Source organism: Taudactylus pleione, unplaced genomic scaffold (assembly GCF_031769625.1).
Source record: "Taudactylus pleione unplaced genomic scaffold, aTauple2 ptg001623l, whole genome shotgun sequence".
Taxonomy (NCBI): domain Eukaryota; kingdom Metazoa; phylum Chordata; class Amphibia; order Anura; family Myobatrachidae; genus Taudactylus; species Taudactylus pleione.
In genome coordinates, this window is record NW_028286020.1 from 54783 (window position 1) to 126871 (window position 72089).

The 72089-nt window shown below is 46.2% G+C and overlaps 1 protein-coding gene across 1 annotated transcript; it reads left to right on the forward strand.

Moving 5' to 3' along the window:
• The first annotated feature begins 8647 nt into the window (after nucleotides 1-8647).
• LOC148442089 (B2 bradykinin receptor-like) lies at nucleotides 8648-46737 on the forward strand. Its single transcript, XM_088464252.1, has 2 exons — nucleotides 8648-8771; nucleotides 45223-46737. The coding sequence occupies exon 2, from the start codon at nucleotides 45247-45249 to the stop codon at nucleotides 46315-46317; it is 1071 nt and encodes a 356-aa protein (XP_088320378.1). The 5' UTR covers nucleotides 8648-8771; nucleotides 45223-45246; the 3' UTR covers nucleotides 46318-46737.
• The last annotated feature ends 25352 nt before the right edge of the window (nucleotides 46738-72089 follow it).

Genomic DNA, 72089 nt, shown 5'->3' on the forward strand with positions numbered 1-72089 from the left:
GTATTTGTGTGTCTGTTATGTGGTCAGGGCATGATGTGAGTGAGGGGTATTTGTGTGTCTGTTATGTGGTCAGGGCATGATGTGAGTGAGGGGTATTTGTGTGTCTGTTATGTGGACAGGGCATGATGTGAGTGAGGGGTATTTGTGTGTCTGTTATGTGGTCAGGGCATGATGTGAGTGAGGGTATTTGTGTGTCTGTAATGTGGTCAGGGCATGATGTGAGTGAGAGGTATTTGTGTGTCTGTTATGTGGACAAGCATTATGTGAGTGAGGGGTATTTGTGTGTCTGTTATGTGGTCAGGGCATGATGTGAGTGAGGGGTATTTGTGTGTCTGTTATGTGGTCAGGGCATGATGTGAGTGAGGGTATTTGTGTGTCTGTAATGTGGTCAGGGCATGATGTGAGTGAGAGGTATTTGTGTGTCTGTTATGTGGACAGGGCATGATGTGAGTGAGGGGTATTTGTGTGTCTGTTATGTGGTCAGGGCATGATGTGAGTGAGGGTATTTGTGTGTCTGTAATGTGGTCAGGGCATGATGTGAGTGAGAGGTATTTGTGTGTCTGTTATGTGGACAAGCATTATGTGAGTGAGGGGTATTTGTGTGTATGTTATGTGGTCAGGGCATGATGTGAGTGAAGGGTATTTGTGTGTCTGTTATGTGGTCAGGGCATGATGTGAGTGAGGGGTATTTCTGTGTCTGTTATGTGGTCAGGGCATGATGTGAGTGAGGGGTATTTGTGTGTCTGTAATATGGTCAGGGCATGATGTGAGTGAGAGGTATTTGTGTGTCTGTTATGTGGACAGGGCATGATGTGAGTGAGAGGTATTTGTGTGTCTGTAATGTGGTCAGGGCTTGATGTGAATGAGGGGTTTTTGTGTGTCTTATGTGGTCAGGGCATGATGTGAGTGAGGGGTATTTGTGTGTCTGTTATGTGGTCAGGGCATGATGGGAGTGAGGGGTATTTGTGTGTCTGTAATGTGGTCAGGGCATGATGTGAGTGAGGGGTATTTGTGTGTCTGTAATGTGGTCAGGGCATGATGTGAGTTAGAGGTATTTGTGTGTCTGTTATGTGGTCAGGGCATGATGTGAATGAGGGGTATTTGTGTGTCTGTAATGTGGTCAGGGCATGATGTGAGTGAGGGGTATTTGTGTGTCTGTAATGTGGTCAGGGCATGATGTGAGTGAGGGGTATTTGTGTGTCTGTTATGTGGTCATGGCATGATGTGAGTGAGGGGTATTTGTGTGTCTGTTATGTGGTCAGGGCATGATGTGATTGAGAGGTATTTTTGTGTCTGTTATGTGGTCAGGGCATGATGTGAGTGAGGGGTATTTGTGTGTCTGTAATGTGGTCAGGGCATGATGTGAGTGAGGGGTATTTGTGTGTCTGTTATGTGGTCAGGGCATGATGTGAGTGAGGGGTATTTGTGTGTCTGTTATGTGGTCAGGGCATGATGTGAGTGAGGGGTATTTGTGTCTGTTATGTGGTCAGGCCAAGATGTGAGTGAGGGGTATTTGTGTGTCTGTAATGTGGTCAGGGCATGATGTGAGTGAGAGGTATTTGTGTGTCTGTTATGTGGACAAGCATTTTGTGAGTGAGGGGTATTTGTGTGTCTGTTATGTGGTCAGGGCATGATGTGAGTGAAGGGTATTTGTGTGTCTGTTATGTGGTCAGGGCATGATGTGAGTGAGGGGTATTTCTGTGTCTGTTATGTGGTCAGGGCATGATGTGAGTGAGGGGTATTTGTGTGTCTGTAATGTGGTCAGGGCATTATGTGAGTGAGAGGTATTTGTGTGTCTGTTATGTGGACAGGGCATGATGTGAGTGAGAGGTATTTGTGTGTCTGTAATGTGGTCAGGGCATGATGTGAATAAGGGGTTTTTGTGTGTCTGTTATGTGGTCAGGGCATGATGTGAGTGAGGGGTATTTGTGTGTCTGTTATGTGGTCAGGGCATGATGTGAGTGAGGGGTATTTGTGTGTCTGTAATGTGGTCAGGGCATGATGTGAGTGAGGGGTATTTGTGTGTCTGTAATGTGGACAGGGCATGATGTGAGTGAGAGGTATTTGTGTGTCTGTTATGTGGTCAGGGCATGATGTGAGTGAGAGGTATTTGTGTGTCTGTTATGTGGTCAGGGCATGATGTGAGTGAGAGGTATTTGTGTGTCTGTTATGTGGTCAGGGCATGATGTGAGTGAGAGGTATTTGTGTCTGTTATGTGGTCAGGGCATGATGTGAGTGAGTGGTATTTGTGTGTCTGTAATGTGGTCAGGGCATGATGTGAGTGAGGGGTATTTGTGTGTCTGTAATGTGGTCAGGGCATGATGTGAGTGAGGGGTATGTGTGTCTGTAATGTGGTCAGGGCATGATGTGAGTGAGGGGTATTTGTGTGTCTGTTATGTGGTCAGGGCATGATGTGAGTGAGGGGTATTTGTGTGTCTGTAATGTGGTCAGGGCATGATGTGAGTGAGGGGTGTTTGTGTGTCTGTAATGTGGTCAGGGCATGATGTGAGTGAGGGGTATTTGTGTGTCTGTAATGTGGTCAGGGTATGATGTGAATGAGGGGTATGTGTGTCTGTAATGTGGTCAGGGCATGATGTGAGTGAGGGGTATTTGTGTGTCTGTAATGTAGTCAGGGCATGATGTGAGTGAGGGGTATTTGTGTGTCTGTAATGTGGTCAGGGCATGATGTGAGTGAGGGGTATTTGTGTGTCTGTAATGTGGTCAGGGCATGATGTGAGTGAGGGGTATTTGTGTGTCTGTAATGTGGTCAGGGCATGATGTGAGTGAGGGGTATTTGTGTGTCTGTAATGTGGTCAGGGCATGATGTGAGTGAGGGGTATTTGTGTGTCTGTAATGTGGTCAGGGCATGATGTGAGTGAGGGGTATTTGTGTGTCTGTAATGTGGTCAGGGCATGATGTGAATGAGGGGTATTTGTGCATCTATTATGTGGTCAGGGCATGATTTGAATGAGGGGTATTTGTGCATCTATTATGTGGTCAGGGCATGATGGTGATTGAGGGGTATATCAGTGTTTCAGCATTAGGGTCAGGGAGTGGTGGCGAGAGGAATTAAAGTTGGTGAAATATGGGGTCAGTGAGTGATAGAGAATGACAGGTATTTCAGTGTTCGAGGGATGGTCTCTATGAGTGGTAGTGGGTAAAAGTTTCTGTATACAGCATTGATTGATGGGTAATAGGTATTTCAGTGGGTGGTGGGTAAGGTAGTGTAGTACAAGCAGCAATACTTACACCTGTGCCTTAAAGGAGGTTGTGCGATAGGTGACTACTATCAGCCTACCAAAATATATGTGTGTGTGTAGGGGGGTACACACTAATATATATGCGAAGAGGGGAGGGTCATTGGGGTGGTTGAAGGTAGGCGCTAGCTATGCCCAACATGGTGCTAGCCACATCCCCTGTACAGATCATCCCCAACACACTGGTCACACTCCCACATCATCAGTCACACCCCTGTGACATTGGTCACACCCCTGCGGCCACATACAATAGGCCCTTCATAAATTTCAGCTCCAGGCCCATTTGGGCCTTAATCTGGCACTGTATATAACTACATATACAGAGAGATATACAGACAGACAGAGAGCTAAACATAAATGGATTGGTGAGGGAGCTATATCTACATATACAGAGAGATATACATACAGACAGACAGCTATACATAAATGGATTGGTGAGGGAGCTATATAACTACATATACAGAGAGATATACATACAGACAGCTAAACATAAATGGATTGGTGAAGGAGCTATATAACTACATATACAGAGAGATATACATACAGACAGACAGAGCTAAACATAAATGGATTGGTGAAGGAGCTATATAACTACATATACAGAGAGATATACATACAGACAGCTAAACATAAATGGATTGGTGAAGGAGCTATATAACTACATATACAGAGAGATATACATACAGACAGCTAAACATAAATGGATTGGTGAAGGAGCTATATAACTACATATACAGAGAGATATACATACAGACAGAGAGCTAAACATAAATGGATTGGTGAAGGAGATATAATAACTACATATACAGAGAGATATACATACAGACAGCTACACATAAATGGATTGGTGAAGGAGCTATATAACTACATATACAGAGAGATATACATACAGACAGAAAGCTAAACATAAATGGATTGGTGAAGGAGCTATATAACTACATATACAGAGAGATATACATACAGACAGAAAGATAAACATAAATGGATTGGTGAAGGAGCTATATAACTACATATACAGAGAGATATACATACAGACAGCTACACATAAATGGATTGGTGAGGGAGCTATATAACTACATATACAGAGAGATATACTTACAGACAGACAGCTACACATAAATGGATTGGTGAAGGAGCTATATAACTACATATACAGAGATATACAGACAGACAGCAGCTAAACATAAATGGATTGGTGAGGGAGCTATATAACTACATATACAGAGAGATATACAGACAGACAGAGAGCTAAACATAAATGGATTGGTGAGGGAGCTATATAACTACATATACAGAGAGATATACATACAGACAGCTACAGATAAATGGATTGGTGAGGGAGCTATATAACTACATATACAGAGAGATATACATACAGACAGAGAGCTACACATAAATGGATTGGTGAAGAAGCTATATAACTACATATACAGAGAGATATACATACAGATAGAGAGCTAAACATAAATGGATTGGTGAAGGAGCTATATAACTACATATACAGAGAGATATACATACAGACAGAAAGCTAAACATAAATGGATTGGTGAGGGAGGTATATAACTACATATACAGAGAGATATACATACAGACAGCTAAACATAAATGGATTGGTGAGGGAGCTATATAACTACATATACAGAGAGATATACATACAGACAGAAAGCTAAACATAAATGGATTGGTGAGGGAGCTATATAACTACATATACAGAGAGATATACATACAGACAGACAGCTAAACATAAATGGATTGGTGAGGAAGTTATATAACTACATATACAGAGAGATATACATACAGACAGCTAAACATAAATGGATTGGTGAGGGAGCTATATAACTACATATACAGAGAGATATACTTACAGACAGCTACACATAAATGGATTGGTGAGGGAGCTATATAACTACATATACAGAGAGATATATACATACAGACAGAAAGCTAAACATAAATGGATTGGTGAAGGAGCTATATAACTACATATACAGAGAGATATACATACAGACAGACAGCTACACATAAATGGATTGGTGAGGGAGCTATATAACTACATATAAAGAGAGATATACATACAAACAGAGAGCTACACATAAATGGATTGGTGAGGGAGCTATATAACTACATATACAGAGAGAGATACATACAGACAGTGAGCTATACATAAATGGATTGGTGAAGGAGCTATATAACTACATATACAGAGAGATATACAGACAGACAGAGAGCTACACATAAATGGATTGGTGAGGGAGCTATATAACTACATATACAGAGAGATATACAGACAGACAGACAGCTAAACATAAATGGATTGGTGAGGGAGCTATATAACTACATATACAGAGAGATATACAGACAGACAGAGAGCTAAACATACATGGATTGGTGAAGGAGCTATATAACTACATATACAGAGAGATATACATACAGACAGACAGCTAAACATAAATGGATTGGTGAAGGAGCTATATAACTACATATACAGAGAGATATACATACAGACAGACAGCTAAACATAAATGGATTGGTGAAGGAGCTATATAACTACATATACAGAGAGATATACAGACAGACAGAGAGCTACACATAAATGGATTGGTGAGGGAGCTATATAACTACATATACAGAGAGATATACAGACAGACAGACAGCTACACATAAATGGATTGGTGAGGGAGCTATATAACTACATATACAGAGAGATATACAGACAGACAGAGAGCTAAACATACATGGATTGGTGAAGGAGCTATATAACTACATATACAGAGAGATATACATACAGACAGACAGCTAAACATACATGGATTGGTGAAGGAGCTATATAACTACATATACAGAGAGAGATACATACAGACAGAGAGCTAAACATAAATGGATTGGTGAAGGAGCTAGATAACATTTGCTCACCTTAGTAGTGGTACTTGGCTATCAAGCCCAAAAACAAGCTACCTAAAAAAAAAATAAGCCCCAAAACAAGCAACAAGCAACCATAAAAAAAACAAGCAACTGGGATAATAAACAAGCCCAATTCCGCTTGTTATAAGCGAACTTGGCAACTATGCCTGAGTCCTGTGTGTTTATGTGACTGCACCTCCCGCATCAGGAAGTCGCCAAGTAAGCCCCACCCCTCCATCTCCGTCTGAGCTTCCATGCCATTGCAATTTACCTTACTTTACATAAATGATGGTACTGTTACACAGTGGGTGGGTTGAGCTCTGTAAAGTGCTAAGGCATTTGTATGTGCCATCTAAATAACTGGTAAATAAATAATACATTAAAATAATAATGGTAATAATAAAATTTTTACATATTATTATTGGGGTTCTCCTGTACAAGGAGGAACTGTGAAATACACCTTATTCTAACTGCTGCAGCACCTCTTTGGATGTGACTAATAGAAAATACAGTTTCTCAATTACTTCAACATGTTATATATTCTAAATACACTCAACAACTTTCTCAATAGCGCATAGAATGGAATCTCAGCATGAATTATCACTGAGGACTGGCGTAACCCCAGACTGATCAGTCATTTACTTTAAGGTGAACACAAAGGGCGCGATTCCGCGTCGAACACTTACTGCATGGAATGCCAATATGTATGCGTCCGAGTCGCTCTGCGCAATGGTCCCGATGGTTACTGCACAGAGCGGCAGGACGGTTGGACGCAGAGAGTGTGGATTTTAGCGGGCGTTAGGGGGAGGTGACAGGGGCGTGGCTAGTCAGGCATGGGCGTGTATTTGACAGCGATTGTTCTAAAGGCTCAGAATTGCTCTCGCAAGACGCCTTGTTCAGATGGAGAAACTGCGCCTGCGGGCTAGTGCAAGTTTCGAGGGTGTGCCCGATGAAGCACAGGGAGCGATTTGCACCGCTGCAAGTGGGCATCTCACATTGAACAAACTCAGGCACAGCATGGTATGCAGTTGTGATGCCGACAGTCTGAATACCAACCGTCGGCATCCCGACTGTCTAATCCCGGCAAGGGTCTAATGACAGGCGTCAAAATCCCGACGCCTGTCATTTTACCTATGCTGGGAGCCCGATGCCCGGAATCCCGATCGAAGGTAAGCCGAGCGCTTCCTGGGGACAGCTGCCGGGGGGGGGGGAGGGGAGGGTTAGGTTAGGGGCTCCCGGGGGGACAGCGTTAGGCAGCCCCCCCGGGAGGGTTAGGTTTAGGCTAGGGGAAGGTGGGGTTAGGTTTGGGCACTTAGAGGGGGGTTAGGGTTAAGCACGTGGGGGGGAGGTTAGGGTTAGGCAGCCCCCCGGGAGGGCTAGGCTAGGGGAAGGCGGGGTTAGGTTTAGGCACTTAGAGGGGGTTAGGGTTAAGCACGTGGGGGGGAGGTTACAGTTAGGCACCCCTAAGGGAGGGTTAGGGGGGGAGAAAGGTTAATCAGTACTTACCTTAATTAACAATCTGGATTTTCACCCTTGCCAGGCTGCCGCTGTCGGGATTTGAACTGATTCCCACAGCATTATGATAAACACACAGACATGGTTGCGGCAAAAGATTCAGCCATGGCCGAGTCTGCGTCTGAGTTGTTTCATTGCAGTACTCTCTTGCTAGGCAGAGATATAGCAACCAATCAGCTTCTAACTGTCATTTCATAGACTGCGCTAGACACATGACAGAAGCTGATTGGTTGCTGTGGGAAACTTCTCCACTCTATCTCTCTCCATCACCCCCAGTCTCTTCACGCTCGGAGCAGCCGATGTTTAAAGCCCAGGGATATAATGGGCATTTGGAATCGGTGCTCTGTTATATACATTTATATTGGAGGTATCAGATTAGGGTAAGGCGGTGTTACCCAAACTTTCTTGAATCACGGTGCCCTAAAGCATCAGCATTTATTCATGTCACCCCTAGGCCAAGGGTTTCTTATTGAGACATTCAGCAAAAATAATTCAATTTAAGTAAATTGTGTTTATCCGTCATCCTCAGGGTCAGTGATATGGCGGTGGTCAGCTCCGCGCGTCTGTTTGCCCACGTACTGTATAAATGCCAGCCACCAGCACTGGATGTACCGCTCACATTGAACATAAATTTTTTTACGTGGTTCTGGACCACCAACCCATAGCACCCTTGCAAGTGATCCGCAGCACCCTAGGGTGCGACGGCACCCAGTTTGGGAACCATTAGGGTAAGAGTTATAAAGAAAGATTTGGTGTTTTTGTGATCCAGTCAGTGTTACATTATAGATTCTGCAAGAAATCCCAGCTTCATTCTATAGATCCACATCACAGCCAGCAGGAAGCCTGCACAAGACAATGCAATAGGACCCTTCCAGCCCAGCAGCTGATCTGTTAACTTCCCTCTCTGTGAGTTCAGAGATCCCATGTTACAGGCATCTGTATGTTCCCTCCTCTCCGCCTGTGCAGCCCGGGGTGTGAGATGATATAATCACTCATACACAGTATACAGCCCAGATCGCCACAAACACTCAAAACACACAGAGGAGTTTGACAGATTCATTGCAGCATCCACTTTGCGGGATCCCATTGTTTTTCCAGGTAATGTATCAATACTTTTCTACAAATAAATACTTATAATTATCTGTTGTATGTATTTGGGGATTTTTCCCATTCCCAGCATTGTGTTTATGATTATCTGCTGAGTCTTTAAACAGGGGGAATATTGTTTTTTCCTGGACACCTATTCCCCTCCTTAGCTATCTATTTATGGTGAATGACAGACAGATGTAATCTAAGTCTCACTTTCAGCGTCAGTAAACAGTCTCTATCCTCTGCTGTGGCCAGCATGGCATGGGAACAGCTCTACACAATTCCCCGGGCAGACTAGTGACACAGCCAATGGGCAAAATTTACTAAGCAGCGGGGTCTAAAACGCAGGGGTTTGGTGGCGGTTTCTAAATGACAGCCCTGTTCTATTCTATTCTAAAATTTGTTTTGACAGCGTTTTTGCAGTGGTTGTGGCTTTAGTAAATCTGCTGATAGCAAAACCGCCAACAAACCTCCGGGGTTTAGAACCTGTCGATTAGTAAATATTGCACAAATATATCTTTACTAGATAAACTGATAAACCAAGTTGTGAGTACTATATATATATATATATATATATATATATATATATACATACATATATATGTATGTTATATATATATGCCGCTTTTCAGCATTAAATTGGCGCAAGTTAACCCAATTCATCAATATATTTAGGACTTTCCAAACAGTCCTGCTGTATACATAATAGTACCTGTATGCAGAACAATGATGACTTGGATTAATTATAAAGGAAAACTTTGCTGATCTAATAAAAAATATAATCATCATTTTGAAAGATTACAGTTTTCAATAGAAGCCTAATAGTTTCCCCATCGGGTGTTCCACCGCTACAACAAACAACATTAGAAATACGATGCTGGTAAATTCTGTTACTACTCGCGAGTCGCTACACGTGGTTCCTTTTCCCCAAGATATTTTAACAAAGCCTTGTAGGGAAAAGGATCAATGTAATAATTCACAACAGGTTCAAGGGCATTTCCACCAGCAGATGACTTCAATTTAAAGATCTGTGCTTCTCTGGCTTTCCGGCTCCTCACTGTGCTTTTCACTCATGTATTTGTTAGAGATGTGTGGTCCGGTTCTCCAGAAATCCTAATCCACCCAAATTTCCTGCACCCGGACAGATCAGAGTCACGGTTCTGATCCTACCTCGGTTCGGAATTCAGGTTTTGGATTACAAAAATTACGTGATTTAAGCTGCTTTTAAAAAATTTTTTATCATTTAAAAAAAAAAAAAAAAAACAGATTAAAAACCAAAACGCTCGAGGGTGGTTTTGCAAAACCAAAACCCGAACATGAATCCAGATCCAAAACCAAAACCAAGCTGTTTGGCACCAGAGCTATAACTTATCATGAGTCACATTAATCAACTCTGTAACAATTCAGGATCTAGGGCCTGATTCAGAGCCGTTCGCTATTTGCGGTCGTTCGTTCAAAAACAAGGGGTGGCTATTCAAATGATCCGTTCGCAAATTGCAGTCTGTTCACACCTCTAAGTCTGAACGAGCGAGCAAAACATACGCTCGTTTATTTGATAAAAATGCCCCCTGGCCGCACGCACCATACGTCATGTCCGCTATTTATTAGATTAATCGAGTACATCGTACAGCGTATGAACTGCTCGCTATTCTTGTGGTTGGTGTTTTCAACCGCTATTTTGCGAGCAGTTCTGAGTTAAAAAAAACCAAGTGACGTGGTCAATGACGCTGCTGTATTAATTATGCACTCCCTTAAAACGCCCATTTTGACCTTTAAGCACGCCTGCGTTCGGATCTCCACTCCCCGTTTTCAAGCACCTTCCCCTGTTACCACCCACATACGCCTCATTCTGTCACTCAAAATAGCAGGCCCTCGCTATATTGCGTACCAACGATTTTCAGCCGCACTGACTGGTTCGCGCATGCGTACTAAAAACCGTACGCATGCGCAGATGTGCTAACATCGCTCGGAACGAGCGTACTGCCGCTAGCGAGTGGCTCTGAATGAGGGCCCTAATTCCTGAATATAATCATAAGAGTATTTTTTTTAGAATTTTAAATACCCCTTAGTCTGGGTACACACGTAAAGATTTTCTTATGCCAGAAAACAGATGAAAATGGTCGTCAGACAAGTTTGTTAAATGTTTGATCTAAACAATTTGTTCACACAACAGTTTTTGTCCATTATCTGGAGTTTGGGAGAAAATTGCTGATTGTCATTTGTTTTCATACCTTACCAGATTTTCATTCCAACCAATAAACTAGTTGGATGGTTGGACAGAAAATCTTTATGTGTGTACCCAGCCTTAGATAGGCTTGCCATGATATCCCTTTAATCCCAGACACATACTGTATGAATTACACAGGTTCTGTGCCTGATTAAAACCAGGTGAAATCCAGGCTTGAATTTAGCCAGCCACAGAACCTGTGTAAGTCATAGGTGTCCCGGATTAAAGGGATATTCTGGCGCGACTACCATTAGGGCCATATTCAAACAGGTGCAAAAGTCGAACGGAATGGGTCCCCCCGACACATTCTGCTTGCGACCTATGGATCTGCCTACCGTAATGCGTGGAAATATGCACAACGCAAGATGCTGTTGGCAGCTTGCAGCTAACGGAATCTACCCCTTTGGGCCGTATTCAGTTAGAAGCAAAAAGCTGTTTTCCGCTAAAAAGTATTGCCGATCTCGGCTTTTCACGCGGTCGGAACTTATCTCCAAATTCAATTCCAGCCGGTTTTCGCCTATGTGGAAAGTCAATATGAAATAGGCGAAAAAGATTTGCTTAAGAATAGCAGGAGAAAAGAAGGGCACATTTTTATTTTTGGGTGCAAACGTGGGGAAACCACTCAGAACCCTTGGGACAGCCCCCCAAAGGACAACTGTGTCCAAAAATCCAGAAAAAAACCCACCCCAATAAAGTACTTTCATTTTGCTGGCAAAAAAGTACAAAGTGGGGGGGACAAACATAAAAACTAGCGAAATACACTTCTTGGGGTGCTGTAAGGAGGGGCCAAGTGTTTTTGGGATTGCAGGTGCATGTATGAGGGTGGTTTTTCACGTTCTTTAAAAGTTCACTTTAGAGACATAAAAAAGATGCTAGCACCCATTTTCAAGTACCCCAAATTTGACAGGACTCCTTATTTTCACCAAATAATACTGCTTAATGCCATTCTTCACCACTTTTACAAGGATTTTAAACAACTTCAGTACCTCAAATAGTTTTATTAGGGCTATTGGAACACTCCTAACTTTAGTGCATCTTTTTGGGGAGTACACACTGAGGGCCTGATTCAGACCCACTCGTGAGCGCTACGCGCTTGCAAGCAGGTCGATGGTGGCCCAGTGCGCATGCGCACGACGGAGCCGGCTCCGTCGTGCGCATGCGCTAGACCAGGATAGCGACGGGCAAACCGTCACTCCGGGTATCGTACCAAAGGGGGCGTGCTGTCGATGTTGAGTGACAGCACGCCCCCTTTGGTGGGCGGGCCGGGGGAGTGGCTGCCCAAATGGAGGCATTCCCATGTGAACGCCTCCGTTTGGGGGTGGCCCCACTGACATAACGAGTGATGTCAGTGGGAGAGATTTCGGCTCTGTTAGAGCCGAAATCTCTCTGGGGCTTGCGGCAACGAGACCCTACCACAAGGGTCTCGTCGCAAGCCCGATGGTCACGATGGTCTTGGCCATCGTGACCATCTTCCTGGCCGCTCGCTATAGCTGTGGGTGGTCACCCACAGCTATGCTCTAAAAAACAAGAAGGCCGGCCCTGATTCAGAGCGAGCGTTCTGTCAGAGTGTCCGGTTCTGAATCAGGGCCTGATTTCCCCTATTCTGACAGTACTCTCCGCCTGTTCTGCATTCCGCTGCTTGCCGTTTTCACCTGGTTAGTAATTGAATAGGGCGAAAAGCAGGGACGCGCACGTTAAGTTTTTGTGTCCAAAACACACGATGTAGGCGAAAGGTCGGGCAGGACTTTTCTCGCTGATGCAAAATTAATTGAATACAGCCCTTAGTATAGTATGAATAACTAACCGAAATGAGAAGATTTACTGTGCATATGGTCAATACTGAACAATAGGGACATTTATGGGGACAATTTAAAACCTGGGACTGTCCATGGAAATTAAGGGCAGCTGGCAACTATGTATGAGAATTGCTGAGAACACATCTGCAGCATGTGAATTAGATCATTGTCAGCCTATAATTGAGTACTGTTTATCTGAGCCTGAGATCTTGTCTAGGTGCAGACCATTAGCTGTGATTTACAGTCTGGTTAAAGTACTGGCTGTTCATTGACTGAATATAAAATATAACTTTATACGTACGCTGGATACGGTGATTGTCAGATCTCCGTCAGTCCTCGGTTGGGCGCTCTACACCCCTCTCTGTGCTCAGCCCTCATCCTGTATAAGACAGGTCTCAGCAGGTGTTGATATCTCATTTGTGAATTTCACAATTAGGAGAGAAAATGCGTGTGGGACATTTATGGCTATCTGGGACCTTAGTGGAACTGAACTTTAGCTAAAAACTCTGGCCCTCATTCAGAGCCGTACGCTCTGAGCAGAGCGCACGCTCTGAATGAGGGCCGTCCTCCATAATTATGGAGCGTCCTCCTGGACGCTCGTATAGCTGTGGGTCACCACCCACAGCCGGTACGAGCGTGCAGGTTGATGGCCGCGATGGTCTTGACCATCGCGACCATCGCCACTGCGAGCCGGAGCCTGCGGTTGAGTTTTTCAACCGCAAGGCCCGGAGTGATTTTGGCTCTATCAGAGCCAAAATCACTCCCACTGACATCACTAGTGATGTCAGTGGGCCGACTTCTGATGGTAGGCGTTCCCTTGGGAACGCCCCCGTCAGGGAGGCACGCCCCCGGGACGCCCACCAAAGGGGGCGTGCTGTCAATCAACATCGACAGCACGCCCCCTTTGATCAGACACAACGAGCGAAGGAAAGTATTTCGCTCGTCGCGTCTGGCGCATGCGCACGGCGGAGCTCCCGCCGTCGTACGCATGCGCAGTGCACAACATCGACCCACTTGCGAGCGGACAGCCGCTTGCGAGTGGGTCTGAATCAGGCCCTCTATTTTTAGTTCAATAAGTGATAATTTTCCTGTAACTTATTTCCCTTTAGTGTTTTTATAGGGACACATCTCATAGTGGTTCCTACTTTATTTGTGTTGTGTTGTGAAAAGTGAATTGTATGGCTTCGGGGTTGTTTACACACAGCAGACAGCCATAAGGGACTTGAAGGTCCCTTTGACTCTCACCCTTCCTCCTGCACCTCTCCCCTTTATAGAGATGTCTGTAAGAAAGTAGTCCGTCTGCGGTGGGGACGAGGGGTGGTGCAGAGTGAATTCTTATGCTGGGCATGCACCTGATAGATTTGCCAAACAACGCCGGGGACTAGACAATATTTGGAGCTAAAAATCTATCCCAGGAACATCCGATTTCGAGCGTACACGCTACGCAATTATTGAGCCGAGAAGAGGCACTTCATTGCTGAGCTACAAACGCTGGCAAAGGTGACGGCTTAGCATGAACTATCGGCAAGAATCGGAGCCTGATGGCCTGATTCAGTAGCGGACACTAATTCGATCGCTTTCGCATGAAAAGCAGCTGTGAAAATATGCTAATGCCTGGCAATGCTTAGCCGGCATACAGAGGCCAACTGCTGTCTTCTCATATCCGTCCAATATCGCGTAAACATCGGTATCATCGACGCACATCGAGCAGTCACCCAGCACTTACAACAGCTCTGACCAGCCGCAGACACGGCCAGGCCCGCTGAGAGCTGCGGCGGGCCCGGGTAATAGGGGGTGTGGCCTCATCGCAGGAGGCGTGGCCACGCCCCCTACCCGAAAAAAAAAGATATGCAGCGCCACTTCGCAGCGCTGCACGCTGGGGAGAGGGGGCGCTCTGAGCCCCCTCAGCCCGGCACGAAGCCAGGGGGGGCGCAATCAGTGTGATCGCTCCCCCCACAGGCTTAGGAGACTGCTCAGCAGCCACGAGCAGTCTCCACTGCAGCTCAGCACACGCTGTGTGCTGGGCTGCTGTGAGGGAGGGGGAGCGGCGCCGGACCCGGGCCCCCGCCGGGCCCCTCAGGAAGCCCGGGCCCGGGTAATCTGTACCCGCTCCCCCCCCCTCTCGGCGCCCCTGGACACGGCAAGACTCCTTGCATGCAGAGGGCTGTCATGCTGCGAATGCAATTGTAGTGGCTAATATATGCATGCCCATGAAATGGCGTTAAACGGTCAGACACGCCTGCATTTATCTAACCCCCTATTACCTCCCCCAAGCGTTGACCAAATGACACTCACTTTGCAAATGGATCCTGTGTGTACGTAAGCGCAATGCAAATGTGAAGCGTGCGCAGTGCGACTTACATGCATGCATACGACAAATAATTGCTCAATCTGTGAAAATATCGCCATTGCATCCGCTACTGAATCAGGCGCGCACTACAGGGCTGTATTAACCCATGGCCAGGTCCCTAGGCTTGCAGGTATTTCGGGTCCCCTCTGGCATTTCAATCCTTCACCCCACTACAGCTGGCAGCCTAACCCTGGTACGGTAGGTAATAGACAACAGTACATAGCCCGATATCCATTTTCAGGGTCTCCTGAAGAAGTCTTTTCACAATTTTTTGTTTATTTTTTTTGTGCGAGTAGCACATTTTAGGGGTATAATTTTTCCCTACTGTAATATTTTGAAGTGAATAATATTTTTATTATTTACTGAAAAATATATAATTTATGGATAATTGTTTTAATTCAATCAATTTGTTTCACTGCGATAAGGAAGCAGGTAATTATCTTAATAACAGAAGTTATATAAGAGAATCAGTGCATTGTAATTTATGCGGGGGTGTTAATACGAAAAAAGTAAAGAAAATAGGAGGGGAAACAAAATTGTTATATATTTGTTCTATTACAACATGTAGAAGTTCTACACCAGTTATACCATACCTCTCTCTCACCCTGAAGGTGGTCATCAGGGTTTGGATGTCCTTGTGTGTGTGTGTGTGTGTCGTGGTGGCGTCATTCACTATACACTTACCAGTAGGCTGCAGCGTCCATCCTGGTTTGTGCACTCTGGATTTTCGATCCGTTGGCTCCACCTCTATGCTGGGGTATCCTCGCTCTGCACTCAGTGGTGGTTCTTTAGTGGGGACGGCTGCAGGGCCAGCGCTTCCACTATGCAAGCTTAGGCAGCTTCCTAGGGGCCCCGGCCACTGTAAGGCGCCCGGCCCTCCGATCGCACCCCCCAATTGCCGGGTGCCCGCTGAGATTGTGTTACCCCTCCACACCGCCCCCCGGCGCCAGAGGCATCCGGAGGAGCTCCGTCTTCCGGGTCCCGCAGTGCACTATGGGAGTGAAGTCATGACGTCACTCCCATAGTTCCGAGGAGCAGGCGCCGGGGACGGACGGAGTAGGCACTGGAGCGTGGTTTAAGATACCTGACCTGGCTAGGTACAGCCACTTGAGATAAGCTCTAAATAACTTTTAAATTGTAATTGTGTTTTCTATAGATTTACTGTGTGTGGTGAGTGGAATAAATTTTCAATAGTACTACACCATGAAAATTTCTTTTCTCCCCATTATACTGATCTGATATAATCAAACTAATACGAGAGAGCAAATAAGAGGGACTCTGTCGAGATAGAAAAACTGAGGAGGAGATCCAAGAACCCTTCTATATGCCTGCACATGTAATCCTAAGGGTACGCATATATATTTAGGTTTTTGAAAAAATCCTGTAGTTCGATACTACTATACTATAAGGCGCTTTTGTTCTCATTCTTGTTTTTCATAAAATCGTTTGGACACCACAACAACGGTCCGTTTTGGGGAACATCCAGCTGCCACCTTTATGTGTGTACTTGAAGAGGAACAAGATTCTATATAAATTTGTGGACATTCAGAACACTTTGGGTGTAGCGCTGTGTATAGTACTTGGTTATATATATATATATATATATATATTATATATATATATAGCTGTTTCTGGACGGGGAGAGGACAGCAATCGATTCAAAACTAACCATGTTAACAGCTGCGATAACAAATGCGTCCCCAGCTGAATCACCCCCTTGGTCCGTTTTCTCCCCGCCCCCATTGTCTCAAAACAAACCGAAGCTGACTATAATTGTGTCTCTTGCAACTTCTCCCTGTGAGGCCCCTAGTCCTGTAGGGCCCCTAGGCTTCAGCCTAGTCAGCCTTATGAATAGCCTGGCGCTACAGAGCAGAATCAAGAAAAGAGAGGAAAAGAAAACTCTTTTGGCTGGGGGCACAAACTTAATGTAATCTATTAAAACAAAGTTTATTACATAATCTTCAACTTACGTACATAAAAAACATAGCACCATATATAGACAGACAAATTACACAATGGTTGTATATTTAAGTATCACATTGTAAATTAAACTATTGTTGGACAAATGCAGGGGCGTATCTACCCATTGGCCAGGATGGCACATGCAAGGGGCACCGACCAAAGGGTGGGCGCCGTCCGGCAGTGCCACCAGTAGCCAAGGGGTGGACAAGTCCCCCGGCCCCACAAGTGTAGGGCAGACCGCAGTGATAGCGGTCTGCCCTACACAGTTTACAAACACACAGCCGCCAGCGGCGGCTTTAGGTTTCTATTAGCAGCCAGCTAATGAGAGTCAGACAGACTCTCATTTGCTGCTGCGTCATCCGCGGAGGGAGCCAGCTGGAGCTCACTAATGAGCCCCATGTGCCGGCTCCCCCCGCAGCATGCGATGGGAGAGATGTCATACGTCATGACGTCTCTCCCATGCAGGAGAAGAGCAGCCGGGAGTCAGAGTGGACAGCGGCAGTCGCGTCAGGAGCGGGGATCAGGTAAGTTGAATTTTTTTTTTGTTCTTTGTGTGTGTGTTTGTGTGTGTAAGCCTGTCACTACAGGGGGGGGCACTGAAATAGGGGGTGGCAGCTACTGGGGGCACTTTATGGGGGGGTGCCCGTTACTGGGGGGCGCTGTATAGGAGTGACCACTACTGGAGGCAATTTATGGGGGTGGCCACTACTGGGAGCACTGTATAGGGGTGGCCACTACTGGGGGCAATTTAGGGGGTGGGTGGCCACTACCGGGGGCACTGTATAGGGGTGGCCACTACTGGGGGCAATTTAGGGGGTGGGTGGCCACTACTGGGAGCACTGTATAGGGGTGGCCACTCCTGGGGCAATTTAGGGGGTGGGTGGCCACTACTGGGGGCACTGTATAGGGGTGGCCAATACTGGGGGCAATTTAGGGGGGTGGCCACTACTGGGAGCACTGTATAGGGGTGGCCACTACTGGGGGCAATTTAGGGGGGTGGCCACTACTGGGAGCACTGTATAGGGGTGGCCACTACTGGGGGCAATTTATGGGGTGGGTGGCCACTACTGGGAGCACTGTATAGGGGTGGCCACTACTGGCGGCAATTTAGGAGGTGGGTGGCCACTACTGGGGGCACTATATAGGGGGGACTACTACTGGGGGCACTGTATAGGGGGGGACTACTCCTGGGGTCTACTACTGGGGGGCACTGTATGGGGGGGCTACTACTGGGGGCACTGTATAGGGGGCTACTACTGGGGGCAATGCAGCATAGGGGGGATTACTACTGGGGGATTACTATTGGGGGCACTGCATGGGGGGGCCCCAGTCCATTACATTGCCAGGGGCGCTTGGATCACTAGATACACCCCTGGACAAATGTATCGTGTTCTGGTCACTTAGTAGTCATCTAAAATGCTTATTGTGATCCAGAATATGTCCTCCAAGTATGAACTGCCGTGTTCATATGTCAAGGCAAAAAATATTTCTAAAAAACATATAGGATGAAGTATCTGTTGGGAATATCACCAGACTGCCCCCTTATAGTATGGGGTAATATCTGTCAATGATTTGGCGTCTAAATCTAGACCTGTCATTTTACCGACGCCAGGACACCGGCGCCCGGCATCCTGATCAAAGGGACGCCGGGCCCCTAGTGCGGACAGCTGCGCCTTTAGGGTTTAGGGTTCCCGGGGGGGGACTTAGGGTTAGGCACCCTCACGGGTCGTTAGGGTTAGGCTAGGGGGAGGGAGGGTTAGGGTTGGGCACCCGCGGGGGGGACTTAGGGTTAGGCACCCCCCGGGGGACTTAGGTGTAGGCGGCGGGGAAGGGGGGGTTAGGTTTAGGCACTTAGAGGGGAGAATACGGTTAGGCACTGGGGGGAAGGTTAGGGTTAGGCACCCCTAAGGGAGGGTTAGGGTTAGGGGAGGGAATTAGGTTAGTCAATACTTACCTTAGGAATCATCGGGATTTTCACCCATGTCGGGCAGCCGCTGTTTAGATCCAACCACTGGACAGGCTTCCGGCGGTAAATCATACCAATTCCAGTATCACAGATATCTCCTGCTTACCTTCCTCTCCCGGAATGACCCGCTGTCCTCATACACTAGTATCACAGATATCTCCTACTTACCTTCCTCTCCCGGAATGGCCCGCTGTCCTCATACACTAGTATCACAGATATCTCCTGCTTACCTTCCTTTGCGGAATGGCCCGCATCAGCTGTCACCGCACTGGAGCAATGATGAATTGCTCCGGCAGCCGCAGCGAGTTAGAATGTTAATTATCGGGAACCATTCAGACCCCAATAATTAACATCATGAATAGGCCCCTAAAGATCTTAAAAAAGGTTGATCTGACTAGAGACTTTTCACTTTGATCATAATGTTGGACAGCTTTGTCTGGCTGGCCTTTTGGGTAGACTCTGAATAAACAGATTTTGGAGCAATATTTGCTTCTCTGTAGACTTTGGTACATTGTGAAGTGATCTCTGGTGTGACCGCAGTAGTGTTCCTTTCCTCTACACTGTGCTCCCCACCATGCTCGGTGACACCATGACTGTGTAGTAAAGTCCATGGGGGAGGCCCAGGGTCTAGAGCTGTGTTGTGATCTGTGATGTCACACTCTGTGCACTGGGCATGATACAGAGATGGACATTAATGCGACTGCAGCTATAATTTTGCACGGAAAACAGTAGCGAAAATATGCTAATAGTTCCAAAGCTTACCCAAGCCTAGGACGCCCACTGCTGCCTTCCCATCTGCGCCCTACATCGTGTACCAGCGTAAAAATCGGTAACATCGATGTACATTGCCCAGCCCCTGCGGCAGGTGTGATCTGTCTCAAAAACACCGGCTCTCCTGACACGCAGAGAGCTCTCATGCTGCGTAGGAGATCACAGTGGCTAATTTATGCACACCCATGTAACCGTGTTTCAATGGTAAGACACCCAAACAGTGACTTCCTGTCACTCACTTTGCAAATGGATTCTCTCTGCAGGCGTAATTGCAAAACAATTGCTGCATGTGCGTAGTTTGGCTGACACGCATGTGCAATGGCAAACAATCGCTCGATCTGCGTAAAAAATTGCCATTGCGTCTATCACACCCAATCAGTCCAGAGCAGCACCTGTAGCAGATGCCATTTTCTCTTAGGAAGGCTTTGCGGTTCTCCAGGGACTTCTCTCTACATTTCAGGAGAGGATGTGGTTTCCCATGCAGAGGACACCGCTAGCTAGGAGCTTTGTCTCGGGTCTCTTCCGGATATCTCTGGCAGATCTGTGGGGGGAGTCTGGAGGATACAAATTCTGCGTGGGTCAGGTAGCATGGGAGTAGTACCTGACAGGGTAAAGGCAAAACTTGGATCGTCCGTGGTCTTGCTGGTGTACGATGTCCACGAAACAGAAAATGGGGGGAAATGGCACCTCGTTCCGCTGGCTGTATATGGAGCTATGGGTGACCCACTGTACCTGCAAATTAATTAGGCAGTTTTTGCGCCATAGGGTTAATGTCTTTGGGCATGTCAAGGAAAGCAAGTTCTGGTATATCTCCTTCAGACTTGCCTACTTGAAGTTCCATTAATAAGTCACTTAGCGCCTGATCCAGAGACGGACGGCAATTGAAACACAACTGTGGGCCTGATTCAGAGCCACTCATAAGCGGCTGCTCGTTCGCTCCAAGCGATGTTCGCACATCTGCACATGCGTATGGGTTGTAATGCGCATGCGCCAACCAGTCAGTGCGGTCGGAAATCGTGTGCTCGCAAAATAGCGAGTGCCTGCTAACTTGAGTGAAAGAATGAGGCGTTTGTGGGTGGTAACAGGGGAAGGTGCTTGAAAACGGGGAGTGGAGATCCGAACGCAGGCATGCCAAACGGTCAAAACGGGCGTTTCAAGGGTGTGCATAATTAACAAAGCAGCGTCATCGACCACGTCACTTGGTTGTCTTTTAGTCTGAACTGCTTGCATGATTGCGGTAGGAAAATGCTACCACAAGAATAGCGTGCAGTTCATACGCCTTTCGATGTACTCGATTAATCAAATAAATAGCGGAGATGACGTATGATGCGAGCGGCCAAGGGGCGTCTTTACAAAATAGCGAGCGCATGTTTCGTTCGCTCGCTCAGACATAGAGGCATCAACAGACCGCAAAGAGTGAGCGCTCAATTTAAATAGCCGGTCCCTTTTTCTGAACAAGTGTCCGTAAATAGCGTCCGGCTCTGAATCAGGCCCAGTGTTCTCTCACGGATTGCCGTTGCTAAAATATGCTAATGCCTTCCAAAGCACAGCCCAGAATAGGGACGCCCACTGCTGGCATCTCATATCCGTATGACGACGTGCAGCAGAATAAACATCGGTACCACCAACGTATATAGGACAGTCAGACAACCAGAAAGTCAAGCCTGAGCAGCTCCAAACACTGCAGCTCTTCTTACACGTAGAGAGGTCTCATACTGATTCTTCCGTGATCAAACCACGCAGGCGAAACGGCGCAGGGTGGGACACCCCTACACCCAGGTTACATTGTCATTTTTATCATATGTCTTGTTAAGTGATTAGCCCCTTAATGCTGAATAGGCACCGTTATTAGGACATCTTTATATGTGCGTTTGAATTGTTGTCTTCATTTAAATATTGACTAGCCATTTACTCAAAGGCTAATCTACATACTGTCAGCACCACACAGTCCATAGCCCTAGATTTGAACTATATATCTGGACTTTAATGTCAAATCCACCTTATATGTGATTATCTATAAATAGCCGGTTGACCATAGGCAGATCTGCATAAGACATTTGCTGTTAGTACATGCACACAGATCAGCCATCTGACTTACAGTAGGGCTGACCCGTACAAGGTATTTACTAGAAGTACTATACATCTTCTATACATAGACCCAAATCACTAAATAAGAGTGTATATAATTCCACCTTGTTAATGGTCTTACATAATATAATCTGCATAAAACAATTGCTGTTAGTACTTGCACACAGATCTGACTAAGGGCTGACCTGCACGAGGTATTTACTATAAATACTATACATCTTTTATGCATAGATCCAAAATCACATAATAAGAATGTATATAATTCTACCTTGTTGATGGTTTTTACATAATAAAACATGGCTGCACTTTATGAATTATTACTGCTATTATAACCGAATACTGCTTATATTCTGACTGGGAATGTAGTCGAAATGCTGATGGTCTGAATGCCGACCTTCGGCATCTCGACTGTCTAATCCTGACAAGGGTCTAATGACAGGCATCTAAATCCCGACGCCTGTCATTTTACCTATGCTGGGAGCCCGGCACCCGGCATCCTGATCAACGGTAAGCCGGGCGCAGATAGCCACGGGTGGGGGGGAGGGTTAGGGGCTCCCGGGGGGGACTTAGGGTTAGGCACCACCCCGTGAGGGATAGGGTTAGGCTAGGGGAATGGGGGGGAGGGTTAGGGTTAGGCACCCCCCCGGGAGACTTAGGGTTAGGCTGTGGGGAAGGGGGGGTTAGGTTTAGGCACTTAGAGGGGGGTTCGGGTTAGGCACTTGGGGGCAGGTTAGGGTTAGGCACCCCTATGGGTGGGTTAGGGTTAGTGGGGTTAGAAAGGTTAGCGATAGTTACCTTAATTTACGGTCGGGATTTTCACCCTTACCAGGCTGCCGCTGTCGGGATTTGAACCACCGACCATACTGATTCCTTTGACTGATGTCTGCTGTTATAATTATTTACACTCCTTGCACGTTACTGAATGTCAATGGTTACCTTGGTATTAATTTACTCTGGATGGCATATAAACATCGTTAATGAGATCCTTTAAACTTTGGAACAGTACAATACCAATGAAACAATGCTATTCGATATTTTGAATCAATATCATTATATGCCTTATGCTTATCTTTATCTTCCCACTCCTATCGTCTTCCGCCTGCAGCCCAGTAGTCCTCTCATTAATAGCTCTTTCCCGCCAAATACCCTGGTCCGATCTGGGTTTTCAGACATGGTTCCAACCCAGGTCAGACACCGTTTACACAGCACCATCGATCTGGGTTATTCTCAGATTAGCCCCGTTCACAATGAACCTGGGTCTGCCCTGCTAAACTTGTGAGGTCATGAAAAGTGGGAGGTGACTGCTCCACAGCCACCAATCAGCTCATTTTAGGCATGACCCAGGTCGGATAACCCGGGTTGCGCCGTTTACACTGCACCATTACCCGGGTCCATCCTGGGTCTGACCCTGGTAGCTACCTGGGTTGGATTGCAGGGTCACTTGACCCGGGATATTTTTCAGGGACCCTTTTACACTGAGCTGTGACCTGGGTAGACCCAGCAATAACCCAGGTGTTTGCTCTGGTGTAAAAGGGGTATTACTGTCCTATGCTTTTTGAAGCAAGACAGTGGACAGTAGAAACGGACAGCTGCTACAGGGGGACAATATTGACTGTTGATTCCAAGGGTCACTGTTGGACACTGATCTCTCACTCCCCACCCTATGCCCTTGGTAAGATGGGAAGCTGCAGAACCTAGTGATGTACAGGTTTTCTATACCCTGGCTTTCATCCTTTTGTACTATATGGTAACATTTGGTGCAATCAGTTATTTTTGAAGCAAAAGGAGTAACAGCAACACAGAGCTACAGTCACGCCTGATATGATACACAAATCTTTTGTGATATTTTGTGATTAACCCAGGGTGTATTTTAAGTAATTGTTTCTTTGTTATATGTATTTTTGTCCGTAATTGTATATATGTCTTACTTTGTAATTGCCTGTCATATTTCGCCGTTCCACGAGGAATGATTCCTCGTACTCCTCTTACAATTCGTTCACACCCTATACCTTCTGTTTCAGGTGTCTGTTCTGTAAGTCATTAATTTATATATCCCTTGATAATTAATAAGGGTTATGTTTTATAAAATTTAGCTATAAGAGTGCTCCATAATAGCCCATGGAGGTGGGTGGTGGTGGGGAATCTAGCATCAGTTTGGGTGGGGGAGTTGTAATATAAAGAAATATGCATTGTTCACAGGGTAGGAAGAGGGGGCATTGCGAAAAACAGGGGCTTTTTACAGGGGGAGGAGTTGGTTTATAAAACAGATTTGTGTGTGGGGGGGTTCTAATATTAGGATTTAAGACCACTGGGGGGTGTATTGACAATGGGGGGTGAGGGGTGGGAAGTTATTTTATATTGGGGGCCTATTGACATGGGGGGGATGGGACAGTGCAAAACACTCCCTAGATATATATATATATTTTTAAAAATAAAATATTTAAATATATTAAAAATACTTTTTAAACTCTATTAAATATAAAAAAAAAATCTGAGCGGTTTTGTGAGGTTAAAAAAATAAATCATCAGTTAAGTGGTTAAATGTGCTTTAAAAATAATTAGGGAGCTAACTGATTTTGCTGAGTATTTGTGGGATCTGCGGAAACAAGACACAAAAAAAACAAAACTTCCTATGTATTTCTGTAGAAGAGTTAAGAGGAAATTGAAAAACACTGACCCCGATGGGACGCGTCTCACACTCACAATTAATAATCAGTTTATAGGATATAAAAATTTCAACCAAAATGAGAAGCTACTGCCAGTCACAGTGTAGCCAGCGGAGTCACTCACTGAGGTGGTGGATTTTACTGAAGAGGGGGGCGGGAGGGGTGCTCAACAGCCCCTAGGTAAAATTTGCCACTGGTCATTACATTTGCAGAATAAGATAAAAAAAAATTGCTGAGCTTGATTCTTCCATAGTATTGTTTTGTAATGTACCCTTAACATCAGCTTCTAACCACAGACTGTACCACAGTAATGCCTAATCTGCTATTTTGTTGTTACTTAGAAAATAAATGTAAAACTGTCAAGTAAGCACCTGGCATACAGCCACGAAGATCCTCATAATAATGATGTACTAACATGATTTGTATCGAAATGACAAAAGTATAATCATGTGATTAGCCTACATAAGTTGGACTATATAATGTACTAGCTGATGTACCCAGTTTCATCCAGGTACACCTTAAATATTTACTGTTTCCATTTCCATCTCACCACTCCAATAACATTAATCCTTCATCTCTATAGTAATGCATCACTGTTATAGTAAGACATTAGCCTCCCTTACCTGTGTACTAACACATTACAGTCCCTCACCTCTGTAGTAACACATTTCCCTCCCTCGCCCATGTTGTAACACATTCAACTTTCCCCTCCTTCAACTGTGTAGAAATACAATCCCTTCTACACATCTGTAGTAACACATTCCCCTCCCTTGCCTCTGTAGTAACACATTACCTCCACTCACCCCAGAAGTAACACATTCCCCTAGCTCACCCATGTTGTAACACATTTCTTTTACTCACCCCATAGTAAAACATTTGACATTCCCCTCCCTCACCTATGTAGTTACACATTCCCCTCCATCACCTCTATAGTAACACATTCCCCACCCTCACAGGTGTAGTAACACATTCCCCTCCCTCACCTCTATAGTAACACATTCCCCTCCCTCATCTATGTAGTAAAACATTCCCTTCCAACTCCCTTCCCTCACTATTCAAATAGGGGAGCCACAACAAACTGTCAGTGTTGATTCTCAGCACTTTGGGTGACAGTTGTTGTTTGAATATGATCTGTGCTGCAGCCACGATGAGTCAGTCAGTCAGGACATTGCACAGGGGGGAGGGAGAAACATTTTAGCCCTTTTCACACACTTAGGAAAAATCATAATCATAAAATCAAACCATAGAAACATTTTCCTTTTGTTAAGACTCGTTGTAAGTCTGCTTATATTCCCAAATATTTGATATCTGATATATACAGGATAAATACAGGACATATACAGGATAAAACGTGTCAGGAAAAGGGGCTATCAACACTAAGTGAAACCACTGTCACAAGCTCACACCCTCTCGCGGGGTGAGGCAGGCAGCGGTGTAACTAGGGTATTTGGAGCCCAGGACAGGATAAAAATTGCGCACCCCCCCTATGTGCACACATGTGCCCAAAAGTGGGTGTGGTCACATGCCACACAGGGCGTGGCCAATGACAAATGGAGTGTATCAACATGACACACACCCCTTTCTCATCACTCTGGGAACATTCCTTTCCATTTCATATGCACCTTAATGCCCCCAGTAGTACTGCCCATCTTGCAATGCCCACTGTAGTAGTGCCCCTTATGCAATGTCCCCAGTAGCAGTGCCCCATGTAGTAGTGCCTCAGTAGTGCACCCTTATGCAGTGACCCCAGTAGTGCACCCTTATACTGTGCCCCTCTATGCAGTGCCCCCAGTAGTGGTCCCCCTTATGCCGGCCCCCAGTAGTGCCCCTTATACAGAGCCCCCAGTAGTGTCCCTTATACAGTGCCCCCAGTAGTGGCCCCCTTATGCAGTGCCCCCAGTAGTGGCCCCCTTATGCAGTGCCCCCAGTAGTGATTCCCCCTATGCAGTGGCCCTTATACAGTGCCCCCAGTAGTGGTCCTCTCTATTCAGTGCCCCTTGTAGTGGTCCTCCCTCATTCAGTGCCCCCATCCAGTAGTGCCTCTTACATAACACAGACATGCACACATACATACACAAATAACACTTACCTGAATCCCCACTCCTTCTGTGCCCGCCGCTGTCCGCTCTTCCGTCCTCTCGCTCAGTCCTGCTTGGTACTATGGGAGAGACGTCATGACCTCTCTCCCATTACCCACTGCGGGAGCCGGAAGATGGAGCTCATGAGTGAGCTACAGCCCGGCTCCGGCAGTTGGCACAGCAGCCAATGAAAGTCTGTCTGACTCTCATTGACTGCTGAAACACACACACACCGCCACCTGGAAGTACACGGAGATGTGCGTATTATTGTGCAGTGCGGACTGCACTCACTGCGGTCTGCACTACATTGACTTTACCGGCGGACCTGGACCGTGGCCGGCGGCGGCGTTCTTCCCGCGCCGCTGCTCTTTTATTTCAAAGCTGTATGTGGTCATTCGGATCCTGTTCTAATAGGGATCTTCTAAGGGGAGCTGCCAGATATATTTTAAGATTTTTTAATTAGAAAAATGTTATAAATTAGTAGCACAGGATAAAGGCTCCACTCCTCCCTGCTGGTTCCGCCCTCCTCTTCTTCCGTGGTTCCGCCCTCCTCTTCTTCCGTGGTGCCGGTCTCCTCCTCACCGGTGCTACTAGCCCACTTCCACCCAGCAACAGGTAAGTTATGGGAAGGGGGGGGGCACCAAAATTAAATTATATCTTGCCCCCCTCCCAATATAAAATCGTTCTGACACCCTGGCTCAAATCTAAACAGTATTTCGCAATCTTAAAGAAATCTGACTATAAAGGGAAAAATTACTGCTGAAAGACCTAAATTGCCAACATGTCATATACCCTACGCAGATAATATCCCTGCCACCCAGTGGTCAACAATTTAGATTATCACTGTACAACAAATTAATACTTTTAATTTGTTTCCTTTCTAAAAATAGTCATACATTACTAATTTGAGGTCAAGAAAAACTACAATGTTTTTACTAGCTCTATTTTTTGAGCTACACTACTTGCACTATACTGTATGTACATTAGTAATATAGTCATAGTGAAAAGCTATTTTAAAATAATCTGATATTTTCTTGACAGAAAATAAATAACAGTTGTTTTAATTCAATCATTCACAAATAAGAACACAAAACAAAACAAACATACAGCATACGAAAAAAACATACAGCATACGAAACAAACATACAGCATACAAAAAACAAACATACAGCATACGAAACAAACATACAGCATACAAAACAAACATACAGCATAGGAAACAAATATACAGCATAGGAAACAAACATACAGCATAGGAAACAAACATACAGCATACGAAAAAAACATACAGCATACGAAACAAACATACAGCATACAAAAAACAAACATACAGCATACGAAACACTTATACAGCATACAAAACAAACATACAGCATAGGAAACAAACATACAGCATAGGAAACAAATATACAGCATACGAAACAAACATACAGCATACAAAACAAACATACAGCATACGAAACAAATATACAGCATAGGAAACAAACATACAGCATAGGAAACAAACATACAGCATAGGAAACAAGCATACAGCATAGGAAACAAACATACAGCATAGGAAACAAACATACAGCATACGAAACAAACATACAGCATAGGAAACAAACATACAGCATAGGAAACAAACATACAGCATACAAAATACAAACATACAGCATACGTAACAAACATACAGCATACGTAACAAACATACAGCATAGGAAACAAACATACAGCATATGAAACAAACATACAGCATAGGAAAGTACTATCTAATATAGTGGCCTATTCATGGGGGTGCTTTCTCTTTGCTTGTAGCTTGTACTCCTCTTCTCTGGCATCTCTTGTCACTGTAGAACAGTAGTGATCACCTACCCTGATATCTTTGTCCCATTGCTGAAATGTCTTGGTGGAATCGCTCCCTATGCTGTCACTCAGTGCACCACAGTTATCTTGTGTGGGTAATCCCGTGAATTGCATATATTTGAATAGGGGAGGGGACAAATAACTGATTCATTTAATTGGGTCAGTAGGCCCCGCCCCCTCTGCGCAGAACGCAGATTGCTGGTACGATTCTCTCCATTCTGCCCACTTCACTAGGAATACCCCTACATCGTCACAAATGGGCTATATCTCGGAACTCAGAGCTAACTGAGAGTTTTAAATGTCATATTCATTCTTTGCATGCTGAAATCAATTAGAAGTAACTATTTTCACATCGGAAACATTTTCATTGTTGCGCAGTGTTATCAGACAGCATGATGGTGAAAAAAATAAATAAATACAGATGCAGCTTTAAATGTGAGAGATTCTTCCCTGAGCTCATATATTAGTCTAACAATACGACAGCAGGACCTTACGCACTCCGTGACGGGTGTGGTTATGTTTGTCTCTCCTGGCTGTAGTAGAAGCTGCCAGCTCCATCTCCTGGGAAAACAGTTGGTTTTTCAATTTGTATAAATGGGAAATGCATCTGTATCATTACAGGAGTGTTTACAAAACATCGCAGCATCACAACCGTAAATATTTTCTCTGGCACTGAGCGAAGGATAAAGTTGGGCATGCGTTCGTCCTCAGCGGGGGTCTTCCTACAACTGACATTCACTGGTTACTGCTCTTTATTGTCCTCAAGGTTTTCTTGTATTAAATATATCCGAGATACTTGGAGCATCTGAATCACCTTGTGATGATAAGTAATAAACTGGATACATGTGTTCAGTAAAGAGGAAATGGCTTTCCGTGTGTTTACAGGTCAGCTAAGATCCACAACAGACATTTTCATCAACGCAATATGGAGTTTTTATTATGGCTTTTGACTGACGCTCTGTTTAAAAGTGTGATCGAGTATATACTCCTTATGGCAACATCTAGAACTTAACTAGACACATTTCAAGAACGAGATGCTTTTGGGAAGCCTATATGAATAAATATTAGTATGTTGAATATCAGCACAAAGAGGGCCTGATTCAGAGCCGGACGCTCTTTCAGAGCGCTCGCTCTGAATCAGTGCCCTCCCTCTCTTTTTTTAGAGCGGCCTCCTGGCCGCTTGTATAGCTATGGGTGACCACCCACAGCTATAGCGAGCGGCCAAAAAGATGGTCGCAATGGTCAAGACCATCGGGCTTGCGACGAGACCCTTCTGTTAGGGTCTCGTCTGCCGCAAGCCCTGGAGTGCTTTTGGCTCTATCAGAGCCAAAAGCACTCCCACTGACATCATTTGTGATGTCATTTGTGATGTCAGTGGGGCCTGCCCCAGACGGTAGGCGTTCCCATGGCAACGCCCCCGGCACGCCCACCAAAGGGGGCATGCTGTCACTCAACATTGACAGCACGCCCCCTTTGTAGCGAGACCCATAGCAATGGCTTGCCCGTCGCTATGCGGGTCTCGCGCATGCGCACGACGGAGCCGGCTCCCTCATGCGCATGCGCACTTGGCCAACATTGACCCACTTGCGAGCGCTCGCGAGCGGGTCTGAATCAGGCCCAGAGTTGCCTGGGGAACGTATTACTAGCAGCAGCGTGCAGATAACAATAAGCTGTGCACGGTCACTGGAGAAAAGGAGGATCTATCAGCAAAACAGGGTATATTGTACTATAGGACCATAATGATTTGGTATTCACAACCTAGGTGGTAATGGACAATTTATTAGTAGCATTTACATGGATTAGGTCAGTGGTGTATCTATGGGATCGGTATTAAATACCGCCGGACCTATGTCCAAAAGACCGGCAGCAGTGAAGATCTCGACAGCTCCAAAGGTAAGTATTTACTAACCCTACTCCACACCCTAACCCTAACCCTCTCTTAGGGGAGCCTAAACCTAACCTCCCTCCCTGGTGCCTAACCCTAACCTCCCTCTAAGTGCCTAAACCTAACCACCCTCCCTGGTGCCTAACCTTAACCTCCCTCCCTGGTGCCTAACCCTAACCTCCCTCCCTGGTGCCTAACCCTAACTTCCCACCGGGGGTGAATAACCCTAAACCCCCATTTCCCCTAGCCTAAACCTAACACTCCAGTGGGGGTGCCTAACCCTAAGTTCCCCCGGGAGCCCTAAAGCTAAACCCGCCCCCCACAGCTGTCCACGCCCGGTGCCCAGCTTACCTTCGTTCAGTATGCCGGGCGTCGGGCTCCCGCCGTAGGTCTAATGGCAGGCGTTGGGATTTCAACTCCTGTCATTAGTACCTTGCCGGGATTTGACAGTCGGGAAGCCGGCGGACGGCATTTCGACCATCGGCTTCCTGACTGCATCCCTTATCTATAATGGGTGCAGGGTGTGCGGGGTACACGGGCCCCTGGGTCCAGGGAAGCCCACACCGCACAACCTGCACCCATATATTTAATACTTACCTCTCTGGAGTCCCACGTTGGCAGTATCAGCGCTGCACAAATCGCCTGGAAAATGGCCACCGCAGCCATTTTCCCGTTGTCTTGTGTATGCGCAGTAGGGAAATCGCCGGGGAAATGGCACTGCAAAGGCGCAGTAGACTGTGGGCACAGTGTATACTTCTGCGGCGCTGCCGGTCACCAGAGAGAGAGCGTAGGGGGCCCTGGACGGAGACTGCACATGGATCCCCTCCTCTCTGGTGGCCGGCAGGTGGCCCTGGGTTTGGTATCCTTCTTATAAGGGGCCTATTTATCAAAAAATATTTGTGAGATATCCTCTGAAAACACCCTTTTTTGGGGTGCACTCACAAGAATTAAGTATCACCCCAAAGTACCCCGGAGAGGTCCCAGCAGATATCTCCATCTGCCCCACCTGCAGTGCAGCATGGCTTTACCAAGGTGCAAAGTTACCTGCTCTTTTTTGCTTTGCTCCCAACTGAGAATCAGCCCCTGAGAGTACCAGCACGTTTTATTGCGTCACCTTAGACTGCTGCACCCACAGCCGGTATATGGGCCTGATTCAGAGCTGAACCCGATGGTTTGCGTACAACTCCGATGGTGGCAGATTGTGCGCATACGCAGGATCTGTACTGCACATGTGCCGATCAGTGTGTGCGGCGATGGTTGCGGTGCCCCTGAAGGGTCGGCGGCGGCCAGCGCCCCAGAAAATGAGTGAGCACGCACTTGCTGATAATCGCACGTCTGCGCATGCATATGGTTCACAACGCGCGTGCGCAAGTCAGTCACTCCGATCTAGAATCGAGCGCTTGTAGTACACAGATTGGACGCTACCTGAGTGACAGATAGCGCCGTTTGTGGGTGGTAACAGGGGAAGGTGCTTACGAACGGGGGAGTGATGCTGCAAACGCAGGCGTGTCTGGCCGTCAAAATGGCATTTAACGGGCGTCCATAATTAGCAAAGTTGCATCATGGGTGCGTCATTTGACGAGGCAGCGTCTGCACTATAGGGTACTGCACTGAATGAGGCCCTGTGTACGTTACAATCAACTAAAGAATACTGCAATTTAGATGACAATATAACAGGTAAAATGACTAATATAAAGCTTGTTACCATGTAACACAAACTGTGACAAATATCAGAAAAATTATGTTTGCAGATTGATTTAAAAGCAGCTTAACAGGGCAATATACTTGTACATCCTGTAGCTGACATTTCACTGTCCGTGGTGTTGCGTAGCTAATGGGGTGATATACTACGAACCTTTTAATTAAATGAAAACCTTAATACTGCCGGCAGCCAAACTATAGCCGACACGTCATATCATTTTGAAACAATGGGCCGTATTCATTTATAAGCGAAAAGTTCGTTTCCGCATTACTTTTTTGCCGATGACATCATTTTCACCGGTTTCAACTTATCCCCGTATTCAGTTTGTCCGAATGCCGGTGTGAAAGGTTTGCGCCTTGTAACCAGTGGAAAAGATTCGCCAATGGATACCTGGCGGAAAAAGTGCAGAATTGAGATTTTGGGGTACAAATTTGTGGCAACCACCCTAAACCCTTTTTACACCCCCTTGATGCTAACTGCGTCAAAAAAATGCCAAAAACCCCACAAAGGACAACCCAAAAAAGCACTTTGAAAAAGTAGGCAAAAAAAGTTCAAAGTGGGGGTACAAATTCAAAAACTAGCAAAATAGCCTTTGGGGGGGTCTGCAAGTATGGGGGAGGTGTTTTTTCGATTGCAGGTGATTGCTGAAGGTGCGTTTTAATGCTTGATTTTAGCAACTTTAAAATATGGTGGTACCCATTTTCATGTACCGCAAATTTGATGGGACAACTTATTTTACAAAATTTTTTTTTGCTGAATGCTATTCTTCACCACTGTCCCAAAGACGCTAAATAGCGCCTATTGAGACCATTCAACGACCCCAAATAGCTTTAGCAGAGCTAATCAGGGGTACCCATAGTGGACCCCCCATGTCAGAACATCTTTTGGGGGGTGTCGGGCTGATTTACCCATTTTTGATAGGACTTTCCACCTGTTCAAGTTTCACCGGGTGCCATTTTTGCATCCTTTGGAATTATATAGTGTGAAAAGCGGCCGCGCACACAGAAAGTGTTTACGCCAAAATTCCGGGACTTTTCGCCTGCAATTGAATATGGGCCCTTGTGTCTATTACAGCAATACAATTGGAACTACAGTAAATAAATAGTCACATATTATTTACTATCTGAGATACTGCAGCCAATATTATTTCCTCTTTTTGCTTAATATACTACTGTAACAATATAATTCTAGCACTGTTCTTCTCAATGATACTATGTGCTGAGTCCTCGAAAAGCCACAATAATGCTGTAAAATGTTTTCCTGATTCCTAAAGTGGTAATACCAATGGCCTGATTCAGCAGTCAATGCAAGTTCACTGCTGATCACAGATTCCCGATAAACGAGAATCTGTGCGTGACCAGGACCCATTCTGCGAGAGTGCAGAATGGGTACTGCGTAATCGCACGCAAGCCCTTGAATGCCTCTGCCTAATTGATACAGCTGCAGGACAATATATTGCACAGTATTTTCAAACCTTTTCCATAAACAAGGTTCTCCACATTCAGAAAGGGGGTTACTGCAACTGCTGAAACATGACAATATCCCAATATTTCATTCCTCCCATATACATAGCAATTGACTACATGACACGGAGGTATAAATATAACAAGGGTATAATACTGACATTGTGTGGGTGCCTTGTTCTTAAACACTGTATTTCATACCTCTTTTGCACATTCTGTACTTAAAATATCAATATTTCACTGGTTAAGTTCTGTTGGAGACTAAAAGTTATGTTTTTAACTCAATCAAACACATCCCAGTGCACCATTACTTTCAGTCTCCTTTAAATCCTTTTTGGATGGGAGGCTGGCTGAAGAAGGTGATGGGGGGGCTGGCTGGGGAAGGTGATGGGGGGCTGACTGCGGAAGGTGATGGGGAGATGGCTGAGAAAGGTGATTGGGGGGCTGGCTGAGGAAGGCGATGGGGGTTGGCTGAGAAAAGGTGATGGGGCTGGCTGAGGAAGGTGATGGAGGCTGGGGGCTGGCTGAGGAAGGTGATGTGGACTGGCTGAGGAAGGTGAAGGAGGCTGGGGGCTGGCTAAGGAAGGTGATGGGTCTGGTGGCTGGATGAGGAAGGTGATGCGGGGCTGGCTGAGGAAGGTGATGTGGGCTGGCTGAGGAAGATGATGGAGGCTGGGGGTTGGCTGAAGAAGGTGATGGATCTGGTGGCTGGCTGAGGAAGGTGATGTGGGCTGGCTGAGGAAGGTGATGGGGGGCTGGCTGAGGATGGTGATGGGGGGCTGGCTGAGGAAGGTGATGTGGGATGGCTGAGGAAGGTAATGCGGGCTGGCTGAGGAAGGTTATGGGGGGCTGGCTGCAGAAGGTGATGGGGAGCTGGCTGAGGAAGGTGATGGGGGGCTGGCTGAGGAAGGTGATGGAGGCTGGGGGCTGGCTGAGGAAGGTGATGGGTCTGGTGGTTGGCTGAGGAAGGTGATGTGGGCTGGCTGAGGAAGGTGATGCGGGCTGGCTGAGGATGGGGAGCTAGCTGAGGAAGGTCATGGGGGATGGCTGCAGAATGTGATGGGGAGCTGGCTGAGGAAGGTCATGGGGGGACGGCTGCGGAAGGTCATGGGGAGCTGGCTGAGGATGGTGATGGGGGGCTGGCTGCAGAAGATGATGGGGAGCTGGCTGAGGAAGGTGATTGGGGGGCTGGCTGCGGAAGACAATGGGGTTTGGCTGAGGAAAGGTGATGGGGGCTGGCTGAGGAAGGTGATGGGGCTGGGGGCTGGCTGCAGAAGGTGATGTGAGCTGACTGAAGAAGGTGATTGGGGGGCTGGCTGTGGAAGGCAATGGGGATTGGCTGAGGAAAGGTGATGGGGGCTGGCTGAGGAAGGTGATGGGGCTGGCTGAGGAAGGTGATGGAGGCTGGGGGCTGGCTGAGGAAGATGATGGGTCTGGTGGCTGGCTGAGGAAGGTGATGCGTGCTGGCTTAGGAAGGTGATGGGGGGCTGGCTGCAGAAGGTGATGGGGTGCTGGCTGAGGAAGGTGATGGGGGCTGGCTGCAGAAGGTGATGGGGGTTGGCTGAGGAAAGTGATGGGTTGGCTGAGAAAACGTGATGGGGCTGGCTGAGGAAGGTGATGGGGCTGGCTGAGGAAGGTGATGGGGCTGGGGACTGGCTGAGGAAGATGATGGAGGCTGGGGGCTGGCTGAGGAAGGTGATGGTCTAGTGGCTGGCTGAGGAAGGTGATGTAGGCTGGGAGCAGGCTGAGGAAGGTGATGGAGGCTGGGGGCTGCCTGAGGAAGGTGATGGGTCTGGTGGCTGGCTGAGGAAGGTGATGTGGGCTGGCTGGGGAAGGTGAAGTCACACGCACTGAAGAACAGTATGTGAGGAGCCTGCCTCTGCTTTAAGGAGGAGCAAGGAGAAGAACCAGGTATGGAAAGGGGGAGGGGGGGCTGTAGAGACACCGGGTCAGCCTCTGAGCCCAGGCCAGAATGAATTACATTGCAGTAAGTTGCGTAAAACCGCCATCGTTCATATTGTTTGATGTGTGGTTTGCGCAGTGCCCCACCATCGACCCACTTGCGAGCGCTTAGTGCTCGCGAGCGGGTCTGAATCAGGCCTCAAGTGCGGCCGATGCTACTGCTCTGCCAACAAAGTGATAAATTTATGGCGTCTCCACTGCACCCCATTTTTGCCAATTTGAAAACCGCATGATCACCCAAAGTATATATACATTTTATTCCTATTGCACTTTCATTATTAAACCTGATGATACTGGCAGGACCTATCTAATACCATATATGTATAATGCTTTACAGTTTACTTTTAGGACAGACAGGGTTGGATTTAGAGACCAGACTTCTCTAAGGCACAACATTAATGGTCAGTCCCCCATCCACCAAGTTTATTAAATTCATTATTAGGTTATACTGCAAGCCCTAAATTGGCTATTGCCATTATAATATAATGTAATATAATACAATAAGCCATGTCCTTCTTCATGTGCCCAGACGTCAACCTCTCTAGGCCGAGCGTAGACTATTTCCTACTTATATAACGTACAGATGATGCACCCTCTAATGAGAGTCTTCAGTTGCTATCTTTCCCGAACAATGAGATCAAATCATCTACATGTGACCCCCCAAATATTTATATATGATTGTTAATCAAGTAAATCTATCTATAATCTATCTATAATCTATCTCAGTGGTCTCCAACCTTAATTGGGGTGGGAGCTACTTCAGAAATATGAAACGATTTGAAGTGCCACATTTTATTTTTGAAAACTAAAATCTGACTAATAATTAATACAGTGATAAATATCACTGTATTAAAAAATGCATTGTTGTTTTTCTAGGAAACATTTTGGTTATAAGCCAGATTTTAGATTTCAAAAATAAAATGTGGAGAGCTGTCAGCGGGGAGCAGGGGGCTGCGGGTTGTAGGGGAAGGGGGGGATTGTGGCGGGGGTTTGTGCAGGTGGGACAGTGGATGAATAGGCCCCACACCCCCGTTCAAAGTCCCCTCCCACCCCTCCGCCCGCCACAATCACCCCCTTCCCCCACAACCCCACGAAGCAGGGACAGCAATAATGCTGTTTTTGCTGCTGCTCCGTCCAGGGTTGTTACTAGCCTCAGTCCAGTCCTCACATGTAGCGGCGTGGCATGACTTCATGATGTCACGTGCGCTGGCTCACAACAAATAAAAACCTTACTGCATGAGCCGGCTGCGGCAGTCTAGGTAGGAGGCGGAGCAGGAGGGCGAGCCCTTGCCTGTCACTTCTATTGTGCAGCCGCGGGGGGTAGGAGTGGGCCCTCGGGTCACAACAAGGGTATAGTAATAGCGGGACTCAAGTCACCGTCCTTACGGCCGCAAGCTACCGGTGGCTCGCAAATGACGGGTTGGCGACCGCTGATCTAACTCATATCTATCTCATATTTATGTATCTCACATCTATCTATCTCTCTATATATCTATCTATCTATCTACCTCATATCTATCTATCTATCTATCTATCTATCTACCTCATATCTATCTATCTATCTATCTATCTATCTCATATCTATCTATCTATCTATCTATCTATCTATCTATCTATCTATCTATCTCACATCTATCTATCTATCTCATATCTATCTATCTATCTATCTATCTATCTCATATCTATCTATCTATCTATCTCATATCTATCTATCTCACATCTATCTATCTATCTATCTATCTAATGGAATTATTGCTTTAAACTAGGGGTGAGCGGGTTCGGATTTCTGAAATCCGAACCCCCCCGAGCCCCCCCGATCCGAGTCCGATCCGAGTCAGGCTCGACTTTTCCCGCCTGACTCGGATCTGACATCGAGGCAAAACGTCATCATCCCGCCTTCCGAGTCTCGCGGGTTTTGGATCCTATATAAGGTACCCGCGTCGGCGCCATTTTCTCACTCGGCTGTGGACAGTGAAGAGGGAGGGTGGGAGTTAGTGCTGTGTAGTGTAGTGTAGTGTAGTGCTGCTGTTGTCCACTACTTCAAAGTCCATAGGGGCTGGCTGTGTTGTGCTGTGCTGCTGTTGTTAATAGGGGCTGTGTCCACTACTTCAAAGTCCATAGGGGCTGGCTGGACTGTGTTGTGCAGTCAGTTCTCCATAGGGGCTGTGTCCACTCCAAAGTCCTGTGCAGTGTCCCAGTCCTAAAGGGGTGCTGTAGTGTTGTCCAGGGGGTGCTCTGTCCATCAGGGGTGCTCCCCCCAAGTGCTAAAAAAATAATATATTTTCTGTGTTTGTGAATTGTGTGCGCAGTAGCCGCACGTGCATCAACAAAGTAGTGCCAAGCGTGCGCCTGTGTCATAAGTAAAGGGCCGGCTGGCTTGACCGTTAAAGGGTGCTGTAACCCCCGAAAGTACACTCCAGTCCAAACCAAAAAAAAATTATTTTCTGTGTTTGTGAATTGTGTGCGCAGTAGCCGCACGTGCATCAACAAAGTAGTGCCAAGCGTGCGCCTGTGTCATAAGTAAAGGGCCGGCTGGCTTGACCGTTAAAGGGTGCTGTAACCCCCGAAAGTACACTCCAGTCCAAACCAAAAAAAAATTATTTTCTGTGTTTGTGAATTGTGTGCGCAGTAGCCGCACGTGCATCAACAAAGTAGTGCCAAGAGTGCGCCTGTGTCATAAGTAAAGGGCCGGCTGGCTTGACCGTTAAAGGGTGCTGTAACCCCCGAAAGTACACTCCAGTCCAAACCAAAAAAAAATTATTTTCTGTGTTTGTGAATTGTGTGCGCAGTAGCCGCACGTGCATCAACAAAGTAGTGCCAAGCGTGCGCCTGTGTCATAAGTAAAGGGCCGGCTGGCTTGACCGTTAAAGGGTGCTGTAACCCCCGAAAGTACACTCCAGTCCAAACCAAAAAAAAATTATTTTCTGTGTTTGTGAATTGTGTGCGCAGTAGCCGCACGTGCATCAACAAAGTAGTGCCAAGAGTGCGCCTGTGTCATAAGTAAAGGGCCGGCTGGCTTGACCGTTAAAGGGTGCTGTAACCCCCGAAAGTACACTCCAGTCCAAACCAAAAAAAAATTATTTTCTGTGTTTGTGAATTGTGTGCGCAGTAGCCGCACGTGCATCAACAAAGTAGTGCCAAGCGTGCGCCTGTGTCATAAGTAAAGGGCCGGCTGGCTTGACCGTTAAAGGGTGCTGTAACCCCCAAAGTACACTCCAGTCCAAACCAAAAAAAAATTATTTTCTGTGTTTGTGAATTGTGTGCGCAGTAGCCGCACGTGCATCAACAAAGTAGTGCCAAGAGTGCGCCTGTGTCATAAGTAAAGGGCCGGCTGGCTTGACCGTTAAAGGGTGCTGTAACCCACAAAGTACACTCCAGTCCAAACCAAAAAAAAAATTATTTTCTGTGTTTAGCCGCACGTATATATCAAATCGATATAACATAAATGGAGGACCAAACTTTCTCCGATAAAAATAAAATAGAGAAAGATCAAGAACCACTTCCTCCTAGTGCTGAAGCTGCTGCCACTAGTCATGACATAGACGATAACATGCCATCAACGTCGTCTGCCAAGGCCGATGCCCAATGTCATAGTAGAGGGCACATACAATCCCAAATGGCAAAGTTCAGGAAAATGACCTTGAAAAAGACATTTAAATCAGCTGAAGAGAAACGTAAACTTGCCAATATGCCATTTACGACACGGAGTGGCAAGGAACGGCTAAGGTCGATCCCTAGTATGTTCATGACTAGTGGTTCAGCTTCACATGACGATGGAAGCACTCCTCCCACTAAAAAAATCAAAAGAGTTAAGCTGGCAAAAGCACAGCGAAGAACTGTGCTTTCTAAGAAGATATCACAAATCCCCAAGGAGAGTCCAAGTGTGGTGGTGGTTGCGATGCCTGACCTTCCCAGCACTGGACGGGAAGAGGTGGCTCTTTCCACCATTTGCACGCCCCCTGCAAGTGCTGAAAGGAGCACCCACAGTCCACTTGCTGATATGCAAATTGAAGATGTCACTGTTGAAGTACAACAGGATGAGGATACTGGTGTAGCTGGCGCTGAGGAGGAAGTTGGCGAGGAGGATTCTGATGGTGATGTGGTTTGTTTAAATCAGGCTCCGGGGGAGACAGTTGTTGTCCGTGGGATGAAAAAGCCCATCACGGTCATGCCTGGGCAGAAGACCAAACATTCCACCTCTTTGGTCTGGCAATATTTCTATCCAAATCCGGACAACAACTGTCTTGCCATATGTACCATATGTAAAGGTGAAATAAGTAGGGGTAGGGACGTCAACCACCTAGGAACATCCTCCCTTATACGGCACCTGCAGCGCGTTCATAAAAAGTTACTGTCAAGTTCAGAAACTTTGGCTCAGACCGTAAGCAGTCCAGGGACACCTAAATCCCGTTGTCCTGTTGTATCCAAGCGCCTGCAAACCACACCGTCAACTCCCTCCTCGTCAATTTCCTCCTTAGTCAGGATCGGAAGTAGTCCTGCAGGCCATATCACTGGCATGACTGACTCTCCTATCCGGGATTCCTCCGGAGGATCCTGCATTGCTACGCCTACTGCTGCCGCTGCTGCTGTTGCTGCTGCTGCTGGGAGTCGTTCATCATCCCAGAGAGGAAGTAGGAACACCACTACTTTTACTAAACAATTGACCCTCCAACAGTCCTTAGCGAGGAGGATGAAGTACGACAGCAGTCATCCTGAAGCAAAACGTATAACTGAGGCCTTGACTGCTATGTTGGTGTTAGACGTGCGTCCGGTATCCGCCATTAGTGCAGTGGGATTTAGACAATTGATGGAGGTAGTGTGTCCCCGGTTCCAAATCCCGTCTAGATTCCACTTCACTAGGCAGGCGATACCGAGACTGTACAGAAACGTCAGAAAAAGTGTCCTCAGTGTCCTGAAAAATGCCGTTGTACACAATGTCCACTTAACCACGGACATGTGGACAAGTGGAACAGGGCAGACTAAGGACTATATGACTGTGACAGCCCACTGGGTAGATGTATCACCTTACGCAGCAACAGCAGCAGCGTCACCAGTAGCAGCATCTCAGAAACGCCAGCTCGTTACAAGGCAGGCTACGCTGTGTATCACCGGTTTCAGTAAGAGGCACACCGCCGACAACCTCTTAGAGAAACTGAGGGAAATCATCGCCCAGTGGCTTACCCCACTTAGACTCTCCTGGGGATTTGTGATATCTGACAACGCCACCAATATTGTGCGGGCATTACATCTGGGCAAATTCCAGCACGTCCCATGTTTTGCTCACACAATAAACTTGGTGGTGCAGAATTTTCTGAAAAGCGACAGGGGCGTGCAGGAGACGCTTTGGGTGGCCCGAAAAATTTCTGGCCACTTTCGCCATTCAGCGACTGCGTGCCGAAGACTGGAGCGCCAGCAAACACTCTTGAACCTGCCCCGCCATCACCTGAAGCAAGAGGTTGTGACGCGGTGGAACTCAACCCTCTATATGCTTCAGAGGATGGAGGAGCAGCAAAAGGCCATACAAGCCTATACATCCACCTATGACATAGGCAAAGGAGGGGGTATGCACCTGACTCAAGCGCAGTGGAGAATGATTTCCGTGTTGTGCAAGGTTCTTCAGCCCTTCGAACTTGCCACACGTGAAGTCAGTTCAGACACTGCCAGCTTGAGTCAGGTCATTCCCCTCATCAGGCTTTTGCAGAAGCAGCTGGAGAAAGTGAAGGAGGAGCTAAGACGGAGCGATTCCGCTCGGCATGTGGGACTTGTGGATGAAGCCCTTCATTCGCTTTGCCAGGATTCCAGGGTGGTCAATCTGTTGAAATCAGACCACTACATTTTGGCCACCGTGCTCGATCCTAGGTTTAAAGCCTATGTGGTGTCTCTCTTTCCGGCCGACACAAGCCTGCAGAGGTGCAAAGACCTGCTGGTGAACACACTGTCAGCTGAAGCGGAACGTGACACGTCAACGGCTCCTTCTTCATTTTCTCCCGCAACTGGGGCTGCCAGGAAAAAACTTAGGTATCCTAAGCAACCCGCTGGCGGTGATGCAGGGCAGGCAGGACCAAGTTTGGACATCTGGTCCGGACTGAAGGACCTGGCAACAATTTCTGACATGTCTACTGTCACTGCATATGATACTGTCACCATTGACAGAATGGTGGAGGATTACATCGGTGACAGCATCCAAGTAGGCATGTCAGACAGTCCATACCTGTACTGGCAGGAAAAAGAGGCAATTTGGAGGCCCCTGTACAAACTGGCTCTATTTTACCTGAGTTGGCCCCCCTCCAGTGTGTACTCCGAAAGAGTGTTTAGTGCAGCCGGGAACCTTGTCAGCGAAAGGCGTAGGAGGTTGCTTCCACAGAATGTGGAGAAGATGATGTTCATCAAAATGAATTATCAGCTCTTCCAGGGAGACCAGCCTCCAGAACGTACAGAGGGACCTGTGGTGGTGGATTCAAGTGGGGACGAGTTAATACTTTGTGAGGATGAGGATGTACACACTGAAGAGGGTGAGGAATCGGTGGATGAGGAGGATGAGGATGACATCTTGCCTCCGTAGAGCCAGTTTGTGCAGGGACACATTAATTGCCAGCTTGTTTTGTGGGGGCCCAAACGAACCAATCATTTCAGCCACAGTTGTGTGGCAGACCCTGGCGCTGAAATGATTGATTTGTTAAAGTGTGCATGTCCTGTTTATACAACATAAGGGTGGGTGGGAGGGCCCAAGGACAATTCCATCTTGCACCTCTTTTTTTCTTTGCATTATGTACAGTTTGGGGCCTAGTTTTTCTAACTGCCATCCTGTCTGCCACTGCAGTGTCACTCCTAGATGGGTCACGTGTTTGTGCCGCCCACTCGTGTCGCTTAGCATAGTCATCCAGCTACCTCGGTGCAACCTTTTGGACATAAAAACACTATTGTGAGGTGTGAGGTGTTCAGAATAGACTGGAAATGAGTGGAAATTAAGGTTATTGAGGTTAATAATAGCATAGGAGCAGAAAAACCTACAAATTCTGTAATTTTAGCTGTTTTTATGCTTTTTTTCAAAAAAATACAGATCCAAAACACAAAACCCAGAACCCAAAACACGGAAGGGTGGTTTTGGCAAAACCAATCCAGATCCAAAACACGAAGAAAGATCCAGATCCAAAACCAAAACACAAAACACGAAAAGTGGCCGGTGCACACCCCTACTTTAAACCACTATAGTTTTCAACATAAACATTTATTTCCATTGCTTTCAGCATGCAGCACATTAGTACATCTAGTAGGATTGGGGGTGCATTGTAGGGGGAGAGGGCAGCAGGGGAGGGGGATACTGTACATCAGTTTCAGAAAATACATAATAGCATCAGGGCATCACAAAACATAATTTACTATTTGAACTTTACTAGTTACATTTCTTAGCAGGTGTATAAAAGGACTAATCCCTACAGCGCTGTGATTTTGCTGGTAGTAACGCCAGATGGATTGTAAATCAGATGCATTATTGCTAATCAGTGGCCGGTTTCCTTTCCCATCTCTGTGATCTATGCTAGATAGTATTGTGTGCACCGTTATACAGGCACTCATACCCGGACTTAATTGAAGATTAATTTACATGTGAACGAAGCAAAGATGTTCTCGGACAGAGAACAGGCTGTGCCAGATCCCCAGCTTGTGATATTGCTCACAATGGACTGTCCATGCATGAAGCTAGCAATCTTCTACAAATGACAGCGTTATCATTCCTCATCCCTAGGTGAATACACTCTCGTCATTTGCTTGAGCAGGCAACAGTCTGTACATTATTCCCAGAGCCACGGCCTGACCCACACAGATTAATGTTACATTTATGATGATTACTTAGAAAAACCAAATTAATGAGGCTGGAAAGTGGTGTAACATGGGGGATATTCCACCTTTTCCCACGCTGTGGACCATGAATATTTGGCACGTCATCTATTTAATTCAGATATTTGTTTTTAATATATAATGCATTACATTTATCCATCTCATGTAATCTAGGCACATTACAACTTTAGACGATGGAAAACGTTGTCGGGTTACCCCCACGAAATGGTAATGTTTAATATTTTTTAGGCTCCTGGTTGAGAAAATTAATCACTGTGCTATTATTATCTATTTAAAAAGGACCACCATAGAACACAGGGGCTGATTCAGACCCGCTCGCAAGTGCTATGCGCTTGCAAGCGGGTCGATGTTTACCCCCTGCGCATGCGCGAGACCCGGCCAGCGACGGGCGCTCCATCGCTACGGGTCTCATACCAAAACGGGGCGGCTGCCGATTGTGATTGACAGCTCGCCCAGTTTTGGAGGCGGGCAGGGGGGGTGGCTGGACAAACGGAGTCGTTCCCGTGGGAGCGCCTTCCATTTGTGGGCGGCCCTATGGACATCACTAGTGATTTCAGTAGGTGGACTTCCTGGTCTATTAGAGCAGGAAGTCCACTGGGGCTTGCGATGGACGAGACCCTACCACAAGGGTCTCGTTGCAAGCCCGATGGTCGCGATGGTTGCGACCATCGTGACCATCACCTGGCCGCTCGCGAAAGCTGGCGAGCGGCCAGGAGGCCGGCACAAACAAAAAGAATGCTGCCCTGATTCAGAGCGAGCGCTCTGAAAGAGTGTCTGGCTCTGAATCAGGGCCACAGTGCTGCACATTGATGGCACCATCATACAGATAAATAACCTGCATTAACATGAAGCAGGGGCGCAAAGATGGCCCTGTCCAAATTAGAAATTGATACACAAGATACTGGAATAACAGGTGGTGGCACTGGCTCCGTGAGGGAGGGATGGGTATAAAACACTGCCCCGGATGAGGTGGGGTCACGTTAATTCAGCGTTTAAAGAGTTTCCTTGTAGAGAGATAAAGTGGAGATTTTGCCCATAGCATACAATCAGCGTCTAACTGCCATTTCTCTAGCACAGCCTGATAAATCACAGTCATGAGCTGATTGGTTGCTATGGGCAATTTCTTCACTTTATCTCACTCCAAGAATTGATACATATCCCCCTTAGCCAGGAAGTAACAGGAAACAGACAGTCCTCCTAAATATACAAGAGGTTGCGTTGGGTCCTAAATTCAGAATAATCAGGGGATATCTCTCACTGTGCAGGGACCTCTTGACTTGCAGAGAGCAGTAGTCTTGTCACTGACAGTATTGTGTACCCCCACACCATTACTCGGACCCTCCCTCTCCCCATCCTCTCCCACTCATCTACAGGCCAGGTTCAGTTCTGTAGAAGAAAATAAACTTTGAGGCTTGGTTGGTGGCCCAAATCGCCTGTAATGAGAACATCCTGAGGGGTAGTTGTCCTCCTACCCCATTGGCCAGTCAACCCTTGCCAGTAGAGGAAAGAAATCAGTGCTACCTGGCGCCACCCAGATGATTCTAACTACTTGGTAGTCCTTTTTTTGCTCTGAACCTGTCTTCTATCCATCACCATCTGGGGTATGGGCTTAGCCAGTGCTGGTTTTTGACTTACAGTGGCTATATTTGCATCGATGTGTAGCTATTGTTTGCCAAGTATATATTGTCCTTGTCATTTTATGTTTGTACTATACTTTTGCATGCACTGTGTGTACCACTGCAGACCCATTTTGTGACATTTATATAAAGGGTATTAATAATACAGTGTTTATGCAGAGTGAGTGAAACCCCATTAATATTGTTCCCTCTGTGTGTCCAACAGGAGCCCAAGTGTTGAATAAAAAGAATGAGCGGATATCTGACCACCACTCTCAGTACACTGGGAAATTCCACCAAGGGTCCCGACGCCGAATGTATAGATTATGAAAAGTTTCAATGGATTTTTACCTACCAACCAGTTTACATGTGGTTCATTTTTGTCTTGGGCTTCATAGAAAACCTGCTCGTCATCTCGGTCTTTTTGCTCCATAAAAAACGCTGCACGGTGGCGGAGATCTACCTGGGGAACATGGCGGCTGCGGATCTGATCTTTGTCAGCGGGCTGCCCTTCTGGGCCATTTACATTTCGAACAAATTCTACTGGCCCTTCGGCAGCTTCCTCTGTGTCACGGTCAACTCCCTGATCCAGCTCAATCTGTTCAGCAGCATCTACTTCCTCATGATGGTCAGCATCGACCGGTACTTGGCTTTCGTGAAGACCATGTCCTTTGGCCGCCTCAGAAGATCTGGATGCGCCAAGGTGAACTGTGCCATCATTTGGCTCTTTGCCATTGTAGTCAGTTTGCCCAAAGTCGTGTTCCGAAAAGTGGCATTTATTCCTAGTTTGAATACTACTGCCTGTGTTATAATCCCCCCCTCCGATGACTGGCACATTGCCACAAATATCATCATGAACGTTGTTGGCTTTGTAATACCCGTCATTGTCATCACGTTCTGCACTGTCCAGATTACGCACGTCCTGAGGAATAATACGATGCAACACTTCAAGGAGGTGAACAATGAAAAAAAGGCCACGTGGCTGGTGGTAGCGGTGCTTTTGGTGTTTATAGTATGTTGGCTGCCATTCCATATTTCTGCTTTCCTTGATACACTGGATCAATTCAAAGTTTTCCCTGAATGTGCTGTAACGAGATTCAATCACATTTTTAACCAAATTTCTACCTACATCGCCTTCAGTAATAGTTGCATTAATCCCCTCCTCTACGTCATGGTTGGTAATCATTTTAGAAAGAAAACAATAGAGGTCTATAGCCCCCTTCTACCTGAAAGATACCAGCTGAGGAAATCATCTATGGACACTTCAGACACAAGGATGTCCTTCTCCATAGAACCTCAGAAGAAAAGAATAATTCATTGATACCATGTACATGAAGTGGACTCCTTTATATTTATACTGCTGCCTTAAACTCATCCATCTCCTAATGGAAACAGCAATTTTGTGGCTCACAAACAATAGTCTTGAGAATGGATATTGGTGCAGCCTACAAAATGGCTGCCTTTACTGGGTGAAGAAAGATGGCTGCATTTGTCCCAACCCTGCTGATTTCTAGGATGCCAAACTAGACAAATCCTGCTGCACCTTCCTTGGGCTTAGCGTCCAGAAAACCCAGGGCCTGAAGGTGTACTTGGAATAGTCTGCAAAGTACAACATCATTCAACGACTGGATCAATGTCTTGACAATCGTTTTATAGAGCTACACACCTGGTGGATTGCCAATGCTGGCACCAATTTGTCTGTCGGATTCAGCCATGCTATACTTTTGTCTATAAAGATCTGATTAATTTCTTAAGCTTTTGCTTTGAATTATTTGTCCAGATGTTTCCCTTTAGCCATACAGTATTTCATTGGACAGGGCCGTGACTACAGAAAGGGTCATAATTACCTGGCAATAATTGTTTGACTGTTCAGTTATTATTTATCATTGTTTTTAAGCTTATTGGACTAGTTACCAGCAACCAGTCATGATGGTTTAACCCTTGTGCGCTTGTCATTATATCGTCACAACAGGACTTATCTAACATGCTGTACAGAGCAACATAGTACTTTAACCCTTAGTAACCAGACAGCAGCTTATTACTAGGTGATGTAGTGAGGCAAATGGAAAGCGAAAGTCGATTTGTTGCTATGGTTACAGCACAACTTACTTGTACTATTTTACATGGTAATACTTGACAGTTGTTGTGTTGAAGAGGTCACCATGCTATGGGGCAACTTCTCCACTTCTTCACTTCTCCACACTTTTCACTACTTTATAAATAGACCCCTAAGGGGCCTATTCATTAAACCTAAAAATTCTCTGGAGATAATTAGCTTTAGAACTCTCATGGAGTTCTAGCTAATTATAGGTGGAATTCATCATTCCACCTCTCCATAAGTATCTATTCCGAAAAGCTGTCATTTTTGCGATGACAGCTTTTCAGGAAATAGATACTTTTCCTGCCTACACTAACTTACCGCATCTGGAAACAGTGCTGCGCATGCGCTGTTACATCTGTAAAACCAGCGCATGCGCAGCACTGCCTACAGATGCGTTAAATTTGTGTACACCCCCCGACCTCCACCCACCCCCCTCCGCTCACCTCCCCCCCCTCGACTTACCTGTCCGCGCAGCAGCCTCCGGCTCCGTCCTGCTGGTCTGTCATGTGGTTTCCCAGCAGACCACATGATAGATTAGAAAAAAAAAAATAACTTTTTTTTTTTTGTCTAAACTTTCTTGTGCTCTGCTGGGGAGCTCACATGACAGACCAGCAGGACGGAGCCTGAGGGCGGAGCAGAGCGCCGGAGGGACTCGTTGGGGGACCTGCACACGCGGATACAGGTAAGCGGATTCTGCTATTCGCCACCTCACAGTGGCGAATAGTAACTGCATCAAATTCCGAAAATTGATAATTTTCGGAATTTGATGAATACCACAATTTCCACATCCCCATACTAATGTACTAATGTACTAATGTACTAATGTACTAATGTATGGGGAGTGTGGAAATTAACGCAGGGGAACTTAGCAAGGAGATACCTGTGATATCTCCTGTGCTAAGTGGCTACATGAATACCAAAATAACGTTATTTAAGGAAAATGTCCTTAAAAACGTTATTTTAGTGTTGATGAATAGGCCCCATAGTCTGAAAAATGGCAGTTAGGAGCTGAGTGGTTGGTACTTTATCACTCTCCACTTTATCTCTCACCAAGGCTATTATATTATTATATATCTCCCTTAGGGCTCTATTCGTTATGTTAATTATCGGGGTCCCGATAATTAAAATTCCAACTCGACACAAGCGCCAGAGCAATTCATCATTGCTTCGGCAAGCAGATAGCTCTTCCGAAAATCAGCTGTCTCCCCGAGTCTTTTCACTGCTCAGTGAAACTAGTGAGCATGCGTGACCTACAGGCATGGGCGCCGAGAGGGGTCGGGGGGAGCGGGTATAGTTTACCCGGGCCCGGGCTTGCTTGAGGTCTCCAACAGGGCCCGGGTGCGCCCCAGCCTCCCTCACAGCAGCTCAACACAGATCTTGTGCTGGGCTGCTGTGTGAGACTGCTCGCAGCTGCTGCAGCAGCCGGAGCAGTCTCCTATGGCTGTTGGGGGGAGCGATCACACTAATCATGCCCCCCCTCCGCTTAGCGCCAGGCTGGGGGGCTTACAGTGCCCCCCTCCCCGGCGTGCGGCACTGCAAAAGTTATATTTTTTCTATTTTTTTTTCCAGGGGGCGTGGCCACGCCTCCCGCAATTAGGCCGTGCCCCCTCCTTTACCCGGGCCCGGCCAGGCTCTCTACGGCCCTGCCTACAGGTCATGCATACGCACAAAAGTCCCGGCGTCCGGCGGAAGGATACGGACAGGGGCGGAGGAATCCTTAAGGATCCCTCTTCACAACCTGGGACTTGCGGGAGCAAATGCCATCTGAAGATGGTGAATGCTCCCGCAGTCAAGCTCTGAAAATATTACATTTTCTGAGCTTGATGAATTCTGTCCCATACTAGTGTATGGGGATAGTGGGCCATTCTAGGGCAGGGATGTACTAACGGGGAAAAACACGGTAAAACCCCCGAAAATGCAGTTTTCGGGGGTTTTACTGCATTCCCCAAATGTACTAAGCACCGGAATGTACTTACCCGATTGAAGCCAATAGGCTTCTTATCGGGACGCTCCAGCCTGGGAGGGATCCAATCTGATCCCTCCCATCACCCTCCGTGGCATGCGTCCTTTTGCGAATGCGCAGAACGACGGCAGAGAGACTTCTGGGTGTTAAACCCGGAAGTCCTTTTGTCCGGAGCCATCGCAAAGGACAACTCTTATCGGGAGAGCTGTCCTTTGAGATATTCTTGGTACCCAAAGTCAGGGGGGATGTACCACATCGCGGATGCGATGCTTAGTACATCCCGCCCTAAGTGAGGAAGGTAAGTGGATATATCTGTGATATCTCCTGATTTACCTTTTTAATGAATGGCCCGAAAACTGAATTTCTACTTTTGTAGAAATTAAATGATGAAGAATGGACCCCTTAATGAGACTCAACTAAATGAAGAATCCTTTTAGAAATCATGAACACCAAACTCAATCTGGGTCACCTATTAAAATTAAATAGGCGAATCTCAGCATTCACTTTAGTAACCCTATAAGATTTATATTAAAATCTCAGGGAAATAATCCTTTGGTATAAGATTTATATTAAAATCTCTGGGAAATAATCCTTTGGAATACTAGGGGAGATTTATCAAAGCTTGGAGAGAGACAAAGAACCAACCAAACAGCTCCTGTCATTTTACAGACTGTGTTTGAGAAATGACAGATATGAGCTAACTGGTTGTTACTCTGGGGTCTTTGTACTAAGCCTTGGAGAGAGATAAAGTGGACGAAGACAAAAAGTACCAACCAATCAGTTGCTAGCTGTCATGTTACAGAACCAGATCTAAGTTTGAATTAATCTGTTGGCGGACATTTGTTCTTGGTGAGATGCAGGAGGTTGATGTGGACCTGTGGAGAAGTTTCGCAAAGCAACCAATCAGCCTCTACCTATCATTGTATAGAATGTACTTGATTAATACTACCTCCAAGCTGATTGGTTCTTAACTTCTTAACTGGCCTATATTGCCACTCTTGTCACTACCTGATATGTCAACCTCGCAGGATGTTGATATTTCAATGTACAGGTGTGATACTTGTGATTGAAGTTAATGGGTACATTGTTTTTGAGGTGTTTTTCTTATGGAAGCATACATATGATTGTACCGGCCTGTCAATCTTCCATGACAGCTGCTGTGTTCAAATGCTTACAGTGCCCAAGCAATCACATAGCAAATCAATCACATAGCAAAGGAATCAAGATGATACTTATTGGTAACAGATGGAAATAAACTTCTGTGTGTTTCACTGATGTATGTCTGCAAATAAAGTCTAGATAAACCCAACTTACAATGTATGATCTCTCTAAAGGAAAAGCATAATTTACTTTGAGAGATGGGCGCCATAGCACAGTCGCTATGTCTTTGTATGCAACGGCTGGTCTAACATATGCATAAGCAGCAGGAGGCATCTTGTGTATAAGGATGCCCTTTGTCGGTTTCTGTGATCTGATGCTGCTTCCAAGGACTCACCACTGGCTTCAGCACGCCCAGAAAACGGGGCCTACCCTGTTTCCAGGAACGCTGCCTGTCGCCACCTCCAAACGCAAGCAGCATGTCAGTCATGCGGCGGCTTTTGGGGCACTACAAGCGACATCGCAGAAACAGATTGCACGTGAGGAAGTGCGGCTCCTGCGCCGATCTGCAAACATCAGAGATGAGCGTAAATATCGAATTTATGGACATCTCTGAATTAGTCCCGTAATGATGACATGGGATGTAATACTTATACCCATCATACGGCGCTGCTGTTATTGACTTCTATAAATATAGATAGGCCTGCCCACTGGCAAAACTACTGTATAAACTACATAAATAGTGACATCTGCAGGCTGTATGAAAGTATTACAATGCCAGCTCAGGTCAGGAAGGGCAGTTGCCAACGGGTTGGGATCTGGATGCCGGTGCTCAGGATCCCGGCGGTCACAATCCCAATGCTGACATGCCGACACGGTTAGTATACTGACACCTGTCAGTCAGTATCCTAACCCTCCACCTCTCCCTACCCCTAATCTTCCCTCCCCGCTGCCTAAACCTAACCTCACCCTCTAGTGCTTAAACCTAACCTTCCCAGCCTCACCCTAAACCTAGCTCTCCCCTCTTATTGCCTAACCCTATCCCTCCCCCTAGGTGCCTAACCCTAACCCTCCCCCTAACCCCAGTACTTACCGCCGGGATGCCGACACCGGGATTCTGACAGGTGTCGGGATTCCGGAGCTGGCATTCTAAGCGGCAGCATTCCGACAGTCGGGATATTGACTGCATCCCTTTGCAAACAGATAAATATTTAGGAACTTGGCACAATGTATTCCAAAGTACCTAATTGTACAAGTCATGCACAACAAGGAGCATGCTGACTGCTGGGTTTTGGAGCAGGCCTGTAAAATCACTTTGTGCCACATTTTGCTGGTTTGAAGGTCCAGCTATCTGTATTACATGTGTTGCTATTGTACATTTGACTGTTTTTATTACATAGGGTAAAAGCACATTCCGGTATAAGGGGCACTTGGAATGGAATGTCAGGGCAACTAGGAACCAAAACTCTGAAAGAACAACACTGCGGCCTTGCTACTCAGTTAATCCAGAACAATGGGGCAATAGAAACACTAGAATATCATTAGGAGTGGCCCAAGATGTACATAGCCTGAAGGGGAGATGTACCAAGCCTGAAGGGGAGATGTGCCAAGCCTGAAGGGGAGATGTACCAAGCCTGAAGGGGAGATGTACCAAGCCTGAAGAGGAGATGTGCCAAGCCTGAAGGGGAGATGTACCAAGCCTAAAAAGGAGATGTGCCAAGCCTGAAGGGGAGATAGGCCAAGCCTGAAGGGGAGATGGGCCAAACCTAAAGGGGAGATGGGCCAAGCCTGAAGGGGCGATGTACCAAGCCTGAAGAGGAGATGTGCCAAGCCTGAAGGGGAGATGTACCAAGCCTGAAGGGGAGATGTACCAAGCCTGAAGGGGAGATGTACCAAGCCTAAAAAGGAGATGTGCCAAGCCTGAAGGGGAGATAGGCCAAGCCTGAAGGGGAGATGGGCCAAACCTAAAAAGGAGATGTGCCAAGCCTGAAGGGGAGATGTACCAAGCCTAAAAAGGAGATGTGCCAAGCCTGAAGGGGAGATAGGCCAAGCCTGAAGGGGAGATGGGCCAAACCTGAAGGGGAGATGGGCCAAACCTAAAGGGGAGATGTGCCAAGCCTGAAGGGGCGATGTACCAAGCCTGAAGAGGAGATGTGCCAAGCCTGAAGGGGAGATGTGCCAAGCCTGAAGGGGAGATGTACCAAGCCTAAAGAGGAGATGGGCCAAACCTAAAGGGGAGATGGGCCAAGCCTGAAGGGGAGATGTGCCAAGCCTGAAGGGGAGATGTACCAAGCCTGAAGGCGAGATGGGCCAAGCCTGAAGGGGAGATGGGCCAAACCTAAAGGGGAGATGTGCCAAGCCTAAAGGGGAGATGTGCCAAGCCTGAAGGGGAGATGTGCCAAGCCTGAAGGGGAGATGTACCAAGCCTGAAGAGGAGATGTGCCAAGCCTGAAGGGGAGATGTGCCAAGCCTGAAGGGGAGATGGGCCAAACCTGAAGGGGAGATGTGGCAAACCTGAAAGGGAGATGTACCAAGCCTGAAGGGGAGATGTACCAAGCCTGAAGGGGAGATGTACCAAGCTTGAAGGGGAGATGTGCCAAACCTGAAGGGGAGATGTGCCAAGCCTGTAGGGGAGATGTACCAAGTCTGAAGGGGAGATGTAGCAAGCTTGAAGGTGAGATGTAAAAAACCTGAAGGGGAGATGTACCAAGTCTTGGAGAGAGATAAAGTGGAGAAATTGCCCAATGCAATCAACCCGCTGCAGTCTTTCATAGACTGTGGTAGATAAATGACAGAAGCTGATTGTTTGCTGTGGGAAACTTCTCCACTGTAACTCCAAGGTTTGATACATCTCCCCCTGAATCACACATTCAAGGGCCACCATAACATAGGTGGAGAGATATAAAGTGGAGATATATAATGTACAATCAATCAGCTACTGTTATTTTTCTAGCACAGCCTGTAATTCGACAGCTAGAAGCTGACTGGTTGGTACTTTGCATATCATGCAGTGTGTGTGCCTAATTTGCGCGCTCCCGCAGTTGCATTCGATATAATGTGATTGGCTGTGCAGCACGGCCAATCACACGATGTTGCATGTGGCGCCATACATATTAATTAAAGATGGAACGAGTGATTGTTCTTTCATTCATTAAATCAGGTAAGGTGTACCGGCAACCATCCGATGTCCAGGCTGAAAGCAAATTGCCCTGAACATCGACCCGATTGCCTGTCGCTCCAGTGTGTACCCAGCTAATAACTCACCAGTCACTTACAGGAACTGGTTACCACACAAACCCAAAGGTTAATAGGTAACTAATAATTCTTATTATATTGTTTATTAAAGAAGAGGCAAAGAGGTAACTACTAAATCTTATATTGTTTATTAAAGAAGAGGCAAAGGGGTAACTACTAAATCTTATTAAATTGTTTATTAAAGAAGATGCAAAGAGGTAACTACTAAATCTTATTATATTGTTTATTAAAGAAGATGCAAAGAGGTAACTACTAAATCTTATTATATTGTTTATTAAAGAAGAGGCAAAGAGGTAACTACTAATACTTATTATATTGTTTATTAAAGAAGAGGCAAAGAGGTAACTACTAAATCTTATTATATTGTTTATTAAAGAAGAGGCAAAGAGGTAACTACTAAATCTTATTATATTGTTTATTAAAGAAGATGCAAAGAGGTAACTACTAAATCTTATTATATTGTTTATTAAAGAAGAGGCAAAGAGGTAACTACTAAATCTTATTATATTGTTTATTAAAGAAGAGGCAAAGAGGTAACTACTAAATCTTATTATATTGTTTATTAAAGAAGATGCAAAGAGGCAACTACTAAATCTTATTATATTGTTTATTAAAGAAGATGCAAAGAGGTAACTGCTAAATCTTATTATATTGTTTATTAAAGAAGATGCAAAGAGGTAACTACTAAATCTTATTATATTGTTTATTAAAGAAGAGGCAAAGAGGTAACTACTAAATCTTATTATATTGTTTATTAAAGAAGAGGCAAAGAGGTAACTACTAAATCTTATTATATTGTTTATTAAAGAAGAGGCAAAGAGGCAACTACTAAATCTTATTATATTGTTTATTAAAGAAGATGCAAAGAGGTAACTGCTAAATCTTATTATATTGTTTATTAAAGAAGAGGCAAAGAGGTAACTACTAAATCTTATTATATGGTTTATTAAAGAAGAGGCAAAGAGGTAACTACTAAATCTTATTATATTGTTTATTAAAGAAGAGGCAAAGAGGCAACTACTAAATCTTATTATATTGTTTATTAAAGAAGATGCAAAGAGGTAACTACTAAATCTTATTATATTGTTTACTAAAGAAGATGCAAAGAGGTAACTACTAAATCTTATTATATTGTTTATTAAAGAAGATGCAAAGAGGTAACTACTAAATCTTGTTATATTGTTTATTAAAGAAGAGGCAAAGAGGAAACTACTAATACTTATATTGTTTATTAAAGAAGATGCAAAGAGGTAACTGCTAATACTTATTATATTGTTTATTAAAGAAGATGCAAAGAGGTAACTACTATATCTGTGGGGAGGAGGGGAGGGTTAGATTGCAGGGTGGGTTACGCAGAGGGAGGGAGGGTTAGGGTTAGGCTGTGGGGAGGAGGGGAGGGTTAAGGTTAGGCTGTGGGGAGGAGGGGAGGGTTAGGGTTAGGCTGTGGGGAGGAGGCGAGGGTTAGTGTTAGGCTGCAGGGGTGGTTGGGCTGCGGGAGGGTTAGGGATAGGCTGTGGGGAGGAGGGGAGGGTTAGGCTGCAGGGGGGTTGGGCTGCGGAAGGGGAGGGTTAGGAATAGTCTGTTGGGAGGAGGGGAGGGTCAGGCTGCAGGGGGGTTGGGCTGCGGAAGGGGAGGGTTAGGAATAGTCTGTGGGGAGGAGGGGAGGGTTAGGCTGCAGGGGGTTGGGCTGCGGAAGGGGAGGGTTAGGAATAGTCTGTGGGGTGGAGGGGAGGGTTAGGCTGCAGGGGGGTTGGGCTGCGGGAGTGGAGGGTTAGGAATAGTCTGTGGGGATAAGGGGAGGGTAAGGCTGCAGGGGGGTTGGGCTGCGGGAGGGGAGGGTTAGGGATAGGCTGTGGGAAAGGTGGGTTAGGGTACTTATCTGCTTGCGGCAAGATTCTGATTGTCAGGATGCCACCTTCGATATTCTGACCGCCGGCATCCCATACCCAAGCCCTAGCATTTATTTATTATTATTATTACCAGTTATTTATATAGCGCACACATATTCCGCAGCACTTTACAGAGAGTATTTGCCTATTCACATCAGTCCCTGCCCCAGTGGAGCTTACAATCTATGTTCCCTATCACATACACACTAGGGTTAATTTGCGCTGGGAGCCAGTTAACCTACCAGTATATTTTTGGAGTGTGGGAGGAAACCGGAGTACCCGGAGGAAACCCACGCAAACACAGGGAGACTATACAAACTCCACACAGGTAGGGCCATGGTGGGAATCGAACCCATGACCTCAGTGCTGTGATGCTAACCATTACACCGGCTGTGCTGCTCATTTATCAAGTATAATCTATAAAATATGTAGAAGCTGATTAGTTGCTATGGGATTTTGTCCCTTTCTGCACTCTTTGAAGGTTTGATACCAGTGTGTGTGGCATAATGTAATTTTATTGGTCGGGGCTCCCAGAAATTAGTTGCCCTGGGCTCCCTCAAAACTTAATATGGACCTGCTTCAAAGACCATAGGACACTGGATGAAATTCTTTTCACTGGCTAAACTGTTTGGAAGCTCGTCTTGGTTTTTTGTTTACTTGCATCATAAATCACATGACTGCGATCCAACAGCTATTTTATTCCATACTGAGCACGTCTTTTTCATTACATTTAACAATGAAGTATAACCTTTCTGGATTTAACAAACAGTGGTAATCTTTAAGATGGCAAGTGCAATGCGGTCCCCATTGCCGGCAATGAAGACCCGGCGCTGCCTTTCTGGCTTCAGCGAAGCCTTCCAGTCACTGCTCGGTCCCCATCTCATGGACGTGCACAGGCAGACCAACACAGCTGCGCATTACACCGGCCCTGGCAGCGTTATTCTGCCATCAACCCAGCAGAGGAGGACTTCGCGGGACCTGGCCAGAGGGGTAAGTATTGGTAAATACCAGTGGTTTTTTTTGTTACTTACTATCACAGTGATACTAAATGAACATTTCCACCAGTATTTGCCTTCGTTGTTAAATAGGGGCCATGATGTGACATTGTATATCGTAAAATAATCTCAACCAATGGCGGTTCCTACCCGTATCTCCTGGCTGCTCGCTGCTCTCTGCCAGTCTGTGCAGCCAGCTTGAGCGCATGCGTGGGATCGCGACAAGTTGACATGCAGCCCAGGCTTCTAGGAAACACATTGGCTACAGTCCCTGGAAGGGCTGCCATTTTAGCAGGGGAGTGGCTTCCCACTGGAAGTGCTCTCTCTGCAAATTGTGGTCTGAACTGACAGTCCTAGGGGGAGAAAACACCTCTCTCTGGGACTGCCTGTCTGGCTGTGATTAGCAGGGCCACTGAGAGGGGGGAGTGGATACCAGGGCGGCTCCAGAGGTTGGGCTGCAGCGCAGTCCAAACTTCAAATAGGGGAGCCACGCCAACTGCCATTTCAAACGCTGCCAAACATCGCTGGCCGGGACTCCCTGGCAGTTGGTGTGGCTCCCCTATTTGAATTTTGGAATGTGCTGCAGACCCACCTCTGGAGCCACCACTGGTGGATACCAATTACTGGGGCTTATTGGAGGGGCCAGGGTTCTGACACCACCATCCCTCTTACCCAACAGCAGCAGCAGCAGCCTCACTCCCCCCTGAGCAGCAGTCTCCTCTGCCTTTGCGGGGGAGCAGTCACACTAATCGCCCCCACCACCATGGATTTGAACCTGGCTGATGGGTTCACAGCGCACCCTGTAAATAATTAAACTTTTTATTTTCTAAGGGGGCGTGGCCACACCTTATTGCAATTAGACCACTCCCACCAAAAAGTACTTGGGCTGGGCCAAGTTTTCTACGGGCCAGGTGAATAGCAGAGAACACTCATCTCATTCATATTATTAGACGGGGAATGTCTTACTAGTGTCCCAATAATTATTTTATTGTATTCTTGTATATAGGGATCTGAGCGTAACAGTTCCCGTCTATATTGTGTTTTTAAGATTATGAAATGTGTGTTCCATAATTCCGGTCACTAGTGGACCCTGCATATCCCCATCAGCTTTTTCATTAGAAGAGCAGAACAATGAAATTGATAGATGAATACTTGCAGAAATAAAGTTAATTTGTTTTCTTTTCATTGAAAAAAACAATGGCATATAAATAAATGTCTACATCTAGACAAGGAAATTCTTCAGTGTAAAAATAAAATACTGAGGTCATGCATCCTAACTAAAGCAGGATGTCACTTAATTTGTCTGGTAGCAAGATATAACACTTACTGGTTCTTACAGCTAGATCTTCAATATTCCATCATTTACGGTAAGACCCCGACTGCACATTTTACATTACTGATTGACTTTCTGAGTCATTCCCTGAGCTCCAAATCTGTTTTTCCAGCCTTACAGTTTGTAGTGCAAAGACCCTATACACTATGAGAGAGTACACCCTGAATGATACATTACAATAGTCAGTAAACAGGCCAGGTCAGTACATGATAATCCAATATCAGAGCAGACAGAGGAGTAGCCAAAAGTGAAGTTGGAGGTCAGAAGCTGATGTCTCATTTTAATGTTTGTGTGGTGTGCACAAGAGCAGGATTGCAGAGCAATCACCTAGCACTAACTGCTAGGCGTGATCTCGTTGTAAGTAGTGTTCTCGCTAGGTTGTTTTAGTGGGGCACCATGCCTTGTCCAAAAGCTAAAATGCAACCCTCTTAAACCCTCTATGCCCTTAAGCACCAGCTTTAGATGTTAAGGGACTAGAATCCTCATGACTGGCAGCAGTCACAGCACTAGTACTTGGTTGCTGCTCCTGCTCTTCTATTGACTGATCGTGATCCATATAGTCTCACAGCGCTTATATTATTAATGTGGTGGCACGGCTACTACTGAGCGTTATTGTTTAACACAGTGACATTGCCTGGCCCTGAGCACACACAAGTTTTTAATTTTCATATTTTTTTACACACTTCTGTGACTCACAGTGCTTATAGTAATGGTGGCACACTGGCACCTTTAGAAATTGGCACACACCAAAAACTTTTGTGGGCAGTTACTGCACCAATGTGCACAAATAAAGGGTTAATGCTGCCCTGTGTTAGGAGCTCTGGGCTGTACTGTAGGCAGTTACAAAACCAGTAAAGGATTAATGCTGCCCCTGTACCAGGTGATATCACTCAGTTACCATTTGCATTCATAGCTTATTCATGTACAATTTATTTACAGTTTATAGTTTATTATAGCTTCCATTTATTTTGGTGTCACGTAAATTGAATTCACCGCAGTTAGGTTCAAAACTGACTCTGCAGAGGTCGGTATCACAGAAATGTTACATACGCTTGTACTTTGTTTTGTATGTGATATGCTCGCTGGTTTACAAAAAGGTATGTGCACTGTTTTTTTAAATGATTAATCACATAATCGTTTGCAAAAGCTGCCTCAATCCGTGTTTGAGAATAGATGATTGCATCTCTGTCACTATAGAAGCAGTATGTAGCTAGGTTGAGTGTCCTGCTCATAACCAGCTAAATTAATTATTAGATTTAGGTTTCAAATCAATCATAGAGTCAAGTGACCGTCCCCTCGTTCTGTTAGACAGATATGCCTGGCAAGGTCAGTGTGCTCTCTGGGGTCCTGTGTGACGGTATGCAGTCGGGAAGCCGTCGGACCTAATCCCGACAGCCGGCTTCCCGACTGCTTAATCCCGGTGAGGGTTAAATGATAGGCATCTAAATCTAGACGCCAGTCATTTACCACTGCCGGGAGACTGGCACCCGGCATCCCGATCGAAGGGACGACGGGTGCCAAGTGCGGATAGCCGCGCGGGGGGGGGGGGATGGTTAGATTTAGGGTTCCCGGGGGGGACTTAGGGTTAGGTAGCCCCCCGGGAGGTTAGGTTTAGGCTAGGGGAAGGGGAGGTTAGCATAAGGCACTTAGAGGGGGGATTAGGGTTAGGCACTGGGGGGGAAGGTTAGGGTTAGGCACCCCTAAGGGAGAGTTAGGGGATGGAATTAGGTTAGAGAATACTTACCTTGGACGATTGGGATTTCCTCCTCTGCCGGGATGACGCTGTCGGGATTCCAACCGCCGGGCATGGGTCCAGCAGTAAATCATACCGATTCTCTGTGTGAAATGGCACCTGATTCACTACTGGATGGATATTGAATCCAAAACATGCCGGGAAGATGACGTTTTACCTCGTTTCGGAATCTGAGCCTAGTAGGAAAACCCAATACACAGCTCGGAATAACTTAGAATCATTAAGTTTGGGCAGGTTCGGTTTTCAGAAAACCGAACCCACACATCAGTAGCAGAAACGGCCACCGAAATCATCTATCTGCATCCAATATTTTTCTGTGTCTTTGGGCTTAATTCAGAGATGGTCGTGTGTGTCCGACAACACCACTGTATCTATGCAGGGGTGCATCTATAAGGGGTGCAGGGTGTGCGGTGCACACGGGCCCCTGGGTCCAGGGGGGGCATGCATCACAGACCCGGCACCCAAATTATCTAATACTTACCTCTGCGAAGTCCCATGTCAGGTGTCTCAGCCCTACACAAAGTACTGGAAAATGTGCGTGCGCAATTAGGAAATCGCCAGGAACATGGCGACCTGCACATGCGCAGTAGACTCTGGGCCCAGACTAGAGCCCAGAGTCTACTGATGCTGCGGTCGGTGGTCAGACGCGTCAGTCTGCTGCCGGCTGCCGGGGAGAGAGGAGGGGGCCCCGGACAGGGAATGCACACGGGCCACCTCCTCTCTTAATACGCCCCTGCGTCTACCTCTAATAAGGCCCATTATCATATATGCGTTATTTTGGGCGGGTTCTCTTTTCAGATGCTCAAAGCTTAATGGGGCGTTTGTATGGAGTTCCTGTAAATCAGAATTTGCCTACAGTAATGCGTTTGTTGCCATCCAGCGAGTGATGAAGAAAAATAAACACAAGATTTAGTCACAGCTGAAATTATCCAGATTTAAAGATAGTTTCTTTACATAAAAGACGCTTTTCCAGCAGGAAATAACAGCGCGACGTGACAGGGTGGAGGCCAAAGGTTACCGGAGAGAAATGCAAACAGCATATGGGAAATAACATTCTATACAGCAGCCTTGTGGCGTACAGTAAATGTACAAAGGGTGATCTGTAACTGTCAGGGGAGGTTATATCAACACATTCTAATGCCATAGAGTCTGTGCCTTTCCGAGATCTACCTCTATGCCCCATCCTCTTTATACTCTGCCCGTATTGTACTGCCCCATCCTCTTTGTACTCTGCCCGTGTTGTACTGCCCCATCCTCTTTATACTCTGTCCATGTTGTACTGCCCCATCCTCTTTATACTCTGTCCATGTTGTACTGCCCCATCCTCTTTATACTCTGTCCGTGTTGTACTGCCCCATCCTCTTTATACTCTGCCCCTGTTGTACTGCCCCATCCTCTTTATACTCTGTCCATGTTGTACTGTCCCCTCTTTACACTCTGTCCGTGTTGTACTGCCCCATCCTCTTTACACTCTGTCCGTGTTGTACTGCCCCATCCTCTTTATACTCTGTCCGTGTTGTACTGCCCCATCCTCTTTATAGTCTGTCCGTGTTGTACTGCCCCATCCTCTTTATACTCTGCCCGTGTTGTACTGCCCCATCCTCTTTATACTCTGCCCATGTTGTACTGCCCCATCCTCTTTATACTCTGCCCGTGTTGTACTGCCCCATCCTCTTTATACTTTGTCCGTGTTGTATTGCCCCATCCTGTTTATACGCTGTCCGTGTTGTACTGCCCCATCCTCTTTATACTCTGCCCGTTTTGTACTGCCCCATCCTCTTTATAGTCTGCCCGTGTTGTACTGCCCCATCCTGTTTATACGCTGTCCGTGTTGTACTGCCCCATCCTCTTTATACTCTGCCCGTGTTGTACTGCCCCATACTCTTTATACTCTGCCCGTTTTGTACTGCCCCATCCTCTTTATACTCTGCCCGTGTTGTACTGCCCCATCCTCTTTAGCTACAAGTGAGAATGATAATAAACAAAAAATTGACAGGTCCATACAGTGCCCCCTGTCCTGCGGTGCCCTGTGCCATGGCACAGGTCGCACTACCCTAGCTACAGCCCTGATTTATCATCCTCCAATTACCGGGTCACCGGTGGTGGTGGGCGGTAGCAAGGACCAGGCCCCTTTTGTCTGTTCAAGGGGTTGTGCAGGCTGCAGCAGGCTATGCAGTGGCAGTAGGAGTGAGCCCCCCCCCCCATTCGGCCAGGGTCCAGGCCCGGCAGTCCCCCCCTGATAGCGGCCCTGGTGCTATCACTCTGCTAATAGCTTCTGAGCCCCTGGGTTACTGGTGCTCTCACTCTGCTAATAGCTTCTGAGCCCCTGGGTTACTGGTGCTATCACTCTGCTAAAAGCTTCTGAGCCCCTGGGTTACTGGTGCTATCACTCTGCTAATAGCTTCTGAGCCCCTGGGTTACTGGTGTTATCACTCTGCTAATAGCTTCTGAGCCCCTGGGTTACTGGTGCTATCACTCTGCTAATAGCTTCTGAGCCCCTGGGTTACTGGTGGTATCACTCTGCTAATAGCTTCTGAGCCCCTGGGTTACTGGTGCTATCACTCTGCTAATAGCTTCTAAGCCCCTGGGTTACTAGTGCTATCACTCTGCTAATAGCTTCTGAGCCCCTGGGTTACCGGTGCTATCACTCTGTTAATAGCTTCTGAGCCCCTGGGTTACCGGTGCTATCACTCTGTTAATAGCTTCTGAGCCCCTGGGTTACCGGTGCTATCACTCTGGTAATAGTTTCTGAGCCCCTGGGTTACCGATGCTATCACTCTGTTAATAGCTTCTGAGCCCCTGGGTTACTGGTGCTATCACTCTGCTAATAGCTTCTGAGCCCCTGGATTACTGGTGCTATCACTCTACTAATAGCTTCTGAGCCCCTGGGTTACTGGTGCTATCACTCTGCTAATAGCTTCTGAGCCCCTGGATTACTGGTGCTATCACTCTACTAATAGCTTATGAGCCCCTGGGTTACTGGTGCTATCACTCTGCTAATAGCTTCTGAGCCCCTGGGTTACTGGTGCTGTCACTCTGCTAATAGCTTCTGAGCCCCTGGGTTACTGGTGCTATCACTCTGCTAATAGCTTCTGAGCCCCTGGGTTACTGGTGCTATCACTCTGCTAATAGCTTCTGAGCCCCTGGGTTACTGGTGCTGTCACTCTGCTAATAGCTTCTGAATCTGGGCCAATCAAAATTTCAACTTCAAATCACCATAGTAAATGGCTGTGGCACTCTACTGACAAACATGTTTATTGTTGCATATTTTGTCACCAGCACAAAGGGCCTGACCATGCTTGCCTAGTCTCCCTAAAGTTGCAGGAAAATCGGGTAGCCCACCGCCCGCACCCTGGATCTCCCCGCCTATTTCCTAGTGAAGTGGGCAGATTGGAGGAGATAAAAATGTAAATTGCGGGCAGTGTGGAGGGGGCGGGGCTAAATGACAGAAAAACACCTAATTTAACCACACCCCCTCCCCACTGACCTACGAATCACTGGATTTTACTGTGAAGGGGGTGGGAACTAATGATGTCAGAGCCTGGCCAGGTATTGCCTGGATGCAAAAGTGGGGGTGACTGCTGCTTTAGATACTGTTAGAACACCCTCCAACCTCTTCCCCTTCACACACACTGGGACAGCATCGTATATCATGGTTAGGTGTACACACACCTCCACCTATCACAAACACAGAACATGAAGAGGAACACGCCTCCCCGCAGCTGGGACAAATTCCTGACTGTGTGGTACACTGCACTAAAATCTGGATTGTTGCACCAGAATCAGAATAATCAGCCATAAGAAATACATTGGTTTATTGCTTCTAACCCTTAACAACCTTGTATAGCATACTTAACTTAAACTAATAAATAACGACACAGACAACAAGAGCTTGGCTAAAAGGTCACAGCTTTTATTTATAATTAATTAACCTAACCAGGGTGGCAAAGAGACAGCGGGCTCAGTTCTAGCTTTTACTTTGCTCAAAATACTCGGGGAACGACTGACACGTCCCCCCTCTAGACACACTAACGCTGCGAGGGTCCCACTTCCCTCCTGGGCAAATCCGAGACGCTTCCGTACAAAAAGCGCCCGGGTCCCCAAGTGCGGAGCAGGACAAATTCGCCAGGTTCATCGAGGGCAAGTGCCCCCTCAACGTATCTTACGCCCCATAAAGCCACTGAGCTGCAGCGTACTCCCGCCATGCTGCGCCTCCCCTGAATTGGGAAGAAAAAGTTAGTATGACACAACATAAACAGTAACGGGTGGGATGGTGGGTTTCAAAGATCCAGGAACCAAGAGGCTGTCTCTGTTCACACGAGCCAATATATACTGATCATCAGACCACTCCTCCAAGCAATATCATTGGCTCAACCCACCAGCTGACCAGACATCCTTATAATCTGCCCAGCAACAAGGCTGACATACCACATCCATACAGCAAAAAACATAGTATTCTTAATTATACTCACGCTTATCCAGCCTTCGCATACTATAAGAAATACATTGGTTTATTGCTTCTAACCCCTAACAACCTTGTATAGCTTACTTAACTTAAACTAATAAATAACGACACAGACAACAAGAGCTTGGCTAAAAGGTCACAGCTTTTATTTATAATTAATTAACCTAACCAGGGTGGCAAAGAGACGCTGCAGGCTCAGTTCTAGCTTTTACTTTGCTCAAAATACTCGGGGAACGACTGACACGTCCCCCCTCTAGACGCACTAACGCTGCGAGGGTCCCACTTCCCTCCTGGGTCAATCCGAGACGCTTCCGTACAAATAGCGCCCGGGTCCCCCCGTGCGGAGCAGGACAAATTCACCAGGTTCATCGAGGGCAAGTGCGCCCACAACGTATCTTACGCCCCATAAAGCCACTGAGCTGCAGCGTACTCCCGCCAAAGCCAGACTCCAAAAGAAACTGGCCCGCCACCCTACACGACCTAGCCCAAAACAAGAACTCCTTAATAAGCAAAATGAATCCAAGTCACCAAGATGCCCTCAATCAGGATTGAAAAAATACCGCGTTAAATCGCCAACTAAAAGCTATGACTCACAACCAAGCCACCCAGTGACACCGCATGACAGGCTTCTGACACATTCACCTTCTTCTTCGTCCTGTCTAATGCACCATGCTTATACACCACTCTCCAAGTCACACTATGCACCATACAGATCACACATCCTCCAATTTGGCCTTAAGCCCAACAAAAACTTCTCACCACGAACGATCACTCCACACCTTTTCCGCTGCTGCGCATGGTTGCTCCTGACAGGCAACACCTCCTAGTCAGGCACATCTTATTTAGTCACCGAGGACACAAGAAAATCAAGCACGAAATTCTACACCAAACCGCGCACATCATTCACAACCCAAACTATCAACTGCTGCAATCCCAGTGAGCAACAAAGTTCCATACCCTGAGTATCGCACCAAACCATCCCGACACAACTTTAAGAAAACACATAGCAACTAAATAGCAGGGATGCATAAGAGGGGAAACAAGTAACCCGAGTGAAGGGGAAAAACTAAAAAACCTACCCGTGAACCAAATTGGGCCGGATCAAGGCTCCCGGGAGGAAAAATTAAAAAATCCCTTCACCATCCCCCAATTGTTGAACGCTAGTCGTTCAACGATTGGTTGGTAAACAACGTTTCAGGTTGGCGCCAGGTGCGCAACTAGCTCTAGTCGCAACTGGTACATGTCTCATATACAGCCGTTAGCACGCCCTAAACTCTGCAGGAAAATGCCACCGCAACCGCTGCGCCAATTTGAAGAAAATGAGAACTAGAAGCTGAAGCATAGAAACTGTCGCAATCAAAACTTTGCCCAAAAACAGCAGAGCACTAAAATGTGGTACGCAGGATAAGATTGGGCCTGTAAACCAACCTCATATTCCAATTGAACTGTAGTATGCAGGATAAGATTGGAATGTAAACCATCCTTGTGTTCAACTAGCAGGGCGCCACATCTATAATGCACCACAAGGCGTACCGGGCAAATTAACCTCTGGATGTTGAGAAAAAGAAAACTATCCCCATTCCCTGTATGATCTCAACTGCCCAATGAAAAGTTGCAAAACACCACTGATCTCCTGAAAACAATATCTTGAAACAAAATCCCTGATGAAACTAAACACTCCAAAATTGCAGCTGAAAATTTGAAATGTAAAAGCGAGGCCTAACACCTGTCAGAAGCCACCTGACCCGTTACCTCAAGCAACGAATCAAAAACTGCACATCAAAAATCCGCTGGGAGACGACGCGAACGGGGAACCCAATTTACCCAACATGTAATAAATGACTGGGTATGTACATGAATACCTTTAAGCTTACAATAGATGAGATCCCCGTTGGCGCCACCACCGCAGGGGCTGTGGACCCGCTCTGCCACGAATGGTTCCAAACCTCCGTAGATGGCTTAACCCATAAGCTCGCCAAAAACTGCCAGGCAGACGGTTACATCTGTGGTATCATTGGGACAAGAGACCGAAGCGCAATTTGCATGTCGAAATCTAATATTCTGTACCTAAATGCACAAAACTAAATGATAAAGCAAACGCAAAAGGAACGAGTTTCGGTTGTAGATGGCATGAGCTACACCCAATTCAGTAGATTAGAAAAGAATTAATCCTCAGTCGCACTGACCAGCCTATATGGCCATGAAAATTGGGAACGGCTCCAACAGCAACATTACTCATAAGATCTGCATCGTAATAAACTACGCAGAAAAATTTTCACAACGAAGTGCTCGCTCAAACTGCGTAAACCTATAAATAAGCCGCATTTAAGCAAACAACTTACAAACCCAGTCATTTCATTTTTTTTTATTTTTTTTTATATAGTGTTTCCACTGAGACTCAAAACCTTAAATGTCTAGTGTGATATGCGGTCCATTTCCCACTACGCTACAAAAACCTAACAAACAACCATAACCTGCTATCGTGACTATCTCAAATCTCCAACAGACAAAACGTACACAAAACTACATTCATATCAAGCGCAACTGGAACCCCTAAAACACGGAAAAGGTGACTGTGCCAAAATAGGAGGTCCAAACAGACGTCACTCCTTCCCACACCCATGAAGAGAAATCAGTCCAGACAATGTGCTACACCGACCTGGTCAGTGCCGGCCCGAACATACGAAAGTAAGAAAAATTGGATTCCTCGATCAAGGTGCCGGAAAACCGCAGCGCCCGAAGGCAAACAATCATTTGCTAATTCACCTGAACACCACTGAAAACCCATGCATTGCCCGGCCTACTAGTGCAAGACAACAAACCAAAAATTTGACCCAGAATAAACGTAACCGAAAGTCAACCTAACAAAACTGCGACTAAAACCAAAAACTCATAAAATGTGGAAACTGCTATGAGGAACCTACAGGGATGGTAGAATAATGGAACTACACAATGTATAGGATACTACCATGTATATGATGCATGCTGCACTAACCGAAACTAACCCACAACCTGCGTGGGGAACATCCTACCAGAGAGATAGAGATACTGCAAGGGGAGGGAACAAGGACAAAAAACTTCCATCCGCCCCCGCCACACCCTTGCCCCAACCTTGGTCGGCAAACCACAGTAATAAATCCCGACAGAATGCAAACTCCGGAGTGACCTGTCAAGGAAAGGCTATACCAATGTCCAATGCCAACGAATGAAGAAACCCTAACAACCACAAACCATAAACTACCTACCAAGCTAGCTATAACCACAGAAAAAAGCAGCCAAACAAAAAGGCAACTGATCCTAACTAGCTTCCTTGGCGCTAACCCGAGTCGGGAGGTAAACCCTCCAATACATGTAGGCTATACCTGGACAGGAGTTATCCCCTCAGGTGCGGCATGAGGTCAAACGACAGCCCAACCTACAAAACATAGGGGGTCATAACTGACGAAACAAATGCCTTATAAACCAGTATAACCCACGCTTCGAAAAGGTAATGCGAGGCAGCCCCGTGACCAAGGAGGGTCGACGCTCCTGCGTAACCTATAAACCAATTGAAACAACTTTTGCACCCAAAAGGCATAACCGCCCTACCGTCATGGTTCCGCCCGCATTGGGCATCAAAAAACACCCCTTACCAAATTTCTGGACTAGACAAACATGTAACGACAACACAGATGTATAATAAATCCACCCATGCTATGATATCCCAAAATTGAACAAGAAAAATCAGCAAATTTACTTCTGCGGATCCTTATTCGCTGCAGCGCAAAGCGCACAGCAAAAGCTGAATTGACACAATGTACAGTACCCTTGTTTCCTAACCCCTATAACTGCGTCATAAGCCTCCCTGTAATTATCGCCTAAACCCCCAATCTAACCGCTGCGCAACCCTCCTGTCAATCTTACGCGGGCGCGCCAGGTAAACGGAAAATGAGAGACAAAACTGCAGTCATGCAAAAATTGTGACATAATCATACTCACAAGGACCAGGTGCATCATCTTGAGGAACCATCGCTGAGTCCGAACTGACCTGTAACCGAACCATGTGGTCCCGAAAACTTTCTCCACAAATATTACACGCGCATGATTCGCCGGCTCAACCTCCAGGGGCTGCCTGCAGTGCACAAATCATCAGCTGATCGGGTCACCGAATCTTCTCTCAACACTCATCCCGCAAAACGTCACCCTGTCGTCCGCCGCATGAATCACCGAATCTTTACTCAAATAAATAAATCTTCCCGTAATCATGGAAACCTGCAACTACAGGAGGCAGGTGAGCAAAAGCAAAGGAGCAACACAGTGGGACCGTGAATGAACGGCAAATAGCGGGCGGGGAGGGCGACCAGAGAAAAGAGAGGGGGTTGAGGAAGCAGTAAAAAGAGAAAAACGAAAAATAGGGATGTGTGTGTGTGGCAGTGGGGGTGTTTAGAGCAAGCAAAAACTGAATATAGGAAGGGAAAAGAAAAACTTGCTACAGGTGGCAGGGGGAAAAAGGAGAGGGGGGGTGACATGACATGCAGGGGGGTAAGGATATAAAGGGAAACCACATGTATAGGCTGTGAGGGAAAACTAGGTGCGGGAGAACAATAAGGGTGGCCGGATGCAGGACATGACGAGCGGTGGTGAGGAGCACCGCTCGCCAAATGGCAGGCTTGGTATTAAAATGGCCGCCGGGCCCAACGTAAAATGGCCGCCAGGACCGAGGTGGGATGGTGGGAGACCCAGTCTCACCATCCTGGTAAATACCCGGCAGCGCTAGCCGCCGGGGGGGGGGGTGACATCGTATAGCGCAGCGGGAGCAGCGGCAGCGGGATCTCCAGTCGGCGCTGAGGGCATGGAGATGACAGGGCCGCAGGGTTATGAGGCCGCGCAGCCCCGAATGTAACCGGAGGTGAGGGAGAAGGAGCCCTGGGGAAAACGCGGAGGAGAGGGCAACCGCAAACACCCGGAGGGTTGCTGTGACGAGGCTGCAGAGTAACTAGGCCCCGCAGCCCCGAAGGGGACAATAGGAATAGAGGGAGGAGGGAGGGAACGCCCAACGGGAGCCGCGGGAGCTGCCGGATGACGCCCGTGGCGGGGGTGTAATATGCCGAAGCTGCCGATTGGGAAGACCCGCAGCCCCAGGGGTATTAGAGCAGGTGAGTGAGGAGGGGGGGTATACCCTGAAGGGGATACAAAGATAAGAGCAACGGGCTGCAGGGGGGGGGGGAGGAAGAGAGGAGAATGGCCAGGGAGCAGGGGATGAAAGGTGAAAACACTGAGATGAATACAAAATAGAATAAAGGAAGGACATGGTGAAAGTTTAAAAACAAAAATGTGTAGCTTTTCTGAAAGGCAAACCACTCAGTCTAATACTGATTCAAAGATCCAGGAACCAAGAGGCTGTCTCTGTTCACACGAGCCAATATATACTGATCATCTGACCACTCCTCCAAGCAATATCATTGGCTCAACCCACCAGCTGACCAGACATCCTTATAATCTGCCCAGCAACAAGGCTGACATACCACATCCATACAGCAAAAAACATAGTATTCTTAATTATACTCACGCTTATCCAGCCTTCGCATACTAATCTATCTGTTTTGCGCTTCCACTATTTGCCCACAGTGGTCTCTTAAGCCCTGTTGCTGCCTGACCAGATCCTTGAATTTTGGGTTCCGGCCTACTATTCACCGCCTGAAATGCCAAGAAACAAGTGAATATGCTAGTCCAAACTATAAGTCCCAGCATTCCCTGACAGTTTTGCTATTAGGGAATGCTAAAACTGTGGCAGGGCATGCTGGGACTTGTAGTTTCACAACAGCTGGAGAGCCACAGGTTGGCCATGCCTGTGTCATTGATTTAATGTCAGCCAACATGACATTAAATCAATATCTAAGACTGGAAGAAAAAAAGGTGGTTGTATAGGTAGGTGCACTAGTAACAATTCCGTATCAGTTGGAATAAGTCATAAACACTGTGAAATATATTGGTTAAAAATAATAGAAAGAGATATCTGTGCTCAATGGAAATAAAGAGTATTTTTATAAAAAGAGAACAAAGTGTCTGTTTTATTTTGTCCAATAGTTTATTATAGCAACTGTGACGACTGCCCACAGATTAGTTAAACATCTGTAAAATTATCCTGTGAAGGAGTCTCCCCAAACATGAACGGTTAATGTCAGCAGAAGAAAATTTATAATCAATTCAGTCAGTATCTCTTATACTCTAACCGCTCATATTTTAATGTCTCAGTTATCGTAGGTACATATCAAGCGTGATTCACTACGCATAATCTCCTAGGTTACTGCTGTGTATATCACTAATTAATTACCTATAATTTACAGGATGAGTGATTGCAGAAACCAGCGTAACCCTTTATTTTACCAGATTTGGAGAATTCATAATTATTCATGTGTACTGATTCAATGGAAATAATGATACGGATTGGTAACCCTATTAAGTAATGGGGAGTAATAGTTCTCAACCTGTAGATATACTGAGAGCTATTGGATGTATTTTATAGCAGGCTCCTTTCTGTAATCTAAAGGGGCACATCCACTAGCTGACGGTGAAACGACTGCACGATTACGGCATTGTAATCGTGCAGTCGTTTCACAGTCTGTGCTGTGCCTACACTGAACGATCAGCCGCTCAGTGTAGACACCCTTCCTCATCCCCGAACATGCCCAATCTGTCGTTGTCAGCAGATTGACCAGCATGTTCGGACGATGATAGATGTAAAAAACAACCAGTGGGACGCGCATCGCTGGTCATTTTTTACATTAAGCTGCCCCATTTGTGCCCGATTATCAAACGATTGAACGATAACGATGTCATTATCGTTCAAACGCTCTGTTCAATCGGGTAGTTCATACCCACCTTACGACAGAATCATTGCCATAATTATGCTGTTGCTTAAATTTAAAATAGTGTATCTGTTTTTTAATTACTCACAAATTCAATTATATGCTCTCTCTCACTTTGTAACAATATTCACAATCACATATTTGTAAGTCCAACCTCCAAATGGTTAATCTCTCTCTCTCTCTCTCTCTCTCTCTCTCTCTCTCTCTCTCATATTTCATATCGTCACCAGGCACTGATAAGTATTCTACTGCACTACAGTTGTGACATGCGCTATTAAGCTACCTGATGTAACATGGCTGTACCTTAATATATATTGATTTTTTGTCTGTTGATACAGTCTTCTCGTGTGCTGACTTAGTTTTTTAAATCTCTTCGGGGATCAATTCATGAATATATATATGTATATATATATATATATATATATATATATATATATATATATATATATAAAACAAAAAGAAGAGAAGGGGTGCTCATAAACACAGAATATGATGTAAATATTTACAAAATGTAGATGTCATATAGTTTGTAAAAAAGTAATCTAAGTGCTCTAACGAACAATCCCAGATGGAGAAATAGATGGTAGAGTCTCTTATGTTCAAGGATATTCAATTATTGAGTTTTTATTGAATTGTGGTTTTTAAAGATCTTGGATACACCATTCTCATGGTATGCGATTGTTCTCTGGAATCTCGCTGAAAGATACCCTTACACCAAAATACACCCAGACAAGAAGGGCCAATAGGCCACTATCACTAATAAGTGATACATTTCTTCAGGAGTACAATAAAAATAATATTTATTCCATAAAAACAGTAAATTCCATATGAAGTTATGCTTTCATCCAGTGTAAATTCACAGAAATAGATGAAAACCCAACGCGTTTCGGCCCAAAATGGGAGTTCATCAGGGGCACATCATTATACCACTGAACCAACAGTTCTAATTTTAGCCAGAAAGAATAACAGCAAAATAATCAGATGATCTCGAATCACCTTATAGAAGACGAGGTGAATGAGCACTCTCAACTCGATAGGCAGATTTTTAATCCGTAAATAGAATGCACTGAAATGTAATATTGCATCCCACTCCTTCAGAAAGCAGCTACTGTTGGCTTAGCACACGGCATATGACTTGGCCCCTCTTGTCTGGGTGTATTTTGGTGTAAGGGTATCTTTCAGCGAGATTCCAGAGAACAATCGTATATCTTGAGAATGGTGTATCTAAGATCTTTAAAACCACAAATCAATAAGAACTCAATAATTGAATATCCTTGAACATAAGAGACTCTACCATCTATTTCTCCATCTGGGATTGTTTGTTTGAGCACTTAGATTGCTTTTTTTACAAACTATATTACATCTACATTTTGTAAATATTGACATCATATTC

Excerpts from the sequence above, each read along its gene's own strand:
- LOC148442089 (XM_088464252.1), top strand. The coding sequence starts at position 45,247 with ATGAGCGGATATCTGACCACCACTCTCAGTACACTGGGAAATTCCACC.